This window comes from Coenobita brevimanus, chromosome 116, assembly GCF_032717465.1.
Source record: "Coenobita brevimanus isolate Jiangsu-jjx chromosome 116, ASM3271746v2, whole genome shotgun sequence".
NCBI classification, from domain to species: Eukaryota; Metazoa; Arthropoda; class Malacostraca; order Decapoda; family Coenobitidae; genus Coenobita; species Coenobita brevimanus.
In genome coordinates this window covers 5,106,111-5,178,199 of record NC_137069.1, presented here as the reverse complement: position 1 = coordinate 5,178,199, position 72,089 = coordinate 5,106,111, and positions in this window count along the sequence as shown.

Genomic DNA, 72,089 nt, shown 5'->3' with positions numbered 1-72,089 from the left:
TGAGTATAGGTAGAGATACATTGGCTGTATCGTCCCGACTTCGGTCGGGATGGGCCTGTCCTGCAGTGGATACTCAAACGGCTGCTGCTGCTGATGAGAGAGAGAGAGAGAGAGAGAGAGAGAGAGAGAGAGAGAGAGAGAGGAGGTTGTGGTAGAGTGAGACTAGGAAAGAGAAAATTTTTGAGAGAGAGAGAGAGAGAGAGAGAGAGAGAGAGAGAGAGAGGAGGTACTGGAAGAGGGAGACTAGGAAAGAGAAAAATGTTGAGAGAGAGAGAGAGAGAGAGAGAGAGAGAGAGAGAGAGAGAGAGAGAGAGGAGGTACTGGAAGAGGGAGACTAGGAAAGAGAAAAATGTTGAGAGAGAGAGAGAGAGAGAGAGAGAGGAGGTACTGGAAGAGGGAGACTAGGAAAGAGAAAAATGTTGAGAGAGAGAGAGAGAGAGAGAGAGAGAGAGAGAGAGAGAGAGAGAGAGAGAGAGAGGAGGTACTGGAAGAGGGAGACTAGGAAAGAGAAAAATGTTGAGAGAGAGAGAGAGAGAGAGAGAGAGAGAGAGAAAGAGAGAGTTCAGTATTTACGCATAAGCTGTGACCGATTCTTCAAACTTTTTTTCTTTCGAGTCGCCCATTTACAAGTTCCCATTTTCTATATCCCAGTTTGCAATGGGGGACGAAGCCACTTTGACCCAGCCTTATCAGTACATTCTCAGTTACAAATACCTTCTTACGAGTATTATACCTTATTTCCCTCAATATACTCACTGTTATAGCATATTTTCCTCAAAATACTCCTAATTTATAGCATATTTGCCTAATTATACTTCACGATCTTCACCTGTTAATCCACCTTTTCCCTTCCTCCAGGTAAGCAAGGGGGGACTTAAGAAGCTTGGAGTCAGCCACACCTGTCATCAATTCCAGGTAGAGTAGATCCCAGAAAAAAGAATAGGAGAGAGAGAGAGAGAGAGAGAGAGAGAGAGAGAGAGAGAGAGAGAGAGAGAGAGTACAACATAGAGACCTGTTGGTCCTAGACGAAGTTATCTGTTGGGAAAAAAAGAAAAAAACAGAAAAAAAAAAAGCTAATTCTACTGAGGTCAGACCAACGTGAGAGAGTCTGACTAAGGACGAGAGTGAGAGAAAACATATGTGTGAATAGTAAAAGTGGCTGAGTGAGTAAGAAAAATTAGGAAAAAGTGAGCAAGAAGTGAGAAAATTAGTGAAATGAAGATAAGAATGTGTGATTGTGAGTGACAAGGAAAGTGGATTTGAGAAAATAAAAGTTCAAAGAAAATGGGGTTAGGAATGAGAGTTTAAGGACAGCTTAGTAAAAAAAAATATTGAGAGAGAGAGAGAGAGAGAGAGAGAGAGAGAGAGAGACAGGGAAAATGGTGAGGGAGGGAGCAAGCAAAGACTTTAAATGTGTGTGTGTGTGTGTGTGTGTGTGTGTGCATCTATATAAGCATACGGTACACATTGTAGGTGGACCGAAGGGAAGAAAAAAAAAATCAGCCAAAGTCAGCTACCCTGGGAAATCGTCAAACTCCTCCCTCACCCCTCTCTCTTAAACTCCTCCCTCCCCCCTCCAACCCTCTATCTATCTCCTACCCCACTCCCCAGCTTCCCCCATCCTCTCCCCTCCCCTCCACCCAGAGATCCGCTGAGTCCACCCCTGTAAACACGAATACCGTCCCAGATAATGTAGTTACGCCGAGTTATGCTGGCAAGTAATTCCAGGTATAAAAGTTTTGGCGACTCAGTGCGTGTGTTTTCATGGCACTTGTAACTTACCCATTCTCTGCCTCTGTCTCTGTCTCCTCTCTGTCTCCTGTCATTCTCTTTCTGTTTTTCTCTGTGTCTCGCTGTGTGTGTCTGTTTCTGTGTTCCTGTCTCGGAGTGTTTCTGTCTTTCTGTGTTTTCGTGGTGGTTGTAACTTACCCTCTCTTTGCCTCTCTCTCTCTATCTTTTCTTTGTCTCCTGTTATGCTCTTTCTCTCGGTTTTTCTCTGTGTCTTTTTCTGTGCTTCTCTCTTTTTCTGTCATTCTGTCTTTCTTTCTTTTTCTGTCTGTGTTTTCATAGTGGCTGTAACTTAGCCCTTCTCTCTCTCTCTCTCTCTCTCTCTCTCTCTCTCTCTCTCTCTCTCTCTCTCTCAACTTTATTAAGATTTTGGTACATGGGTTGTAGACAACGGTGCTAACAACTTCAGTAATTATACTGAGAGTTATCTTTAGCTAATGATATTATGAAAGTATATATTTAATTTATAATTAGTGATTAGTTTAATATTACAGTATTTAGATAATTATGGATATTAATTGTATATTTGAGTTTACTATTATAAGTGCTGTATATATTAGGAATAGCTAAGGTATACTTAGATATTACTATCTATATATACACATATATTATATTTCTTGATTTTGGAGCCATTGGTTGATGTGAAGCTTGAACTGGTGCAGGGTAGTTGACTGGTGAATGTCTGTCAGGCGCACCATGCAGTTCCAGAGGCGACTGAAGTGGGGCAGGAATGACCTGAGGTATTGCTCCGTCCTGGCATAGGGGACAGTCACTTGGTGTTTCATGTTGTGGGATTCCCGTGTGTCGTATGCAGGCACACGGGCTTGATGGAGACGGAGTGGTGCCAAATGGGGAGACTGCTGCTTGTGTATTTTGTACATTACACAAAGGCCACCCACTTTTCGTCGAGTCTGTAGTGGCTGGAGAACCGTTCCTGGATGTTGTGACTTCAGTTGGATTAACCTTTCTGCTCGAGTCTGAACTTTGTCCAGCAGCCTGAGATAAGAGGGTGGACAGGATGACCAGGTCAGTGGGGCGTACTCCATAAGAATGCGAACTTGTGCTTATATAGTATTTCTATTCCCCAATCGTCGAGCAGATTGGCCATTCGCCGAATGCAGCCTAATTTCCAGGCAGCATTTTTTGCTGGGAGTCTGATATGGCTTGTGAATGTAAGGCTGGTGTTGAATTCCACCCCAAGGATAGAGATGGCATCCTGAAGTGGGAGCGTTCTGTTGTCAGTTTGGATGTTAGAAAGGGGAGCGTCAGCAGGATCTGGTCTCCGAGAAATTAACATGGCCTGGGTTTTCTCACGAGCAAAGGTAACTTGCCAACGTTTTCCCCAGGACACAATGCTCTGCAGGGACTGATTTATGTGTGTTATGGTGGCCTGGCGATCACGTCTGTCACAAGTGAATGTTAGAGTCCAGTCATCTGCGTATGCTTGTGCTTCAGGGATAAGCTGTAGTATGTAATTGAAGTAAAAATTCCACAGGACTGGACCAAGGACGCTGCCCTGCGGCTCACTGGCATCGACTGGAAGGTCGCTGGAAGTGTGACCAGTGACCGTCACACGTAGGATTCTGGCGTTAAGGTAGTCGTGTAGCAAGTGAAGGTAATGACCACTGATCCCCAGACTTTTCAGTCTGGTGATGAGGCCCTGGTGCCACACCCTGTCGAAGGCACCACCACTGTCCATGGCAATGACGATTGTGTCCATCCCGCTATCTAGTGACTGGTTCCATTTAGTAGATTGGAGTAGAAGATCAGCAGCAGATCTGCCTTCTCTGAAGCCAAACTGTTTGTTGCTGAGTAGGTGATGTTCTTCTAGGAATGTTGTTAGTTTATTTGCTATTAGGGCCTCAAGTATTTTTTCTGGGATTGAGAGGAGGGATATTGGCCTGTAGTTCTGAGCGTCTGTTATTTCCCCTTTTTGTGCACTGCTACAACTTGTGCCTCTCTCTCTCTCTCTCTCTCTCTCTCTCTCTCTCTCTCTCTCTCTCTCTCGTCATTCTTTTTCTCCCTGTCTGTCTATGTTCTGTCTGTCTTTCTATTCCTGTCTGTTTCTTTACCTGTCTCTCTCCGTGCTTTCATAATGGATGTAACTTAACCCTTCTTTGCCTCTCTGTCTCTTCTCTGTCTCCTGTCATGCTCTTTTTCTGTATTTCTCTGAGTCTTTCTCTGTGCTTCTCTCTCTTTTTCTGCCTTTCTCTGTCTTTCTCTCCTTTTCTGTCTCCGTGTTTTCATGGTTGTTGTAACTTACTCTCTCTCTCTCTCTCTCTCGCTCTCTCGCTCTTTCTCTCTCTCTCTCTCTCTCTCTCTCTCTCTCTCTCTCTCTCTCTCTCCCTTCTCTTCTCTTCTCTTCTCTTCTCTTCTCTCTCTCCTGTCATTCTATTTCTCGTTGTTTTTCTATTTTTCCTTTTTTATGTGAGGAAGATGGAACCAAAGGCAAGGAACCCGCAAAACAATTCCTCCCAAGAAAAAAACAAAACAAAACAAAAGAGAGCCAAATTCAAGATCCGTTCATTTCGAGATGCCTGGACACACTGTGTTTGAATGACTGGAGATGATAGGATGTAGGAAATACAGACAGAGGGAGACCGTTCCAGAGTTGACCTGTTGCATAATTGACGGACTGAGAGTGACTGTAAACTCATGCATTAGAGAGTTGGACGGAAAAGGGATGAGAGTTTGTTGCTAGACGGGTGCTACGCACCAGTCGTAGAGGTGGAGGGATGCAAGCAGACAGTTCAGAGGAGCAGTGACCATGAAAGTAGCGGTAGAACAGAGATAAAGATGCAACACTGCGGCGAGGAGACAGAGGTTGAAGGGAGCCAGTGAAAGTAGGAGAGTTAATGAGACGAAAAGCCTTTGACTCCACCCTATTGAGAAGAGCTGTATGTGAGGAGCCTCCCCACACATGAGAGTTGTACTCTGCACAGGGACGAATAAAACCCGTGTATAAAGTCAACAGCTGTGCAGGGGTCAAGAAGGTACGGAGTCAGCTTGGGACACCTAATCTCTTGGAAGCAGATTTTACAAGAGATGTAATATGTTCTTTCCAAGATAAATCCCGAGTGAATGAAACTTCAAGAATGTTCAAGGATGATGCAGGACTGAGCCGGATATTATTAAACATTAGTGGGTACGCCTGTGGAAGATATTGTCGGGTTGATAGGTGTAAAAACTGAATATCTGATACATTAAAAACAAGATTATTTTTACCCCAGTCAGAGATACGAGCCAAGTCATACATTATGAGTGCCTGTCTTTTTCTTTCCCTGTCTGTCTCTGTGTTTTCTTGATGTTTGTAACATCCCTTCTCTGCCTCACTCTGTCTCTCTTCTCTGTTCCTCTCATTATCTCTGTTTTTTTTTTTTTTTTTTTTTTTTTTTTTTTTTTGCGTGTGTGTGTGTGTGTTACTCTCCTTCTCTCTCATGTCAATCTTTTGTCTTTGTTTTTCTGTCTTTCTCTGTGTTTTCATGGCGGTTGTAACTTACTCCCTCTCAGCTTCTCTCTCACTCTCTCTTCTCTGTCTCCTGTCATTCTCATTCGCATTGTCTTTCTCTCCTTCTGTTTCTGTTGCTGTCTCTCTGTTTTAGTTAATCTGTGTGTGTGTGTGTGTGTGTGTGTGTGTGTGTGTGTGTGTGTTTACCATGTCATTCTCTTTGTTTCTCTCTCTCTCTCTCTCTCTCTCAGGCCCAACACACCACCTAATTATTACCATTACATATAAAGCACAGTCTCATTTAAAACCCAGAAATTAAGGCTACTGAATACTGTGCTTACCATTTAGTGCCGTTTAAACTTTACTGATTAAAAAAAAAAAAAATCGAGTAAAGTCACTATTCCACATTAATGTAGGGTAGTCCGGAAATAGCGCTTCACTAACAATAGCTGGTGGTATCTTGTGTTGCGTGGACTGCCCATCCTGCTGGTGTGGGCGCGGCGGTGAGAGTAGGGGAAATTTAATAATGATGCCGAAGAGAAGTTCATAACGCTGAAGCCGTCCCCACAACACACGAGAAATTGTGAAAGTAGTGCGTTATATATGGACCACCTTGTTTATCAGTTAAAATTTACTAGTCACGAAGAAGTGCCGTGGAAAGGATGTGTTGCAGTCTTCCTTGGCAGCGATACTATACTCCTTCCACTTCAACCTGGCCCAAAATTGACTTCACCTCATCTTGAATCCTGAGTTGGAGCAATAGATTAACACAAGAAAATGTTGCTAGTCACGAAGAAGTGCTGTGGGAAGGATATGTTGTGCTGTGTCTTCTGCCACTGAGTTACGCGAAGTATGTTGCAAAAGGACGAAAATCTGGGCCAATTTAAGGTGAAAGGAGTATAGTCTCTCTCTCTCTCTCTCTCTCTCTCTCTCTCTCTCGACGTGGGTGCTGCTTCAGTGGTGCCAGGTGTTATAGATCATACAGACTTCACGGTCCTCACTACAGGTCACTCACTTTAACTTGGCGTAAAGTTTTTCATCCTTTTGCAGACTATTTTCTATGTCTTTGTGGCGGACTAAGACAGTAGTAAGACCCTACATACTTTCCATATCACTTCTTTGTGACTAGCATCATGTTCTAGTGTTAAATTCGTGGTACAGCTCAGCATTCAAGATGGAAGTTTTTGTGAAATAACAGAGCCATTAATATGATAATTGGAGAGAGAGGGAGAGAGAAAGACAGACAGACAGACAGACAGACAGACTTTCAGAGCACCGTGATCCTTCCCAAGTAGCTCTCTCTCTCTCTCTCTGTCAGAAGTATATATCATAGTTATAGTCTCCTGTTAAACAACCCAAAGAACCATTATGTCTATTGCCATTTGCTGTCCTTTATGTTCCTTTGTGCTTTAATCCCTACTCAGTAACGACCCTTCTTCCAATTTTACATGTGTTAGGACGTCTGGTTCACAAAAGGAAGAACCGAAGGCTGATCCTGGTGCTGGTTAGACTCTTAATCATAGTTTGTTTCCCCTTTGCCCATGTTCACATTGTTATCCATTTTAAGGACTTGGATGTAACATTGACTGCTGCATTTGAGGGAAGATCAAGAATTAGTAAATAGTGGGTGTCACTCTTAATGACTCTCGTGTGGTTCATAGGCGTTAGTTTCAACCAGTTATTTTTCTCCTATAATACTCACACTTTTTTTCCATCATTAATGCTCTCATATTTTTTCTCGTCTCATATAACACACACACTTTTTCCCAGCCCCTATAATACTCACACTTTTCCCAGCCCCTATAATTCTCACCCTTTTCCCATCTCCCATAATACTCTCACACTTTTTCCCATCCCATATAGTACTCATACATTTTCTCATTCCCTATAGTACTCATACTTTTTCCCATTCCCTATAATACTCACACTTCTCCCCATACCCTAAAGTACTCTCACTATTTCCCTTCATACCCATAAATGCTGTATCAAATAATTAAAGAAAGAAAGAAAGAAATGTCATTTTTTAATCCACGTCACTTTATTATATCCATTGCCTGACGATTTTATTCAGCTCAGGATAGAATTTTGGAACGGGGGGGGGGGTTAAATGTGGCCTAAATAAACCCCTTCAGTACCAGAGGCCTTGACAAATTAGAGTAAAAAAGCGTCTGAAAAGAGCAAGAGTAAGTTTGAAAGGACTTCATGTGGTTACAGATGAAAATAAATAAAAAATAAATAGAAAAAAACAGGGAGGGTAAAACGGGAAGAGAGAATTCCGTAGACTATTTTACATACATTTCCGGACATAAATACTGCTCTACCTCTGAACGATAAATAATGAGGCTGTGAACAACGACTTTTGAAACCCAGTACAATGCTATACGGAACCCAACACATTTATCTGAATATTGTGGTTTAGTTTCCATCCATTTATGTGTCTGTCTGTCTGCCTATCCATCCATCAATCCATCTACCTACGTACTTACCTGTCAATCTACCTATCTATCTGTCTGTCAGTCTATCGCAACATTTAACTCTTGTCCACCACAATTTCCGATCCTTTCAGTGCTGCTTGAAAACTTAATGATCCTGCCTGCATGGGACTATCAATATATTCTTCGCAAATTTACCAGCAGAGAGGCCACTGAAATATTATACACCCACTCAGCAGTAACTTGGCATCCGGAGCTTCGAGCGTATGAAACGAAATCCCAGCCTAATTGTTTTTTATGTATTAGTATTAATAGTAGTAGTTGTTGTTGTTGTAGTAGTAGTAGTAGTTGTTGTTGTAGTAGTAGTAGTTGTAGTAGTAGTAATAATAATAGTAATAGTAGTAGTAGTAATAGTAATAGTAGTAGTTAGTTGTAGTAGTAGTAGTAGTAGTAGTAGTAGTATTTTAATGCTTAGTTATGAATTTTCTATATTTCTTTTACCTTAGCTTGGCCCAGATTCTTTTCGTCCCTTTGCAGCTTATTTCACATACCTAAATGGTATAATAAAAACATTGCTATGGCTCTATATCCTATTCATTGCACTTCTTCGTGACAGGCATCATGTTCTAGTGCTAATCGATTGTTACAACTCAGTCTCCAAGACAAAGGTGGCAGTTTTAGGCCAAGTTAGAGTAATAAGAGTATAGTAGGACTTTAGCAGATTCAGTGCTACAGTTCCGAGATGATATGTTGGATCTGTTGCCTTCGCTAGATTTCGCTACATTTTAGCACTGGAGTTGACGAGAAGCCTATACTTGGTGGCCCTGTGCACTCTGGGTGGAACAGCTGCGGCGTTCACCCAGAAGCCAAACCTTCTAACATTTCCCTGCACCCCGCCTTGGGAAGGGGCCTGGTCCGACCCTACTGAGGCACTGTCTACCTGAAGGGAGTGCCCCTTATACGGTGTACATACTGTACTGCACCGATAGGACAACAGCACAGAAGTAGCTGCTTACGTGTGGTCCACTGGTCTGCTTGGCCAGACAATCTGGCGTTGAGCAACGACAAAAAGAGTAACAAAACAACAACAGCAACATATTAACACTTGTTTTCAATTGGTGCAGGTGACCAGGAAGTACTGTGTAGGAGAGAGAAAGGACTGGGTCTGGACACGCTTTAGGGGCATTGCTTCGAGTTTGCGTAAATGGTATAAGGAATTTGTTTAGCTAAATAATCTCTAGGTTTCATCGCGATTTCGAGACTGTACTTCGAGATGGAATTAAGGTGTTTTGGCCTTGTTTAGTTATATCACTCTAATATTGTACCAGGTTTCGAGACGGTGCTTCGAGACGGTGCTTCGAGACAGCATCAAGAAATATTGGCTTCATTTACTCAGATCTCATTGGGTTTTGACGAGGTTTCGAGACAGTGCTTCGATTTAAGTTAAGGAAATATTGGTTTCGCTTAGTCAGATCTCATTGGGTTTTGATAAAGCTTCGAGACAGTGCAAGTAAACTGTTGGTCAGGTTTAGGTAGATCTTATACTGTTTTATCACTGTTTCGAATCATGTAATCAAACTATACCCAGTTTGTTTTCAGTTGTAGGAAATTGACTGCTTCCAAAATTTGACTGCTAAATTGTGATTATGTGAAAATTGATCTCTAGTAATGAGGTGAGAATTAGTGTCCTTGGTCACTAGTCAGAACCCTCCAGTCTGACTACACTTGGCCATCAACTGAGCTGAATGAGATGACGAATCTTTGTCAGTTTAAAGTGCTATAGTTGTTTCATTTAGTTCGGGTTTTTAGCTTCGAAAATACATGAAGAACTAATAGGCTAGATGTTGTTAGGTCTCAAGATTGCATAGCTGAACCTTCTGGCTTTTTCCTATTTTTTCCCGCTATTTTTCCCTAGCTTTGAGATGGCATAAAGAGAATATTTTTCTAGTTTACTCAGTTATGTTAGGTCTCGAAATTGTATAACCGAACATTTTGACTTTTTTTCTATATTTTTTCCTATATTTTTTCCTCGGTGTTTTTCCCGGTAGTATCCCTCTACCCCCTCTCTTCCCCTCAGACTACTTCCCTTCCCCCCTTCGCTCTCCTCAGCCTCCATCTCCTCTCCCTCGCTCCCCTCAGGCTCCATTCCTCCCCCTCGCTCCCCTCAGGCTCCTTCCATTCCTTCTTCAGTCCCCTCAGCCTCCATCCCCTCCCTCTCGCTCCCCTCAGGGTCCATCCTACCCCTTAGCTCCCATCAGGCTCCATCCCTTCTCTCAGGCTCCATCGCTCCCCCTTCCCTCGCTCCCTTCAGGCTCCATCGCTCCCCCTTCCCTCGCTCCCTTTAGGCTCCATCGCTCCCCCTTCCCTCGCTCCCTTCAGGCTCCATCGCTCCCCCTTCCCTCGCTCCCTTCAGGCTCCATCGCTCCCCCTTCCCTCGCTCCCTTCAGGCTCCACCCCTCCCCCCTCACTCCCCTCTGCCTCTATCCCATTCCTCTCGCTCTCCTCAAGCTCTATCCCCTCCCTTCTCGCTTTTCTCAGGCTCCATCCCCTCCTCGTTCCCCTCAAGCTCTATCCCCTCCCTCCTCGCTGCCCTCAACCTCCGTCCCTGCCCCCTCCCTCCCTCCCCTCATTCTCCATCCCTCCCCTCATTCTCCATCCCTCCCCACTCTCTCCCCTCAAGCTCCATTCCCTTACTTGATGGTTCCAAAAATTCCCTCGCTAGGATCGTCACATACAATAATATCCACACTATTTCCTAGATTAATGGCGGCGGTGGTGGAGTGATTTCCCGTTCGTTCTGGGGGTAATCTCGCCGTTCATCAACTACCGGAGGGGATGGTAGTTTGTCTGGCGTTCCGAACGTGTATGGGTTTGGTTACGTTCTGTTTATTGAAGGGGGATCGACGGCATCATCATCATCGTCGTCGTTGTCTTAATTGTCGTCATCGTCGTTGTTGTCGTTGTCAGTCATCAGTTATGAGTCATCCTTCATCATCATTAACCACTTATCAATCATCATCATCATCATCGTCACTATCATCATCATCGTCATCACCTAACAGTAATCAGTCATCACTTGTGAGTCATCAGTCGTCATTAGTCATCATCATCCTCATCATCATCAGTCAGTCAGTCACTATTAGTCAATCATCCTCAGTCGTTCAGTCATCATCAGTTAGTCAGCATCATCATCATTAGACAATCATCAATCGCTCTCTATTAGTCAGTCATCCTCAGTCGATCAGTCATCATCAACTAGTCATCATCATCACCAATCATCATCAATAGTCATCATGATCATCAATCATCAACTAGTCATCATCATCATCATCATCAATAGCCTGAGACAGTCCGCTGCAGGAGGAAAGCCCCTGTCACCTTTCTCCACTTTGATTTATTGGCTGTTAGCCTGTTATATTAAATTCTGGAAAAATCTTCGAATTATATATCTCCTTCTTGGGCCCGTATTTTCCTTAGGTTAAAAAAACTCCCTAACACATTTTCCTACGCGATTTATTATATTCACTGTACCTTACTGTCTTATTCTGTGTTATGTAAATCATTCAAACATCGCCATACTCTGCATATATAGCGTACAAAAGGATATTAACCAGCTATATCCAAAAATAAATCACTAATGAAGAGGAGTTAGGGAGCCTCCCTACCCGACGAGAACACGGGCCTTGTTCTTCGTTTACCCCTTCCTCTCACTTCATCTCTGAGTAGTCGATTAGGTACCCTGGTCGTCCATATGTTATCAGTTCTACGAAGGATGTTACCTGCCCACAGCCATTCATGCTTTTTGATTGTACTAATTATTTGCTCTACTTTTGTCCGTTCCCTTATACAAGCAACTCTCTTTTTCTCTCTCCATGTGACACCCAAATTAATGGTTTCAGTTCCTCTCTAAATACTGCCAAATTTACTTTCCAAAGATTTCATTAGAGTCCAAGTTTTCGATCCAGAGGTTAAAAAGGATATACGCGATATTTCCCCGTCTTTCTGACATAAAGGCAATTTCCTGTCCTTCATGATCGTACTTTTTTTGGGGGGGCAATAGTCCTTCATCCTCTTTTTTCATTCTCGTTCATCATTTATTCTCCTTTTCTTCATTTATTATTATTGCCGTTCATGTTTACGCTCTTTTGGGGGGATGGGGGGGTGGACGCACTTTCTATACACGTTGAAGGGGATAGGAGGTTAGGAAGGGGAGAGAGAGAGTGGGGGGGGACAAAATACAGCGTCAGCCCCCAGCCTAAATATATTAACGTGATTTATTATGTGTTTTGATAGGAGATTTGCTGTTTACTGAGTTTATTAGCATGGGGGTTATGTGTATAGATAGATAGATAGACAGACAGACAGGAAGGTAGGTAGATAGATAGGCTGACAGGTAGGTAGGTAGATAGATAGACAGACTAGAAGGTAGGTAGGTTTTCGTCTCATTAACTCTCCCCCTCTTACTGACTCCCTTCAACCTGCCTCTTCGCCGCACTGTTGCATCTTTATCTCTTTTCTATCGCTACTTCAATGGTCACTGTTCCTCTGAACTGTCTGCATGCACTCCTCCAGCTCTACGACGGGCGCGTAGTACCCGTCTAGCATCAAACTCTCACCCCTTTTCTGTCCAACTCTCTAATGCAAGAGTTAACCGTTACTCCCAGGCCTTCATTTATGCATCAGGTCAATTCTGGAACTGTCTCCCTCTGTCTGTATTTCCTGCTTCCTATGATCTCCAGTCTTTCAAACACAGTGTGTCCAGGCATCTCGAAATGAATGGATCTTGAATTTGGCTCACTATTGTATTTTGTTTTTCTCTTGGAAGGAACAGTTTTGCGGGCTTGTTGCCTTTGGTTCCTTTTTCCTCACATAAAAAAAAAAAAGATAGATAGGATGGTAGGCAGTTAGGTAGGTGGATAGATGGGTAGGTAGGTAGGTACAATAGGTACGTAGTTAGGTAGATAGATTGATAGATAGTAGATTAATTGACTGATTAATAGATATGCATTATTCATTTTTCAATTTATTTTATTGATTGAAATGAGGGGCTGGAGTTAGGGAAGAAGTCTCGTGTTATACACATTAGGGAATTCTGACGTGATTTTCCGTACGTTCTGAAGGCAGGTACTCCCAAGGTGGATGGAAAGCTGATGACAGGGAGAGCTGGAGCTCCCGTTTCATCAGCCCTCAGGACTAGGTCCCGACCATACCCCTTTGCTGAACTTTTTCAGTGTCTCAGTTACACAGAGAGTAGGCCAGCATGCTCTCCAATACAAGTTTCTTTAACTATCAACACCAAACTACATGCACAGTACACACTACACTTCCTTTTCCAAATTTAAAAAAAAGTCATGACAGCACTACACGAGGCCTCGGAGTCCCCAGGGGGGGGACCATAAATGCCCCCACCTTCCGCCTCTCTCCCGGTGACGACTCGAGCTGCCTGGAACCACTGTCTGACTCTCTTCTTCTTCATTTCTGCAACATTCGCGGCCTTTCCTCTAACTTTCGCTCTGTTGAGCACCGCCTTTCCTTCTCTAAACCTCACCTTCTTTTTCTAACTGAGACTCAGCTGTCTGAAGCAACTGACAGCAAACCCTCTTCTGTATCCTCCTACTTTCTCTATACTCATTTCAAAGCCAAAGGTGGATGTTGCGTATGTGTATGCAACGACCTATCTTGTTGTCACAGGGTTTTTAAATAAATGCAATATTATTTAAATGTGTTCAATAATATTCTATAATACTGAAGAGCAGGGACAATGATTGTCTTGCTAAATCAAGCAACGATTACTTTACGCTGGCTTGCTTCGCACGATTCTCTAAGAACGAGAATTTATAAACTTTCTCAACAGTACACAGCAGAGACTAATTACTCACAAATGCTGATTATTAGTACTGTTAGCCTCTGGAGAAAGTTACTTCACCCCTGACAATAAGTAACTAATACTATTAATAATATCAGGTTCTTGCTGATGCTTAACTCCTAGGAGGCACAATGGATTTTAAGCTTAATACAACAAGACTGGCCTAAGTACCAGTTATGAATGGCAAACGTTTATGCAAGCTCGGAGCTATATGGGAAATAAGCTTAATTATGGAGAAATGAAACAAGAGTTTACATTACATTAAGCTCAATAAAAAGAAGTTAAATTTATTGATTACAAAATAAATTTAACGTTACACTTCAAATCAAATTAATGAGATCGCACTCACTCACTCACTCACTCACGAGCTAAATTCTTACCCCTAGGAAAAACACCTTAACTAAACTCTTAAGACTAGGAAAACTAAAAGAAATACTGGTCAATGAATGCTGTTTATCACCCAAAGAAGGGTGGGAGTCTGGAGAACTGTAGTCTAGTGGAGTCTGGGTGCCAGCTGACCTCTCCTCTCACACTTCTGGAGCATAGTACCTCTCTCCGTCAAAGCAAACACTGGACTGACTAATGAAACGATGCGTGTGGTAGAACGCACAGACCACCAGAAGAAGGCGTGGCTAACGGTTGAGGCAAGCAGGGGCGAACAATAAAGAAACAATAGTATCGCTCAGTAGAGCACTTAGTGACGTGCATTAGATCGGTCACTTTTGAAACAGTGACGAATGTTTTGAAAAGTATACCACCGAAGTGGAGAGAGAAACGGTTAACTGAGCGATACACAGTGAGTTTTCCAGTAATAGCTCGTGTTTTTCACAAAAGGGAATTGTCGTGAATTTGATTCGTGACACTTGTTCTCGTGTTCCTGAACTCGATTCTTCTGAATTCTCTACACTCTGGCTTCGGCTTTCCTGTCATTTTCTGACTAAATATATCTGCGCTGTTTACTTATCTCCTAATTCTACTGACTATCAAAAATTCTTTGACTATCTTACTTCTACAATGGAACACATTCTATCCATTTCTCCTTTCTCTGAAATCTCCATTCTAGGAGATTTCAATATTCACCACCACCTTTGGCTCTCCTCTCCTTTCACTGATCCACTTGGTGAACTAGCCTACACCTTTTCTATCCTTAATGACCTAGAGCAGCTTGTACAGCACCCTACCCGTATCCCTGACCGCCTTGGAGAGAGCTCTAACATACTTGACATCTTCCTTACTACTAATCCTTCTGTTTACACTGTTAATCTTTTCTCTCCGTTGGGCTCCTCCGATCACAACCTTATCACCTTAACCTGTCCTATCGCTCCAGTACGGCCTGTGGACCCTCCAAAGAAATGACGTCTGTGCCACTTTGCAGCTGCAGATTGGGAGGCCCTCAGGCATTACTTCTTTGACTTTCCATGGAATGATTATTGCTTCCATGGTCGGGAGCCATCTGGGTGTGCCTTGCACATTGTAGAGGTTATTCTCTCGGGCATGGAAGCATACATTCCATTCTCATATCCTCTGACTAATGCAAGAAAGCCTTGGTTTAATCACGCTTGTTCTAATGCTGTCCGCAACAAGGAAAAGGCCTATAAAAGGTACCAGAGCGAACCCACCCCTGAATCACATCTTCTATATGTTTCTGCCCGGAATCGTGCTAAGTCTGTTCTTCGCTCTGCTAAAAATAATTTCATCCGTACTAAATGCTCTCAACTCTCCAACTCGAATTCTTCCCGCCTCTTCTGGCACCTTGCCAAAAACCTTTCTAACAACTTTACCTCATCATCCTTCCCTCCTCTTTTCTACTCTGATGGTTCTGTAGCTATTTCTTCTACTGATAAAGCAGATCTCTTCACTCAGACTTTCTCCTCCAATTCCACCTTAGACGATTCCGGTGCTGTTCCTCCATCACTTCCCCCCCTCTGACTTACTCATGGCTGACGTTAAAATTTCTTCAGCTGATGTATTTTCTGCCATCACTGGCCTCAATACTAACAAGGCATATGGGCCTGATGGAGTCCCTCCTGTTGTTCTCAAGAACTGTGCTTCTGTGCTTACACCCTGCCTAGGCAAACTCTTTCGCCTTTGTCTATCAACTTATACCTTTCCTTCTTGCTGGAAGTTTGCTTTCATTCAGCCAGTCCCAAAGAAGGGTGACCATTCCCAACCCTCTAACTATCGTCCAATTGCTTTAACATCCTGTATCTCAAAAGTTTTCGAGTCAGTTCTTAATAGAAACATTTTAAAGCATCTTTCCTATCACAACCTTCTTTCTGATCGTCAGTATGGGTTCCGTCAGGGACGCTCCACTGGCGATCTTCTCACCTACCTTTCAGACTCCTGGTCATCCTCCTTTCGGGACTTTGGCGAAAGCTTTGCCATTGCACTTGACATTTCTAAGGCTTTCGATCGAGTCTGGCATAAATCTTTAATTTCCAAACTGCCCATTTACGGTTTCTATCCTTCTATCTGTGCCTTCATCTCTAGCTTCCTTTCTGGTCGTTCTATAGCGGCTGTTGTAGACGGCCATCGTTCTTCTCCTACATCTATCAACAGTGGTGTTCCTCAGGGCTCTGTCCTATCACCAACTCTCTTTTATTCATCAATGACCTTCTAAACTGTACATCTAACCCTATCCACTCATATGCTGATGACTCCACCCTTCACCTATCCATTCGGTTCCCGCAACGTCCATCTCAGCAGTTACTTCAACAAACAAGGGACGAGGCTATGGCACACCTAATGTCTGACTTGGCTCGTATCTCTGACTGGGGTAAGGATAATCTGGTTGTTTTTAATGCATCAAAAACTCAGTTTTTACACCTATCAACCCGACAAAATATTCCGCAGGTATACCCACTAATGTTTAATAATATTCAGCTTAATCCTGCATCATCCTTGAACATGCTTGGGGTATCATTTACTCGGGACTTATCTTGGAAAGATCATATTACATCTCTTGTAAAATATGCTTCCAAGAGATTAGGTGTGCTAAGCCGACTCCGTTCCTTCTTTACCCCTGCACAATTGTTGACTCTATACAGGGGTTTTATCCGCCCCTGTGTGGAGTACAACTCTCATGTGTGGGGAGGCTCCCTACATACAGCTCTTCTCAGTAGGGTGGAGTCAAAGGCTTATTGTCTCATTAACTCTCCTCCTCTTACTGACTCCCTTCACTCTCTGTCTCTTCGTCACACTGTTGCCTCTTTATCTCTTTTCTATCGCTACTTCAATGGTCACTGCTCCTCTGAACTGTCTGCATGCATTCCTCCTCCTCTACGACGGGCGCGTAGCACCCGTCTAGCAACAAACTCTCATTTCTTTTCTGTCCAACTCTCTAATGCAAGAGTTAACCGTTACTCCCAGTCCTTCATTTATGCAACAGGTCAACTCTGGAACTGTCTCCCTCTGTCTGTATTTCCTACTTCCTATAATCTCCACTCTTTCAAACGCAGTGTGTCCAGGTATCTCGAAATGATCGGATCTTGAATTTGGCTGCTCTCTTGTATTTTGTTTTTCTCTTGGAAGGAACAGTAATTGCGGGCTCGCGGCCTTTGGTTCCTTCTTCCTCGCATAAAAAAAAAAAAAAAAAGGTTAGCCGTTCACTCAGCCGTTCATCAACAGGTAGACGTTCAGATCGCATGTGACTTAAGTGACAGCTGGTTACACAGAAAATGGGAAATATATATGTCAGTCCAATCAAAATAATTTCTTAGACTAAAGCACTGATGGTGATATGAAAGAATTAATTTTAAAAGAAGGGCCGGTATTCTCGTAGCTTCCCTAACTTTTTTTTTTTTTTTTTTTCCGGCCTATCAACCATTGGGGCCGAAGCCCCTGGTTATTAAGGCCATATATATATATATATATATATATATATATATATATATATATATATATATATATATATATACGTTTAAACATATATACATATATATATACAAACATATATATATACATACATACACACACAAACACACACTTCCATGCATACATACAGACACACTTTCATGCAAACGTACATATATATATAATAATTTAAACTTATTTTTTTTTTTTTGGTATTTTTATTTTTTTTATTTTTTCTTGGTTTTATATTTTTTATACCTGATATTATAAAGAAAACCTAATCTAAAGACCCGAAAACTAATCACCTAACAGGCAAATCGCTAACCTATACTAAATCCTACAGAGACAAATAGCTAGACCTACACTAATGGTAAAAATACCTCGACTAACAGAACACCATCAACTGCAAATATGTAATGCCTTTCTACATGACATACCTGCACTCATCACCTGGTGACTGTCAGTCGAGGCACAACCTAACATAGGGGACATCAATATATGAAAGGGAACCAGACGAGTCAGGAACATTTCCATATACGTCAGCTGTCGTCCCTAATTAGAATAACTTAAGCAAGATAATATAATGTATTTACATAATTTGTACAAAAAGTGAAGAACCTCGCCCAGCAGACCACCATCGACTGCAAGTGCCCAATACCTTCCTATATTGCACACTTGTACTCATCAGCTGGTGACTGTCAGGCGAGGAACTTGGCTTAATGTAGGGGACATCTATATTAGAAATAGATCGGTGGGAGGAGGAACTATTTAAAATATGTCAACTGTCAACCCTAATTAATATTACAATATATACATATTTATCGTTGATAAAAACCATAACCACACAGTAAAAAAGTCACATCACTCTGATCAGTCCGGTCTCTCTCAAGAAAGCCATCAATTTATCAGTCATAACAATGTCCCCATCACCCAGGATGGTGGAAAGGGTGAAGGGGACGTCTACTGCGCCGCAGTAATTTATAAGTGAAGCACGTTCACGAATAAATCGCCGACAGCGCAGGATGATATGACTGATAGATAACACCGCATTACAGATGTCACAGTGCGGTGGGAAGCGTCTTTCCATATATGGTGGCATTAAGCCGTAACCGTGCCGACACTTTTTCTTCTAGGCGACTGGGACGGTTGGCAGTGTCCCAGTCGCCCAGGTACGGCTTACAAGTTGGAATATTTAGTCTGGTCCACTGACCTTGCCACAGAAGATTTATTGATTTCTTTCCGAGAGATAGACTCGACCGTAGATCACGAGGAACGTCCCAAGTCTCCTCGAGCTCTACAGCCGACTTTGCAAGTAAGTCAGCCTGCTCATTGCCGTAGATACGACAATGACCAGGCACCCAGATCAGCGTGAATGACTTGTTGCATGAATGCAACTTATCACTTTTCCCGTACCTGTTTATTCCCCCTGCATGTGCCATTTTAATCATTGCTTTTAATTTTATGCAATCTATGTCTCTAACACCTTTCCCTTACCGGTTTTTTCTTCGATTTCAATTTTTTTTTTTTTCTGCATACAGTCTATGTCGATAATACAGAGAAAATGTAATGCAAGATATTGGTTAAGCGTAACATGCAAAATAAATCGCTAAGGAAGAAGTGTTAGTGGAACTGGTTCAGGCAGTTACATTTCCTCATCCCTTATAATACCCTTCCTATAGTGCGTTTACTCTGACCTGGCAAAGATCCCGAGCTCCTTTTACCTTGGTTAATGGCGAAGTGTAGTCGGATTGAAGGCTTGGTATGTCTAGTAACCAAGGAGACTCATCCCTACCTCATAACAAAGGCTTATGGAGAAATATGCAACCACAACTGACCTTGGGTTCCTTCTTCCTTCCATTAAAAAAAATCAGGTCGTAAGAGTGACCCAGTTCCCTCAGATGAAAAAAAGACTAGTATGGTGCACCTGGCTATAGTCCTTTCACCTTAATTTGGCCCAGAGTTTTCTTCCTTTTGCAGCTTATTTCACGTAGCTCAGTAGCAGAATAAGGCAATACAGTGGCTCTACATCCATCCTCAGCACTTCTTCATGACTAGCATCAATATTCTACCGATAATCTCCTGTTCCACCTTAGGATTCAAGGTGGAGGGATGACAGATCAGGCCAAGTGTAAAAGGAGTATAGTATAGTTCCACTGATCACTGAGATGCATCAATTTTCGTCACGTCACATCAGTTTCCTTTACTTTTCCATTATTACGTTCTTATGCTCGTTCCGCCGTTCATCAAGTTCTTTATTAACATGGACACGTTCAGTTTATGCTTTCAATTCGTTCCATACCCAGTGAAAAATATACACATACAGATTCTGCCTTTTATCTGTCAGGAAATCTATACTTCTTGCACTTAACTTGGCCCAGATTTTCGTCCTTTTGCGGCTAATCTGACCTAGGTAAGTGGTCCAAAAAGACATTGCTGCAGCACTAAATCCTTTACCATAACACTTCTTCGTGACTATCATCATATTCTAGTGTTAAATCAAGATGGAGGGACGGCAGTTTTAGGCCAAGTTAGAGTGAAAGAAGCATATATTATTTCTTCAGTATGGGGTCATTTTTTAATCTAATGAAGGGACGGCAATTTTAGGCCAGGTTAATGTGAAAGGAGTATAGGTTGTCATCAGTGAGACATTCAGATTAAGTATGGATTTGGGAAGGGAGAGATTTTGGGGGGAGGGGGAGGGTTTTTTTTTTTTTTTTTTTTTTTTTTTTTGCAGGGGTGGGGAAGGGGGGGAGACGGGAGAGGGGACGGAAGGGGAGGTGAGACGACAGAGATGGGGGGGGGAGAAAAGACAGGGGGAGGGAGAATGGGAAGGGGAAGGGAGGAAGGGAGAGGGGGCAGGGGATGGACCGGAGGGTAGTGAGAACAGAGAGAAGACAGATGAGGGAGGGAGAAAGGACAGCGGGAGGTCGAGGAGGGAGGGGGCGAAAGATGAGGGAATGAACGGGAGGGTACAGTATTTCCTCCCCCCACGCCCCCCCACACACCCCCCACTCCATCTCTCGACAGTGGGGGTCTGTGATCACCCCTCCCCCCTATCTCACGAAATTGCTTCATCAACGGGGAATTTTATCACTATCAGTTTTATGGGTCTGGGATGAAGTCGTCACTCTGTCTAGTTCTCGGTCTCCCTCTCCTTCACCTCCTGACCTTCTCCTCCCTCCTACTTAACCCCCATCCTCCCTCCTTCTTCCCTCCTCCTTCTTCCGCCTACTCTCTTCCTGCTCCTTGCCATCATCGTCTTAATCTGCCGTAACTCTTTCAACTCCCCCTCATCTTCCCTCTTCCCTCTCTCTCGCTCTCTCTCTCTTTCTCTCTTTCCTCTCCTTATGTGCAATCTGTCTATAATATATCTATTTCTCTCTCTCTCTCTCTCTCTCTCTCTCTCTCTCTCTCTCTCTCTCTCTCTCTCTCTCTCTCTCTCATGTACTGTCAGTCTCTTCACTCCGTTTATCTCTCTTGTGCAGTACTTTTGACTTCTGCTTGTGTGTGTGTGTGTGTGTGTGTGTGTGTGTGTGTGTGTGTGTGTGTGTGTGTGTGTGTGTGTGTAGATAGACAGAGAGACAGAGAGACAGATAGATGAAATATATACAGTGACTACCACCATCATCCTCAGCACCACATAATAACATCACACAGCTGTTTTACATACTAATATATACCATTGTTTGCCACGCGAGTACAACAGATATTTATTTTTACATACGGCGAGCACTGGCAGGCGTGTATAATTTATCTATTCCCAGGACGATGATATTCTACTGTTAACCTGTTTTAGTGTGATGGCAGTATTATATATTTTTTCCTACTTAACACAAAATCATTTTACTTACCCTCTCATTGTACTGTCACAAACTATACTCCTTTTACTCTAACCTGGCCCAAAATTGTCACCCCTCCACCTTGAATGCTGAGTTGTAACAGTAGATGGATTTATATTATGATGCTAGCCACGAAGAAGTGCTACGGAGAGGATGTAGAGCCTTAGCACTGTCTCCCGCCACTGAGTTACGTGAAATAAGCTGTGAAAGGACGATAACGTAGGCCAAGTTAAGGTGAATGGAGTATAGTGCTGTCATCTCTCCTGTTTTTTTGTCAACAGTCTTTGAAAATTTGTCTTGAATCCGAGGCAAATGACACAGGTGACACACATGACAATGTTCTGTGGACAGGTAAGGTGATCAGTGCCAGTTGCTGTAGTGTCTGGCTATCTATCTATCTATCTATAGCCTGACGCCTTAATCCCGTATGGGGTGGCCGTTTGTTTCTGAATTAGTTGTTTTATGGGGAGGTGCACTAACCCTCCGCCAACCCACTTGTTGACAGGTAGGGAACAAGTATGGGTTGGTTATATGGTTACCACCCAGCGTTGTAAATGGTTTCCTGGCTTACAGGAAACCATTAGGCTTGTCACTCAGTGTAAAGCCACCTGGAAAGGAAAGAAGATTAATAAAAAGTGACAGGAAAGATGGGAAAAACAGGAAGAGAGGAGGGCAGACACAGAAAAAGAATGACAAAGGTGAAAGAAGAAGTAGGCAGCACTACATCGTGAGTGGATAATAGTTAGAAATAGGAGGAGAGGAGAGAAGATAGAACAGAATGATGGAGGTGAAGGAAGAAGTAGGCAACACTACATCAAGTGACTGGATGATAGTTAGAAATTGAAAGAGAGGAGGGCAGACAGAAAAAGAATGATAAAGGTGAAGGAAGAAGTAAGCACCAAGTGAGTGGATGGTGGTCGCCACCACCTACCACGTGCTGTAGAATCATTAGACTATATTTTCAAAGCCCATAGGGAGAGAAGTAGGAGAAGTAGGAGTGGGGACAGGACTAGTGTGGCCGAGTGTACTGAACCCTTTCAGTCCGATGCCGTGTTCCACCCATTTTTTTTTTTCTTGCTACTTCTAGACAATTTGACTAAGCTTTCGGACTTTGTCACTCAGTGTAGAGTTGCCTGAAAGCAGCAGTACATCCTGTGAGTGGATGGTGAGCGCCTCAACATACCAAGAATATACTAAAAATTAACGACTACCTGATGGGAATAATAGACATTGTTTTTAACCCCTTATGTTCGAGAGGCTTTTTTAATAAATAAATAAATAAATAACTAGACTATAAGCAGAAAGAATAAGAAGATAGAGATGTACTATTACCGAAAGTATTATTATTACTATTATTATTATTATTATTATTATTATTACTATTATTATTATTAGTAGTAGTAGTAGTAGTAGCAGTAGTAGTAGTAGTAGTAGTAATAGTAGTAGTAGTAGTAGTAGTAGTAGTAGTAGTAGCAGTAGTAGTAGTAGTGTTGTTGTTGTTTTTAATGCTATTATTATGTAAACAGTGATACCCCCATTAATATAGATTTTAGTGATCAATTTGATATTAGATAGTGAAATAGACAGACATCTAGGAAGGTGGACGAATAGATAGAGGGATAGATTAATAGACAGTTGACTCTATAGACAGATAAAGAGTTGGATGGATGATTGGTTAGATGGAGATAGATAGGTAGACAGACAGACAGGTAGACAGATAGATATGTAAATAGATAGATAATTCTCCATGCCTTCCCTCGTGCTACACGGGCATCTGGTAGCGCTCATGACTGGAATGTCACACACCCATCCTGCAGAACTTCTGCCTATCAGAATTCTTTCATTCCCCGAACTGCATCTCTCTGGAACTCGCTTCCTCTGAGTTGTTTCCCCCGAAACTTCAACCTACAGCTGATTAAGTACAACTGTTACAGATATTTTATGAATAGAGGACACCAGTAATCTGGCGTATGTACAGATATTTTATGAATAGAGGACACCAGTAATCTGGCGTATGGATTATTACTCTTTATTTATTCTTTTGGTTTTCGTTCCTCTGGTCTGTTAATAAAAAAAAAAAGTTCGATAGCTAGATAGACAGATAGATATGGTAGATAAACAGATAGCTAGATAGTAGAAAGATTGATTAATTGATAGATAAACTGACAGACAGATAAATAGACAGAGAGCCATAAACTTCTGGTCCACATTTATTGTCTGTGAGAAACAAAAGCCAGCAAAACAAAACAGAAAATTTGAAAGTTTTTTTTTTTTTTTTTTTTTTTACGCGAAAAGAAATTTGCTCCAAGAAACCCTTAATCCTAATACGAGGTGTGGCAGTGTGTGGTGTGGCAGTGTGTGGTGTGACAGTGTGTGGGGTGACTGTGTGTGAGGTGGCAGTGTGTGGTGTTGCAGTGTGTTGTGTGGCAGCGTGTTGTGTGGCAGCGTGTTGTGTGACAGTGTATGATGTGACAGTGTGTGGTGTGGCAGTGTGTGGTGTGGCAGTGTGTGGTGTGGCAGTGTGTGGTGTGGCTGTGTGGTGTGACAATGTGAGGTGTGACAGTGTGTGGTGTGGCAGTGTGTGGTGTGGCAGCGTGTGGTGTGGCAGTGTGAGGTGTGGCAGTATATGATGTAGCAGTGTGTGTTGTGGCAGTGTGAGGTGTGGCAGTGTGTGGTGTGGCAGTGTGTGGTATGGCAGCGTGTGTCAGTGTGAGGTGTGGCAGTATATGGTGTGGCAGTGTGTGTTTTGGCAGTGTGAGGTGTGGCAGATTAAGGTATGGTAGTGTGAGATGTGATAGTGTGTACAAAGCTCTCTCCATTACAGTAGCCTATGCAGAATCTGATAACAAGGCTCGATTCACTATGAATTTCGCCTCGTCAGCATCAGAGCAAGATGGAGAAGACTGACAAGCGAGATGGATGTTGACGTGACTCTTGATGTTTCCTAATGACTTCTGAAGAATAAGAAGGAAAGAAGGCTTGGAGAGAGAGAGAGAGGGAGAGAGAGAGAGAGAGAGAGAGAGAGAGAGAGAGAGAGAGGAATCATCATAATCCTATTCCCACTATTATAAAATGGGTGGGTATAATCCAGACAGACACGACAATATCCCTCCGTATATCATGATACGTGAATTGGTGTGCGTGGCATTGTATGCATTTACGGTCATGATTTTACAACAACGAGGAGGAGGAGGAGGAGTGTAAGCCTAAGTATTACACTATGGGGACAGACGATAGGTGGTGGCTGCTATCATCCACTCATTTGCAGTGTTGCCTACTTCTTCATCTTTACATTATCGTTTTTTCTGTGTCTGTTCTCCTCTCTTCCTATTTCTTCCATCCTTCCTGTTACTTTTTATTGCTCTTCCATCCACTTCAGGTGGTTGCACGGTGAGTGACAAGCCAAATTGTTTTCTGTAACCCAGGAACTCCTTTACAAAGCTGGGTGGTAACCATACAGCTAAGTAACGAGGTGGAGCCATCTTTGGTGCTTCTGTTAACTGGGTGGGGACACGCAAATGCGGCTTCCATCCAGGAACCAAATCTCCACACTCTTCTCGCGCCTCGCTGTGGCGATGCACTGTCTGCAGCAAGGGAAGACCACTTCACAACACAGGACTGCCCTGAAGGGATGGTTGTTTGTCTGTGGTTGATGGGTCTGCTTGGTCAGACAGACCGGGGTTATACAGCAACAACAACAAATAGGTAAGAGCACACACACACACACACACACACACACACACACACACACACACATGAAAAGACAGGACAAATATGCCATTTCCAGTGGAGTTCGATTTGGTATGAATAGTTTGTTGTCATAGTCGATTAAGTCTCACCCAGCTGAGTCTAAATTAGTAGGAGTAGCTGGTCTTGTAATTGAATAGTTTGTTGTTGTTATGGTCGATTGAGTAGCATCCAGTTGAGTCCCAATTGATAGGTATAATTAGTTTTTGTTGTAGTTGGTCTTAATCTGCTACAGAGCCAGGGGGGATCCAGTGAGCACTCTCTGCCCGTCGATGGCCCTGGGATACTATTGTATCCGTAGCAGAATCAAATATTTCTCTTGTATCCCTACGTGTCAAGTGGGGTTGGTGGAGGATTAGCGCCCCTCCCTGTAAAACAATTAACTCTAAGCCCTTGGCCACCCCGTGTGGGATACATGGCGTCTGGCAATGAATGAATGGATGAAGACTATTTATTTTTCCTTTCAGGTGTTTGAAGGAGTTATAGTGACGGTGATACGTTTTCTTTAATGTCTTACGTAATTCTGTTTTGAAAAATCCTTGACTGAGGAATTATCTTGTGATCCTGTTGGATTCTTGCAGTAAAGTTTTCCAAATTTGTACTTGCCTTTGCGACCCGTAGCAATTGAGACGTATACACGGTACGCTGGAATTGTAGGTATGTTTCCCGACAAATTTGGGTATAATACAATTTCAAAAATATAATCATTTCATTTATCATAGAGTTTTGTTGATAAAACTTTGTTTTCTACTTTGATATTAATTTCCAAAAAGCTTGTTTGGCAGTGGTCGGTGTTTTCTTTATTTAATACTAATGCTTCCAGATATATTTCTTTTGTCCTCATTTCTCCATCATTGTTTAAGGATATTAGATCATCAGTGAATTATCTAGTTTTGTTAAATTTCTTCGCTACTGAATATTCAATTTTTGACATTCGTTCCATCCACTTGAATTCATAACTATATAAGCATAGATTTGCCATGAATGGGGCTGGGGCTGTTCCCATGGGTATTCCTATGCACTGTTTGAAAACCATATTTCCACAAGTTAAAAGGCAGTTTTCTACCAGGTAATTTGTCATATCTATTACCTGGTCCTCTGGGAACGTCAGGTTTTTGCCATCTCTTTTATTTACCCAGTATCCTTCGTGTTCACCTACAGCGAACAAATTCTTATTCATTGCTTTAAAAGCAATTTGCACTGTCCATTCCAGCACACACACACGGAGACCATTGATTACTTCCACCACCACAACACTGAATACGAGGTGTGTGTGTGGGGGGGGGGGGTGACGATCCAACTTTTTCCCTCACTCTCACCCTCACCCTTACTCACCCTCACCCTCACCTTCACCCTTACCCTCACCTTCACCCTTACCTTCACCCACACTCACCCTCACCTTAACCTACACTCACTCTCACCCACACCTTCACTTCCCCTTACCCATCCTCACCCTTACCCCTCACCCTCACACTAACCCTCACCCTCACTTTCATTCTCACTCACCCTCACCCTCACCTACCCTCACCCTCACCTTCACCCTCACTCACCTTCACCCTCACTCACCTTCACCCTCACCCTCACCTTCACTTACCCTCATCTTCACCCTCACCCTCACCCTCACTCATCTTCATCCTCACCCTCACTCACCCTCACCCTCCCTTTCCCCTCCTTTCCCTCGTCGCATCACTCCCCTCTCCCTCCCCCACCGTCACCGCCTAAATTTCCTTTCTCATCACTTCCTTTCTATCTCAGTCCCTCTCTTTCATTATCTCTCTTATCTCTCCTCACTGATATCTCCCCTCACTCCTAGTCTTTCCCTCACGTCCCTCATCAACCTCCATTATATCTTTCCTCCCCCTCACCCTTCTCTCTCCTCCTCTTCTCTCCTCTCCCTCCCTCATCAAATTCTTATCTCCTCCTCCATCTAATCTTTCCTCCCCCTCCTCCTCTCCTTTCCTCTGTCCTTTAGTCTCACAGGAACGATGGTGTTAGGAGAAGGGGAGGATAAAATGATAATTCTCCCCCTCCCCTCCCCTCCCCTCCCCTCCCCTCCCCACGCATTCTTTCCTCCACTCTGTCCCCATCTCTCCCTCCCACCTCTGCTATCCTGCGTCTTGTCATCCCCTCCTCCCGTCTTTCCTCCATCCTCTCCTTCTCTCCCTTTCTCTACCCTCTTTTTCTCCATCCTTTCCCCCCCCCCTCTCACCCCATCCACCTCCCTTTTCCCCTTCATTCCTCCATTCTCTCAGATCCCCCGACCCTCACCCCTTCTCCTTCCCTTCCCCTACTCCTCTACGTCTTCCCTCGATCCTACCCCCGCCACCTCCTTCCCATTTACCATCCCTGCCCTCCTTTCCTTCCTCCTTTCATCCCTCCCTTTCCATCTTCCCGTCTCAATCTCTATGACCCCAGGAGAAGTGATTAGGGGTGCTAGGGAGGGGACGTAAGAGGGGGAAGGGAGGGGTTATGAAGGGAGGAGAGGGAGGGAGTAAGGGGGGTAGGAAAAAGTATAATGGTGGGGTAAGGAGGAGATGTAAGGAGGGGGTATCAGGGAAGAACCGACTGTCTTTTACTCTCCATCCTCTTCACTGTCTCCCCCAGTCCCACTTCACATATTCCTCATCTACTTCACTTCTCCCTCCACTTCACTTCTTCCTCCTCCACTTCACATCTTCTCCCTCCACTTCACATCTTCCCCCTCCACTTCACATCTTCCTACTCCACATCACATCTTCCTACTCCACATCACATCTTCCTACTCCACTTCACTTCTTCCTCCTCCACTTCACATCTTCCCCCTCCACTTCACATCTTCCCCCTCCACTTCACATCTTCCCCCTCCACTTCACATCTTCCCCCTCCGCTGTACTTCTTTCCTCTCTCTTCACTCACGGATCATAAGAAAAGTAAGGCAGTTCGAGAGTGAGGAGGGGGTAGGATAAATCAAGACACAAACGGTGATACGGGATATGTAATGGCAGGCAGTATCATCAGAACACAACAGATGGACAACCAGGGTAACTGAGTGGCTGCCCAGAGATGGAGTGAGAGGAAGAGGCAGACAGAGAATAAGATGAAGAGATGACATTTAGAGGTCTGCTAGGACTGGATGCAACTTACTAACAGCCAATAGATCAGAGTGGAAAATGCTAAGAAAGGATTCTGTCCTGTAATGGACCCTCTTTGGCTGCTACAGATGATCATGATAATTCCTGAGAAGAGGCGCAGACAGTCAGACGGAAAATAGTGGTACCGTAGAACACAGTAGGGTTTTGACTTTTTATTATATTATACTTGACCACACTTGTTGTGAATTATGTTCTCTTGTCAATGTTATTATAATAACTCACCACACCAGTGGTGAGTTATATGGTTCTTGTCAGTATTATTATTATAACTCACCACGCCTGTGATAAGTTATATTGTTTTTGCCATTATTATTATTATTATTATTATTATTATTACTATTATTATTGTTATTATTATTGTTTTATTGTTATTATTATTATTATTATTATTATTATTATTATTTTATTATTATTATTATTATTATTATTATTAGTAGTAGTAGTAGTAGTAGTATTTTTATTATTATATCTAACGAAGAAAAACGTTGCTCGTATTCGCTCAGTTTCAAAACTACGGCCATTATACTAGGCCACCTGAGTACCCCAGCTGGCGCCTTCCTATGACCCAGTATTATCCAGCTCCCAGTACTGGTTTTCCAGTTACATCCAAAAACCTATAAAAATAGTCTATTCGCGGATTCTCAGAAACTGCTAAAGGTACAAACTTGAAATTCTTATCGGACATAGCCAAGGTCGGGGAGCGGGTCTGAAATGACTATGTGCACCTTTGGGCTAGTAGTTTCTGAGATCGCCCAAGAGTGAATGGAAAATAGTTTGGGATCCACTATTTTTGCTCTGCGAGGATTTTGTTGCTTTCACCTTCGCCCAACGTGTTTGACAGTGTTCTAGGGGGGCTTTGCTACACCAGCTCTTCACTTCAAAGTGCTCACTATGAAGAGTAAATCACTGGGTCCAGCGATAGCTTGTCATGTGGCGAGTTATTGAAATTGCTAATGGCAATTTCCATTTTTAGTTATTCTTATCATAAGTCACCACACCAGTGGTGAGTTATATTGTTCTTCTCAATATTATTATTATTCACTTCCCGTGCAGGTCGCCTTCGGCGGCCTCCGCTCTGTGTCAAGTCACTTCCTATCTTCAGTCAGAAATAAGTCATAACTCGGGAACTGGTGGCCTGATTGGACTGAAAATTGTTTTATTCTGCAAATGAGAGCATTTTAACGGTACCTTCTAACAAAAATTGCGCTACATGCGCCGGTTTTTGCTGTGTTATGGTAGCAAATAAAATTACAGAATTCTGATCATTATAATTCGCTAAAGGCCGCCTTTAGCAGCCTCTGCTCAATGTCAAGTCACTACCTATCTTCAGTCAGATATGAGTCAATACTCGGGTACCGGTGGCCCGATTGAACTGGAAATTGTTTTATTCTACAAATTATAACATTTTAGTGGGACCTTGCTCTCACAAAAATTCCGCTACGTGGGCCGGTCTCTGCTGTGTTACAGATACAAACATACCGAAATCAGATCATTATAATATAGATATAAAATATAATTATTATTATTTATTATTTTTATTATAATTATTATTATTATTATTATTATTATTATTATTATTATTATTATTATTACCATTATTCTTTCTAATAAAGAAGTAAATTGCTCATATTCGCTCAATTTCAAAGCTACGGCCATCATACTAGGCCATCTGAGTCTCTCCGCTGGCGGCTTCATGTGACCCAGTATCATCCAGGTCCCAGTACTGGTTTTGTGCATCCAAAAACCTATAAAAATAGTCTGTTCATGGATTCTCAGACTCCGCTAAAGGTACAGACTTGAAACTTTTGTGGGATATAGCCAGTGTCGGGGAGCAGGTCTGAAATGACTATGGGACCATTTGGGCCAATAGTTTCTGAGATCCCCCAGAGGTCAGTGAACAGTAGTTTCGGCTCTGCTATTTTTGCTCTGCGAGGATTTTGTTGCTTTCACAGTCTCCCAAAGTGTTTGACACTCTTCTTGGTGGGCCCTGCTACCCTTCACTTCGAAGTGCTAGCTATATGGAGAGAGTTCAGATCACCAGGTGCAGCGATTACTATAATTTGGGGACACAGCAAGTCGGCGCGTGCAGTCGAACTGAGGAGAAAATTGGGTGGCCTTGTCACATGGTGAGTTACTGAAATTGCTAATGGCCTTTTTTTATGCAAGGAAGAAGAAACCAAAGGCCAGGAGCCCGCAAACTGTTCCTTCCAAGAAAAAACATAAACAATACAACAGAGAGCCATATTCAAGATCCATTCATTTCGAGATGCCTGGACACACTGTGTTTGAAAGACTGGAGATCTTAGGAAGTAGGAAATACAGGCAGAGGGAGACAGTTTCACAGCTGACCTGTTGCATAAGGGAGTAATGTTGAACTCTTGCATTAGATAGCTGGACTGAAAAGAGATGAGAGTTTTTTTGCTAGACGGGTGCTACGCGCCCGTTGTAGTGGTTGAGAAGTGCAAGCAGATAGTTCAGAGGAGCAGTGACCATTGAAGTAGCGACAGAAGAGATAAAGATCCAACAGTGCGACGAAGAGACAGAGGTTGTAGGGAGCCATTAAGAAGAGGAGAGTTAATGGACGAGAAACCTTTGACTCCACCTTGTTGAGAAGAGCTGTATGTGGGGAGCCTCCCACACTTGAGAGCTGTACTCTACACAGTGGCGAATAAAACCCGCGTATAAAGTCAACAGCTGTGCAGGAGTAAAGAAGGCCACTGAGCACAGCTAATCTCTTGGATGCAGATTTTACAAGGGATGTATTATGATCTTTCCAAGATAAATCCCGAGAGAATGAAACCCCAGGTATGTTTAAGGATGATGCTGGATTGAGCTGGATATTCTTAAACATTAATAGGTTCTCCTATGGAAGATTTTGACAGGTAGATAGGTGTAGGAATTGAGTTTTTGATGCATGAAGAACAAGATTATTTTTACCTCAGTCAAAGATACGAGCCAAGTCAGATATTACATGTGCCATAGCCTCATCCCTTGTTTGTTGAACTAACTGCTGAGATGGATGCTGCAGGAAGCTAATGGAAAGGTGAAGGGTGGGATCATCAGTGTACGAGTGGATGGGGTTAGATGTACAGCTTTGAAGGTCACTGATGAATAAAGGAAGAGAGCTGGTGACAGGACAGTGCCTTGAGGAACACCACCATTGATAGATGTAGGAGAAGAACGGTGGCCATCTATAACAGTAGCTATACAACGACCAGAAAGGAAGCTATAGATGAAAGTACAGATAGAAGGATAGAAACTGTAAGAGGACAGTATGGAAATTAAAGATTTTTGCCAGACTTGATCGAAAACCTTTGAGATGTCACGTGCAATGGCAAAGCTTTTGCCAAAGTCCCGAAAGGAGGATGATCAGGAGTCTGAAAGGTAGGTGAGAAGATCGCCAGTGCAGCGTCCCTGATCAAACCCTTAGTGATGATTAGAAATAAAGCTGTGATAGGAAAGATGCTTGAAAATTTTTTTGTTAAGAATAGACTCGAAGACTTTTGAGGCACAGGATGTTAAAGCAATTGCACGATAATTAGAAGGATGGGAATGGTACCCTTCTTTGGGACAGGCTGAATAAGAGCAAACGTCCAGCAAGAAGGAAAGGTACAAGTTGACAGACAAAGGCGAAAGAGTTTATCTAGGCAGGGTGTAAGCACAGAAGCACAGTTCTTGAGGATACCAGAAAGGACCCCATCAGGCTCATGTGCCTTCTTAGTACTGAGGCCAGTAACGGCAGAAAATACATTAGTTGAAGAAAATTCAGTGTCAGTCATGAGGAAATCAGAGGGGGGAAGTGATGGGGGAACAGCAGCAGAAACGTCCAAGGTAGAATTGGAAAAGAAAGTCTGAGCGAAGAGTTCTGCTTTATCAGTAGAAGAAATAGCTACAGGGCCACCAGAGTGGAAAAGAGGAGGGAAGGATGGTGAAGTAAAGCTGATAGATAAGATTTTTGGCAAGGTGCCAGAAGGAGCAGGAAGAATTCGAGTTGGAAAGTTCAGAGCATTTAATATGGATGAAATTATTTAAGCAGAGGGAAGAACGAACTTACCACGATTCCGGGCAGAAACATAAAAAATATGAGATTTAGGGGTGGGTTGGCTCCGGTACATTTTGTAGGCCTACTCCTTGTTGTGGACAGCATTAGAACAAGAGTGATTAAACTAAGATTTTTTTGCATTAGTCATAGGATATGAGAATGGATTGTATGTTTCCATGTCTAAGAGAAAGATCTCCGTAATGTGCATGACTCACTCTGATGGCTGTCGGCCATGGAAGCAATAACCATTCCTGGGAAAACTAAGACTTACTTCCTCCCAGTCAGCAGCTGTAATGTGCCACAGTCAGAAGTTTCTTTGGAGGGTCCACAGACCGCAGTGGAGTGACAGGACAGGTTAAGGTGGTAAGGTTGTGGTGGGAGGAGCCCAACAGAGAGGAAAGAGTAACAGCGTAAGCAGAAGGATTGTTTGTAAGAAGGAGGCCAAGTACTTGGAACTTTCTCTAAGGCAGTTAGGGAAACGGGTAGGGTGTTGTATAAGCTGCACTAGGTCATTAAGTATAGATAAGATGTAGGCTTGTTCAACAGGTGGATCAGTGAAAGGAGAGGAGAGCCAAAGGTGGTGATGAACCTTGAAATCTCCTAGAAAGGAGATTTCAGAGAAAGGAGAAATGGATAGGATGTGTTCCATCGTATAAGTAAGATACTCGAAGAAAATTTCGTACTCGGTAGAAATAGGGGATAAGCAAACAGCACAGATATATTTTTTCAGAGAATGACAGGAAAGCCAAAGCCAGAGAGATGAGAATTCAGAAGACTCAAGTTCAGAAGCACAAGAGCAAGGTAATTCATTGCGTGTGGTACGTCTACACAACAGCCACCTTTGGCTCTGAAAAGAGAATAGAGAAAGTAGGAGGATATACAGAAGGATTTGCTATCAGTTGCCTCAAGCAACTGAGTCTCAGTTAGGAAGAGGTGAGGTTTAGAGGGGGAGAGGTGGTGCTTAACAGAGAGATAGTTTGAGGAAAGGCCACAAATGTTGCAGAAATGAAGAAGAAGTGAGTCAGACAGTGGTTTCCGGCATCTCGCTGGGTCATCGCTAGGAAAGGGGCAGATGGTGGGAGCATTTATGGTTCCCCGGGGACTCCGAGGTTTGATTATGAGACACCATTTTGGTTGAATTTTGAATAGGAAGTGTAGTGTGTAATGTGAATGTGCATGTAGTTTGGTGTTGATGGTTAGAGAAAGTTGTATTTAATGCTGGCCTTATCTTTGTGTTATTGAAACACTGAAAAAGTTCAATTTGTGGTAGATGGGGGCGCTCACCATCCACTCACTTGATGTAGTGCTGCTCTCGGGTGTCTGCCCTTTCCTCTCCTCCATCCTTCTTTCCATCCATCCTCTTCTGTCTTTCTTTCCTTCATTCTCTCCTCTTTCTTCTGCCTGCGGGTGACTTTACACTCCCTCGTCTTGTGTCTTTCTTTCCTTCATTCTTTCCTCTTCCTTCTGCTTGTGGGTGACTCTACACTGAGCGACAAGCCAAATGGTTTCTTGTACACCAGGAAACCATTTACTACGTTGAGTGGTAACCATATAACCAAATTTTGGCTCCTGGTGGTTTAGTTGGTAATAAAGGTGCTCCAATCGGATTGAGCCGGTGAAGGTTTATATCCAAGGGGTGGTTGGGGTTTATTGCTCACGTAATGCCACTCAGGGATGAGTGAGGCTGGTCACTCTCATCTTAAATGCCAGGACCAACTTTCCTAACCCCGGGCTCCTACGCTTCTCATGGGACAACGTAGGATTAGATGATGATGATGATGATGATGATGATGATGAAAAAGTTCAGTAAATGGGGATGGTCAGGAACTAGTCCCGAGAGCTGATGAAACGGGAGCTCCAACACTTCCTGTCATCAGCTGTCCATCCACCTTGGGAGTACCGCCCTGCTAGACTGGTCCTATTATTATTGCTGTTATTTTCGACGGACGTTTACCAAAAGATACAGGCACTAAGTCGCTGTTTACTTCATTATATTTTACTCATTTGCTTACTATATTTTCAATTCCTTCTTTTTTGTTAGGGTTGCTGGTAGGAAGAGAAGAGGTGTGTGTGTGTGTGTGTGTGTGTGTGTGTGTGTGTGTGTGTGTGTGTGTGTGTTTTGTGGAGAAACTCGAAACTAAACAAAAACTTTTCCCATTATGTAAGGTAAGACTAACGTGTTGTGGTGTTGATCTTAAGGCTTTTCTTTGTGTCTTCTTCCCCCTCCCCTTTCCCTCACCCTTCCCTCCCCTCTCATCCCTCCCTTCCCCCTCACGCATCATTCACCCATAATCTACATCACCCTCCACTCCTCCCCACCTTCTCCTTCTGTCTCTTCTCTCCCTTACTCTTCCCTCCATCTTCCTTTACTCCCCTTCCTGTTTCCCCTATATCTTTCTTACCTCCACGTTAATCTTTCCTCTCCCTTACTCTTTCCTTCATCCCCATTGTCTCCCCTTCCTTTCACGCATATATTATTCTTTCCTTTATTTCACCATTTCCTCCACCATACGCTGCTCATCTCTTCTCCCCTCCCCGTCTGTCCTTCTCCCCACCTTTCTTTCACCCCCACCCCCTCCTGTCCTTTTACCTTATCCCCACCCCACCTATCCCACACCAAATCCTTTGCCCCCACACCCCCACCCCTTCACCCTCATCCCCCAATCCCTCTACCCCCTCCCCCTACCCCACCCTCCAGTCTCACCCCTCTCGACCCCTTTGACCTTTGCCACTGAGGACCTTCTGCTTGATTCTTGTGCCGGTCAGACTCTAGGACAAAGTTTGTTTTCCCTCTTTCCTATTCGTCCAGCTGTACAATTAGGGACCTGGACATAACATCAACGGTTGCAGGTCGTATTTTAGTGGAAGATTTGAACTTAGAATGAACTTTTATTTTTTTTTTACTTACAGACTCACATGTATTCCAGGTATTAATTTAAGTTTATTTATCCATCTATCTATCTATCTACCTATTTCTATCTAGCTATCCATTTTGTCTGTCTGTCTGTCTGTCTGTCAGTCTGCCTAACTGCATATCAATCTAATCTGTCTATCTGTCCACCTGTTTATCTGTCTATCTACTGTAGCCCTATCTGCGTGTCTGTCTATCTATCTGTCTGTCTGTCTGTCCGTCTGTCTGTCTGTCTGTCTGTCTGTCTCTCTCTCTGCACCTCGTCCCCTCTCTCCTTATTCGATATCGTTGTCCAAGCTTTCTTCTTCATCTTTTTCCCCTCTTCCCCTTTCCTCTCCCCTCTTTCCTATATCTTTCCTTGTTTCCCCTCTCCTCCCATTTTCCTGCCCTCCTTCCCCCCTCTCTCTCTCTCTGTCTCTCTCTCTCTCTCTCTCTCTCTCTCTCTCTCTCTCTCTGTCTGTCTGTCTGTCTGTCTGTCTGTCTCTCTCTCTCTCTCTCTCTCTCTCTCTCTCTCTCTCTCTCTCTCTTTATTTCTTTCCCTCCCCAAGTTTCCTCCCTGTCCAGTCCACCTTCCCCATTCTCTCTCTTTTACCCCTCCTATTTCCCTTCCTTTTTCTCTCCAGTTTCGTCATCTTCCCTCCCATTTCCTCTTCTTTCCCATCTCCTCCTCTTCTCTCCTCTTTTCCATCCTTTTCCCCTCTTTACCTTTTCCACTTTTCCTCCCCTGCCTAATCCGTCCTCCTGTTTCCCCTCCTCCCTTCTCCCCTCCATCTTCCCCTCCTTCCTTCTCTCTTCTTCCTTCGCCTCCTCCCTTTTCTTCTTCTCCTTCTCCTCCTCCCTTCTCTTCTTCTCCTTCCCCTCTTCCCTTCTCCTTTCCTCCTTCCTCTCCTCCTTCCTCCCTCCACCTTTCCCTTCCTCTTTTCTCCCCTGCTTCCTTCTCCCCCCCTCATTCCTCTTCTCCCTCCTCCTCTCCTTCTTTCTCTCATCCCTTCTCTCCTCCTCCTTCCCGTCCCACCTTCCACTCTCCTCTCTTCCCTCCTCATTTCCTCTCTACACTCCTCATAACATCTTTTCCCTCCTCATTTCCTACTTTCCCTCCTCCTTCTCTTCCCTCCTCCTCCCCCACCACCCATCTTCCGTTCTCCTTCCCCTTTTCCCCTCCTCCCTCTTCCCCTCCTTTCCCTTCCCCTTTCTCCCCTCCTCCATCCCCAAAATCCCCTCTTCCCCTCTTCTTTTTCCTTCTTCCCTCTCTCTTTCCCTCCTCTGTTCTCCCCCTTCTCGCCTCTCCTCTCGTTCTTCCTCCCAGCTTTCCTGTTATCCAATCGGCGCTGTCAGGATCTCTCTCTCTCTCTCTCTCTCAATAAAGAACCAGGACTCGCAAACAGAAACTTCCCCTGTAAAAGTCAAGATAAAATAATTTCCTTTATATAAACGTCTTGTAAGTTCTGTGACCCCTTCTTAAGAAAGCTGGCCGCGTCTTAGATAAGGACCCCAGTAAATAAACACAGGCTCTCATTGCTAAAAGCTACGGCAAATTATTCATCAGCAGCATCAACATAAAAAGTCCACTGCAGGATATAATGGTGTCTCCGTCTTTCGGTACGGTCTGTTGGTTTAGCCTGTTCCATCCTATCCTAGCATTGTTGGCTGGAAGTGTATAGTTATCTTATGCAGAAGTAAATTGACCTCTCTTTCTCTCTCTCTCTCTCTCTCTCTCTCTCTCTCTCTCATTTCCTTTTTCTTTTCTTAGCCACCTTCGTCACACCTCCCCCCTCCTATCTTCCTCCCCTCCTCCTCCTCCTCCTCTTCCTCTCCATTTTCCTCCACCCCTCTCCACTCCATTTCCCTTACATTCCCCTCTTTTTCTTTTCACTTCCCCTTCCCCTCTCCTTTCATTCCGCCTAATTTAACTCCCTCCATCCATTTCCTCCCCTCTCCTTCTCACTCTCCTCTTCCCCTCTCTCCCTTCCTCCTCCCCCCTCCCCCTTTCCAATTCCCTCCCCTCTTATTGATATCTTTTTCCCCTCTCTCTCCTCCCTCTCCTTTCCCGTCATTTTACTTCTCTCTCCCCTTCCGTTTCTCTCTAATTTCTATCCCTCTTCTTCCCCTCCCCCTCCCTTCCTTCCCCCTCTCTCACCCTTCCCTCTTCCCCTTCAGTTCCACTGGTCAACAGCCAAAATGGTTCTTCTACGCGAGTAGGCTATGTGTCCCTGACTAATTTGATAGCACTGATTTTATATTTGATATTCATTTTACGCTATCGGACCATTCTTGAATATCAGACTGAAAACATATTCAATGTGGCATAACTCGTCACAACCTTGTAACATATATTGAGGCACACACAGATAATGTGATGATTTATGGTACAAAAATATGGAAATCCAATGCACATTTTATTAGCAAGCGATGAAGTTTTTAAAATACTTCAGCACTTTGCTTTTCTGCTTGTTCAGCTGACTCTCTTCACGTTGTTGTAGCATCCAGCAGTAGTCGCCCATCATGTTGGGACTGAATCGGCCTTGATACCTGCTCTCCATTATAGCAATGTCTTGGTGAAACCTTTCACCGTGCTCTTCACTGATGTCTCCGAGGTTATCAGGGAAGAAATCGAGGTGGGAGTGAAAGAAATGAATCTTCAAGGACATTAATGAGCCCAGAGCTCGGTAACTCCGTAACATGCCTGCCACAGTTTCTTCGTAGTTGTCTACACGATGGTTTCCAAGGTAGTTCTGTGAGACATTCACGAATGATTCCTATGCGTCCCTCTCCAGCGGGTTTAATGCCTTGATGAAGTCACCATCATTAACCAGGCCGGCAAGACTCTCTCTCTCTCTCTCTCTCTCTCTCTCTCTCTCTCTCTCTCTCTCTCTCTCTGGCTAAGAAAAGAAAAAGGAAATGAGAGAGAGAGAGAGAGAGAGAGAGAGAGAGAGAGAGAGTCTTGCCGGCCATTCTTTTCTTACACAGTGCTCGACATCAGTTCTACTGTTCCACAGGTAGAGAAAGCACATGTGCTTTGTGTAACCGCTCTGCAGGCCCAGAAGTAGACTGATCACTCTGAGGTCCACGCATATTTTCCACTGATGCTTCTCATACTTGATAGCGGAAAGCACAGTCTTCATAGTTTCATAGCTCTCGGTCATCTTCTTCGCATGTGCTATTGGCATGGATAGAAGTTAGTGTGAAGAAGGACGTAGGGGTAGGAGTGAGGACAGGTGATGTAATATGAAGTAGCGTGCTGCATTGTTAAATTAGTATGAAACAGTACAACATAGTATGAAGCAGTATGAACGTAATGTGAAGCACTGTAAAGAAGTATGAAAGGAAAGCTCAAGGTGGATTTTAGTAGCCTAGAGTGAAATTAGTATGAAGCAGTATGAACGTAATATGAAGCAGTATGAAGAAATATGGAGAAAAATGGAGAGGCGAGAGTGTGAGAGAATGGGAGTTTGGATGGGGTATATGCGTGGGAGTAGGTGAGAATGAGAGGGCAAAAGAAGGAGTGTGCATTGTTGTGAGTAACAGATGGAAGGAGAATATAAGAGAGTATGGATCAGTTGGCTCAAGCATTGTGTGGGTAAGATTGAAAGTTGGACAACATATGTGGGCGATTCTGTGCATGTATGCGCAAACACAAGATCTTGCAAGCAGAGTGAGAGAAGAGTTCTGAACAAATGTGGAAGCGTGCATGGAAAAGTTTGAAAGGAATGAGTGTTTTTGATTGGTGATGTGAATGGTAAAGTAGGGAATGTGAAGGTGGATGGAGTAGTTGGTGAGTGGGGTGTGCTGCTGAGATAGATGAGAATGGCAGTGCTTTAGTTTCCATTTTTGCTGGGAGGGGGTTGGTGATAGCCAGTACCCTCTTCAGACACGAAATGATCCACAGGTGTACATGGCGAATGATAAGAAGGATCGGTGGTGGACTGAATGAAAGGAAGGCAATGATTGATTGTGTGTGTGTGTATGAAAGGATGCGGAGGTGTGTAATGGATGCAAGAGTATATAGAGGATGGGGGAGTGGACTTTCTGACCACCACCAAGTGGTGGTCAGAATCAAGGTCCAAGTACAGATGGAGAAATAGAAGAAGGGAAGGACGGGAGGAAGGAGTAGATGCAAGGAGAGTGGAAAGGTTACAAGAGGATGAGAAAAAGGCAGAATATAAGAGAGAAGTGGAGGAGTGATTGTGTAAATATAGACTGGAGCAGATGGAGGATGTGGAAGGTATGTGCAAGATATTTACAGAAGAAATATGTGCAGCATGTGAGGTGATGTGTGGGGTGAAGAGAAGACGAAAGGGGGTGCAAGGAACAGCATGGTGGAATGAAGAGGTGAGACAGGCTGTGGCACAAAAGGAGAAGGTATATAGCGAGTGGATGAGAAATAGGGGTGTGGAAGAAGTTGAGAGACGGAAGAGAGAGTTATATGTAGAGAGGAAGAGAGAGGTGAAAAGATTAGCAAGAGAGCGTAAGAAGAGAGTGGATGAGGAATTTGGAAGGAATTTGAATATAAAGTGGAGGGAATGTAAGAAAATGTTCTGGAAAGAGGTAAAGAGAGACAGCGTGGCAATGAAGTTAGTCGGGGAGTGAAAGATAATAATGGTATATTACTAGTGGAGAAGGGAGAAGAAGTCAGCAGATGAAGAGAACACTTTAATGAATTGTTGAACATAGAGAATGAAAGTAATGCGAGTATAAGTGGTTGGGGAATGGCTGGGAGAGGGAGGGAAGAGAGAAGACAGGAAGAAATCAGTAGGATAGAAGTTGTGGAAGCAATGAAGAAAGTCAAAATGGGGAAAGCCCCAGGAATTGATGGAGTGTGTGGTGAAATGCTGAAGCATGGGGGAGAGATAGTAATAGAGTTGATTTGGATGATGTGCAGATTGGCCTGGGAGGAAGATAGAGTCCCGGAGGACTGAAAATCAGGTATAATTATTCCTTTGTACAAAGGAAAAGGGGAAAAAGAAGTGTATGGTAATCACAGGGGGATTTGTCTTCTTAGTGTAATAGGAAAAGTATATGGTAGGATAATTACTGACAGAGTTAGGGAAATGACAGAGGAATTAGTTGAAGACGAACAGGGAGGCTTTAGGAAGGTAAGAAGTTGTGTAGATCAGATATTCATTCTTAGATCCTTAGTGGAAAGTTTCTACAGAAGAGAAAGAAGTTACAGTATATGCGGCCTTCATCGAATTGGAGAAAGCATATGACAGGGTGGATACACATGGATTGTGGAAAGTTTTAAGAATATATGGAGTAAATGGAAAGTTGTTGAATGCTGTGAAGAGTATGTACGATGGTGCTAAGGCTGCAGTGCGTGTGGATGGTGAACTGAGTGAAGTTTTCTCTTTGAAGGTTGGGTTGAAACAGGGATGTGTCATGTCTCCATGGTTGTTCAATCTGTATATGGATGGGGTTATAAAAGAGATACAAGGTAGGGCAATGGATGTTGGAGTGGCCCTATTGAGAGAGGGCAGTGTTTGGAAACTCCTTGTACTGTTGTTTGCAGATGACACTGTGTTTTTAAATGAAGACGAAGTGGAGCTGCAAGGCTTGGTGGATGAGTTTGGGAGAGTGTGTAAGAAACGGAATCTGCAGTAAAGGTGAATGTAGGGAAGAGTAAAGTTATGGTCTTCGAGAGAAGTGGAGTCAGTGAATGTACAGTGAGGTTGCAGAGGAGGAAATGGAAAATGTGAGTACGTTTAAGTACTTGGGCTGTGTAATGAGTAAGGATGGAAGTTTGGAAGGTGAAGTGCTTGAAAGGGTACAACAACTACTTGACAGTATTGTGATACCAACTCTAACGTATGGAAGTGAAGCTTGGAGCTTCTTGGAAGGACACAAGTCAAGAGTGAGAGCAGTGGAAATGAGTTACTAGAGAGGAGCCTATGGAGTCACATGGAGAGACAGACTGACAAATGAGGATGTGAAGAAGCGTTGTGGTGTGCATGTGGATGTGATAGGCAATGTTAGGAGAAACACAATGAGGTGGTTTGGCCATGGGGAGAGGATGGAGAATGAGAGATTGAGGAGGAGAGTGTATGTGAGAGAGGTGAAGGGGGAGAGGGGGAGGGGGAGGCCAAGGATGAGATGGAGGGATGGAATGGAGAGGTATATGAGAGAGGGGAGCGTGAGCTGCTCGCAGGGCAGTGAACTGGCGGTGGACAGGGCGACTTGGAGGCGATTTGTTTGTGGCTACCCCGTATGGGATTAAGGCATCTGGCAATAGATAGATAGACAGATGGATAGATTCATTATCAACGACGTATTTTAAGTTATTTTTTGTTATAAGGGCTACATTAAGTGTTTAACGATGAGACTACCCCGAAATTATTATATATAGTTATTTGCAAAGATTAAGTTAAAACGGGGACTTACAGATTTATCAGTTGGCCTAGATACGTGTAAAATTTTCAACTCTCGGGACAAATCCAGTGAATTTATTTTATTAATTATTTAGAGTGATTGACTAATTGATTGATTGATTGATTGATAGACAAATAGACAGACACAGATTGACGTCCTGAGACTGAAATGGGTAAAGAATGGAATCCAAAGTCAAGGCCACAGCGAGCCATCGAACGCGGCGTAAATATTGATAAAGAAAAACAAAGGACAAGAAATGTGGCGTTATTTATTTATTTATTTATTTATCTATTTAATTGCGTGCAATACTGATTTAATATATATTTTTTTCACTTAGCCCTAAGACCCTGGATAATGTGTGTGTGTGTGTGTGTGTGTGTGTGTGTGTGTGTGTGTGCGTGCGTGCGTGTGCATGCGCGCGCGCGCGCGCGCCTCTACTCACAATGATGCTGTACCAGGTGCATGTTTTGGCAACTGTACACTTGATCAAAAAACTTATCTTTACCCTTTTTTTATTTTTTTATTAACAGAACGGAGGAAGGAAAAACAAATGAATAAAAAAATAATCCATACACCAGATTACTAATGTCCTCTGTTCATAAAATATCTGTAACAGATCTGAACAGCTGTAGGTTGAAATTTGGAGGGAAACAACTCTGGGGAAGCGAGTTCCAGTGAGATGCAGTTCGGGGAATGAAAGAATTCTGATAGGCAGAAGTTCTGCAATATGGTTGAGTGACATTCCAGTCATGAGCGCTACCAGATGCCCGTGTAGCACGAGGGAAGGCATGGAGAGGTGGCACAATGGATGCAACTTCGCCTGAACATTTGCTATAAAAATATATGTAAAATAATGCAAGGGAGGCAACATTCCTTCTTACTTGCAGGGGAGGTAGTTTATTTGTAATGGCAGGGTTGTTAATAATTCTAACAGCTTTGTTCTGAATTTTGTCTGATTGTTTTAATGCAACCTCTCCACATCCATTCCACAAGGGTGAGCAATATTCAAGATGAGAGCGCACATGACTTATAGCTAACTGCTCGTCAGTGAAGAAGTTACGGACTCAGTACAATAATCCAAGTTTCTTTGAGGTGGTTTTAGCAAGTGATCTGACAGAGGTCCAGCTGAGGGCATTGTTAAGTGAGACGCCGAGAATTTCAATACTTTTGGAGATGGGAATATTAGCACTGAAGGTAATCTACGAATCTGGCAATATCCGTCTATTAGTAAATTATATAAATTTAGTTTTACTAGCATTAAATAAGACAAGGTTGTTTTGTTCCCATTCACTGATCGTAGATAGGTCTTGATTTATGGAGATGGCTGTGCTGAGATGAGAGGTAGAGATAGACTTTGTAAATGGGTGTCTGAGTGTGAATGAACTGTGTAGTTTTGAGTCATCTGCGTATGAGTGGATGGATTGTGGGTGACAGATAAGAGGTCATTAATATGATAAATAGTTTCGTATTAAACATGGATACATTTTTTAAAGATTCGTTCACTGTTTCAAAATTTAAAGACAGTAGATTAAAGATAGTGTTTTGATTGAGTGTCCGAAAAAATTTACAACTGGTGAAATATTGTGAAAACCCCATATCTTACCAGTGCGTGTTTCAGGTTATTTCGATTATTCCGCTATGTATTCGTTCGAAATTGGGAAAATTCTCTCTCTCTCTCTCTCTCTCTCTCTCTCTCTCTCTCTCTCTCTCTCTCTCTCTCCTCCGAACTGATAGAGCTACATTGCAACCCTTCCATCCTCAAAGACTTTTACTTGAGCGAATTATTCTAATCTAACGATGATTCATTACCCTGTTTCATTGACCAAGTATAGTCAGACTGGAAGATTGATTTGGTTGAGGAAGCTCCCAAATACCTCTTCCTGAACTATTTATTTTGTTATACCTCTCTCTCCTCCACTGTTACATAAATCCTTCCAAGGTCGATTTGATTCATACCTAATCATGTGCTCTCGGAAGTAAGTTCCCTAACACCTTTTCCTAAGCGATTTATTTTGTTTTACCTTACTCTCCTCTGCTACATAAATCCTTCCAATATTGCCATACTCTGGATATGTAACATACAGAAGGATATTAACCAGCCATATCCAAAACTAAACGCAAAGGAAGAGGTGTTAGGGAGCTTCCTTAACAAGCACCCTTAGGCTTAAAGCTATAGTATTTGCCCAGTCCTGTCGTGTGAAAACAAACTACCTATTAAAGAGTGTTAAGAGTGAGGAGGTTGAGAGGAGAGGGAGAGGGAGACCGAGAACGGGATAGATGAGAGGCTGTGTGAGGGAGGAAGGTGGGGTATCGTGGGAACAGGAGTCGTTGATGAGTAGGGACAAATGCATGGGTTATTTTACAGTGTTTTGGGAGTTATGATTTAGTTTTGAGAGAGGGAGAGAGAGAGAGAGAGAGAGAGAGTTACATAGTTACATAGATACACAGACCACACAGACCTTACGGTCCCTACGAGGTGGTCCGGCCTTAATCCTAATATAGTGCATAGGAGCAGGAGAAAGGGATAGCACAGCAGAAGGCTCTCTCCCCCACCCTCCAGACCCTCCGGCATTACCCGTACAGGAAACAAGAGAGGAAGTAATACCTTGCAGGAATGAAAAACCTGAAGGAATTTTATAGGATCGGCAGAAAGTAGAATAATGTGGAAAAGGAAAATTTGGGCATACAGCCACATACAGTACTTACTCTATACATGCATTTTTTTTTTTTTTTAATCAGAAGATGAACAGAATGTTTATCTATTATATATATTCTAAAATATTGTCTGTGTCTAATAGACACATGAATGCAGACGCGAATAAGCAAATTGCTCCATCCTAACTAAACGATACCAATTGCGTCAAGATACATGTCCAGTCTTTTTTTAAACATATTTATGGTACCACTCTCAATCACATTCCCAGGGAGTTTATTCCATTCGCTTACAACAGAGTAAGTGAAGAAGTTTTTGGTTGTATCAAGATTAGCCCTTCTTGCTTGCAACTTCATACCATTTCCTCGAGTTACAGTCTCGGTAATTACTGTGAATAGCTTGCTTGAATCAGTATTACTAAAGCCTTTTAGAATCTTAAAGCATTCAATCAGTTGTCCCCTGAGTCTCCGTTTTCTAAGGGAGAATAGGTTTAATTCTCTGAGTCTCTCGAGGTATGGTTTGTTCCTCAGGGACGGGATTAACTTGGTAGCCCTACGCTGGACCGCTTCCAGTATTTCTATATCTTTAATTAGGTGAGGCGACCAAAATTGCACTGCAAACTCTAAGTGTGGCCTGACTATGCTTTTGTATAGGGGGATTACAATATATTTGCTTTTATACGTAAAATGTCTTTTGATGAAGCCTAGGGCCCTGTTGGCTTTATTGGCGGCAGAGATACATTGATTTGAACATTTCAGATCGCCTGAAATTAGTACGCCTAGATCTTTAACTAGTGAGGACTTGCTAATGATTTGGCCCTTCATTTCGTAATCATACCTTTTGTTTTTCTTCCCACATTGCAGTACCTGACATTTGCTTACATTGAAGGGCATTTGCCATTTTTCTGACCAGCTGATAATTTTATTAAGGTCATTTTGAAGGCTAATTCTGTCTTCTTCAGTTAATATAGTGTTGCCGATTTTTGTGTCGTCTGCAAATTTAGAAATGAAATTGTTTAGGCCAACATCGATATCGTTAATATACATAATAAATAGGACTGGTCCCAACACCGATCCCTGAGGAACACCACTGGTCACTGGAGCCCAGTCTGACTCCACTCCATTTATAACGACTCGTTGCTTTCTCTCACTTAACCAGCAACGTATCCACCTATGAATATTTCCGTCAATTCCAAGTGATCTTACTTTTGTCATTAGTTTATCATGCGGCACTTTGTCAAAGGCTTTCTGAAAGTCTAAGTAGATTATATCAAGTGACCTGGTACAATCATTCATTTTAAAAAGTGAATCGTAAAACTCAATTAAATTTGTCACGCATGATCTCCGCGTTCTAAAGCCATGCTGGCTGTTCCTAATTACGTTATTAGTTTCTAGGAACTCAACTATCCTATCTCTAATTAATGCTTCGAGGATCTTTCCCAAGACAGAGGTTAGGCTAATTGGTCTATAATTACCTGGTTGATCTCTACTGCCCTTTTTATATATAGGGGTCACGTTAGCCAGTCTCCAGTCTGCTGGAACCTTTCCTTGTTGTAGGGACTTGTTAAAGATAGTTGTTAGAGGACTGCATATTACATCCATCACATTTTTTAGTATTTTAGGGTAGAAATTGTCTGGGCCGGGAGTCTTATTACAGTTCATTTTGTTAAGTTTATCTCTCACTTCATTACTGCTAATATGCATATCACTTAGTGCATTTTGGATTGACATTTGATGCTCTTCGATGGTGTCATTGGCGTCTACTGTGAAAACTGAACTGAAAAACTTATTTAAAGTAGAGGCAATTTCCTGATCGTCCGTGATAAGAGCACCCTCGTCGCTGACAAGTGGACCAACGCCCGCCTTGAGTCTCTTATTGCCGTTAATGTATCCATAAAAAAGCTTAGGATCCGTAGAACTTGTTTTTGCTATATCAATTTCAAATTGTCGTTTAGTTGTTCTAATGAGTTTTTTAACTTTTCTTCTACTACTGATATATTGCCCTGTGAGTAATTCACTGGTGTGACTTTTAAGCAAGGTGTGGAGACGGTTTCTTTCTTTAACTGCTCTGGTAATATCGGCGTTAAACCACGCTGGTTTGTTTCTACCCTTGGTTTGTCTAGATTTCATTGGCACGTACTTGTATTGAGCGGTCATGAATACGTGCTTAAATTCTGCCCACATTTCGTTTACATCATTAATTCTTTCTACGTGTTCAGCTAGTGTACTCAGGGCGTCCTTTAGGCCGTTAAAATCTGCGTTTTTATAGTCCGGCAATTTAGTTTTACTTGTGCACTCATTATGTGAGAGATTCATGGAAAATCTTATGAGATTATGATCGCTAGATGCTAGATGTTCACCCACAGTGAGGCTTGAGACCATATCTTCATTTGTAGTGATGACAAGATCTAAGATATTGCCCTGTCTTGTCGGTTCCGTGACACATTGAAATAAAAAGTTGTTCTTAATGAAATCTGTCATTATTACTGCTACCGGTAACTGTATTCCAATTTACTGACGGCAGGTTGAAGTCGCCGGTAATCAACGTTTCGTCCCCATCGAGAACTTCCTGCAGGGTACTATATAGTTCTGTGTCTTCCTCTGGAGTATGAGTAGGGCGACGGTATACTGTAACAATATTTATATTCATATATTTTAAACGTAATTTGACACAGACCAGTTCGGTGTTCTGTCCACTTACGGTTACTTCTGTTGGGTTTAAGTGATTTTTTACATATATCCCAACACCACCTCCTAGGCGTCCATTTTCTCTGCATTTATAGTGAAATTTATACGAGTCTAACTGGTATTCAGCTAATAAATCTCTATTACCTATATCGAGATGCGTTTCTGTTACGGCAATTATATGAAAATCTTCGACACTTAAAAGGATTTTGAGTTCATTAAACTTGTTTCTAAGACTGCGAGCATTGAATGATAATACTTTAATTTGCTCTGCGGTTGGCTTTGACTGTAGGGCTAATCCGGATACACCATCTCCCCGGGAATTTTGGTTTAGTTTCCCTGGGTCAGTGGAGGGGTGGATAGGGAGGGAGAGGAGGGGGAGGGTGACTGCGCGACTGTGAGATTAGGGGGGGGTGAGGTGAGGGTGAGGGGCGGGGCTGGGGTGATGGGCGAGGTGGGTGAGGTGGGAGCGTCCGTGAGGTCCCCAGGGGACGCAGGTGTTTCCGCCACACCTGCATTCTCGTGGATTTTAAAAACGGCCATATTTATCAATTTGCCCATCTCTGCAATTCCTTTCGCATTTAAGTGTACACCATCTTGTCTAAAGAGGCTTGGCTTTTCAACAAATCTGTTCCAGACATCATTGAAATATATGTTTTCTCTGGTACACATTTCCTTAAGGGCTCCATTAATTTCTACTACTCTGTTCCTGCAGTAAGAATTGGAACGTAGCCTTGGCAATATACCATTCACCACGCACTTATTTGATTTATTTTTCATTACATTTAGAAGGGCTTCATATTTCTGCAAGATATTTTTGGTGGAAGCTTTACCTCCGTCGTGTGCATCATTTGTTCCTACATTTACTACAAGACATGCATCTCGACTGACTGGTGTACTTGCAATGTCTTTGGTGATCATGTCAATCTTGCTGCCAGGTACAACCTTCACTGATCTTTTCTTGCCTTTATTATTTGATGCAAAGGCAGCGCCCTGACCTCTTAATATGGAGTCACCAACCACCAGTGTGGTGCTCTCCCTAGTGCTGAATTTGGTGTCCAGGAAACGTCCACTTGCTTTGTTTATGTCCTGGCTTCTATGTTTAACATTCTTATGGACGACCTGTTTTACTCTATTTTCCCCTTCATCACAAAGAACGGAAAACCTGTTGGATGTAGGAATTCCGGGTGTTTTCGTAGGCGTTTGTTTACATTTTCGTTTATTACATACTACTTGAAATGCCTGGTCGGCTGGAGTCATATTCAGGGGGGTTTCCTTCACTTTTTTTAGCTCTGTCTTGAGGTTTGTATTTTGCTGTTTCAGATCCTCAAGCGCATTTTGATGACTTTTAATGGTGTTTTCTAGATACTGAGTCGTATTCAGGGGGCTTTCCTTCACTTTTTTAAGTTCTGCCTTGAGGTCTGTATTTTCCTGTTTCAGATCCTCAATTGCATACTGATGACTTTTGATAGAGCTTTCTAGATACTGAATATTTTCATTAGTCAAGCACATAAAACATTTTGCATCGGGCCTTCCAAATTTCGGAAACCAATCATTGAAGAATTTGTTTCCACATGAGGGACAAGGAACTCGTACTGGGGGCATGTTGATGTTATTTACTAAGTCAGGGGAGGGGACACTATTTAGCAAGTATATAATTAGAAGAATTGGGGTTAGAGTTAAGGGAGATATTTAAGAAAATATATTATGGACTTCCCTTTCAGTAGTGGATATCCGTTGAGTCGGGCCGCACAGGTGGGCAGATTAGACCTGGGGAAGGGAGGTGTTGTCGGGTCACAGGTCAAAGAGAGAGAGAGAGAGAGAGAGAGAGAGAATAACAGATAATATCACCAGTCAATAGTTCCTTTACACTGTCTTAGAACCCTGAAGACCTAATGGGATCATACCAAATTAAGAACAATATTAATCACTCAAATTTACGGTCCTTTCACCTTAACTTGGCCCAAGTTTTCGTCCTTTTGTAGCTCACTTCACGTAGCTCAGTGGCGGAACCAATACCACGGCTCAACATCCATTCCATAGCACTTCTTCGTGACTAACATTGCTTCTAGTGGTAAAGCTATTGTTACAGACTAGCTTTCAAGGTGGAGAGATGTCAGTTTTAGTCTACAGTAGTAAAATAAATCAGTCCTATACTCCTTTCACCCTAACTTGGCCTGATAGTACCATCTCTCCATCCTACAGCTCAGCATTCATGACGGAGAGGTGGCAGCGTTACTACGCCCAGTTAAAGTGAAAAGGGTATAGGCGAACTTTTTTGTCACCTCCTGTGTCCAGACTTCCTTCCGTATTCTCGTCAGGTATGCAGGCTCCCTAACACCCTTTCCTGAGCGATTTATTTTCCAAACTACTCATTAACATCCCCTGGTTTGCCTCTTATGTTTTCTCAGTCTCGACATAGATTGCATGAATAACACACAAGAATAGAGTAATGGAGCAGAATCAGAACTAAATCGGTTTGGCATGAAAAACACAGAAGAATATAGTAACGGAGCAGAATCAGAAATCAGTCGGTATGGCATAACACTTAAGATTATAGTAACGGAGCAGAATCAGAAATCAGTCAGTAAGGAAGTCTTGCTAGAATATCGTCCTTCGTGTCCCTCTCAAAGGCTGGCTTATCTAGATCGACTTCAAGGTGAGAGTTTTTTGGGGAAGACTAATTAGGGAGAGAGAGGGTGTGTCGCGTGTGTGTCTGTGGGAAGTGTGTGTGTGTGTGTGTGTGTGTGTGTGTGATATTATTAATTACCAAGCACCGAGAAGCTGTTAAGTAATTTGTCTGTCTACATATCACTGTCTAAACTGTCTGTGAGTCTCTACTCTCCATCCGTCCATCCATCCATCTGTCTGTCAGTCTGTCAGTCAGTCCATCCATCCATGCATCAATCCATCCATCCATCCATCCATCCATCCATCCACCAATCCATACCAAAAGAATCAGAACACTCCCCATGAACATTGAACACTGAGAAATATATTAATATAATATCTCTCCAAACGACTTTATTCAGCTTACAAAAGACTCTTGGAACTGGAGGGGTTAGAAACAGATTTAATATAACCTTTAAAGTATGATTGGAATTTCTGAAGCTCAAGAAAATCGTCTGGTAGAAAGAAGAATATGTTTGCCGTGTTATACTCTTTCCTGACAAATAAACCTGACAAATATACCTGGCTTATAATATACCTGACAAATATACCTGGCATATATACCTGACACATACACCGTGTTATACTCTTACCTGACAATTATCCCTAACCCCTTTCAGCTCAGGTGATGGCCAGGTGTAGTCAGAATGCAAGGCTAATTTATCTACACTCGTTTTGCTCTTACTTGGCCTAAAATTGCCATCCCTCCTTCTTGAATGCTGGATTGTAACGGGAGATTAACACTGGAATATGGTGCTAGTCACGAAGAAGTGCTACGTAAAGGACGAAAAGCCATTGAGCTATGTGAAAGTTGCTAAAAAAGGACAAAAATCTGGGCCAGGTTAGAGTAGAAATAGTATAGTAACCAAGGAGATTCATTCCTACCTCATAACAAAAACATAATATTTCATGGACCACGATTTTGTATGCAAACTGGAGGGTTGTTTTGACTAGTAACCAAGGAGACTCATTCCTACCTCATACTTAAGATTTATGTAATTTTATTTAACCACGATTTTGTATTCTGAGTGGAGGGAAGATTTGACTAGTAACCAAGGAGACTCATTCCTACATTAACTATAGCTCATCAAAATTCACACAACCATGATTTGTATGTAGGCTGGGGAAGTAATTTGACTAGTAACCAAGGAGACTCATTCGTACCTCATAACTAAAGCTCAGTGATCCAGTCCTGTCGGGTGAAAACAAGGCGACTTTAGAAAGGACGTCCTCTGAATTCTAGCGATTAATTCTGGGGGGGGGGTCTATTGGTTAGCTCATCGAACTCGCAACTGGAAGAACCCGAGGTCGATTTTTGGACCGGTCATACTGTAAGACAAAGTTCGTTTCCTTCTTCATCCTTTTTTCCCCAGCAGGACAATTAGGGACATGGCTGTTACATCGACTGCCCAGAGTCGTGTTGAAGAAGAAGGGGGTTTGTAAAGGTGACTGTTTTAATTACTCACGTGTAGTTAATAGGCGTTACTCTCAGTCTTTGTCTCAAACTAACACCCCCCTCATCTCTCTCTCTCTCTCTCTCTCTCTCTCTCTCTCCATCTCATCCTTGGTCTCCCCTTCCTCCTCTCCTCCTCACCCCCAGCTCTCTCATTTCTCTTCATCCCTTCATCTCATCTCCTTTCCCCCACCTCCTTCTTTCCCTCTCCGCCTCACTCACATACAGTCTTCTAGTCAGTCTCTAATTCTCCACCCTCTCCACATGCTCAAAACCCTCTTCTAGTCAGTCTCTTATTCACATCCACATCAACACCACGACGCTCCTTTACTTCTTCATTTGTCTGTCTGTCTCCCCATTGAACTGCACATCCTCCTCTGCATACTTTCTCTATATTCTGTTCTTAACGCATGCACCCAGGCGATTCATGCAGCATAGGGGAGACATTTCTAAAGGCAGTGGTTAGAAATAGCCATCAAACTTACTATGCTACTTGGTCAGCGATTCCTAAGCTTCATGTATTGGTCTAAAGGTAGATAGATAAATAGATAGATAGATAGATAGACAGATCGATAGATAGAAGACATCCTTGTACATTAATCTGAGAGATGAGGGATGGCTGGAGGTGTAAATTATCACTAATACTTGATAGATATAGATAGGTAGATAGACAGATAGACAGAGATAGATAAAAGACATCCTTGTGCAATAATCTGAGAGGAGAAGGATCGCTAGAGGTGTAAATTAATACTACTCCTCTTCACATCAAAGCTCTCTCCCTCTCTCTCTCGCCGTATTACATAGGAAATCATTATGAGACGAAGCATTTTGGGGTGCTGGTGTGTGTGTGTGTGTGTGTGTGTGTGTGTGTGTAATATTGACAGTGTCTGGAGGTGTCAACAACCCGCCAGGTAAGCCATAAAGATCAGGTACGCTCATCAACCTGGTTTTTAATTACGGTACCGCGTCACCTTCCCCTTCCCCTCCACTCTCAACCTCCCTCGCTCTCCTCCCCCTTTACTTCCTCCCTATCTTCTTCTTTCCTCCCCCTGCCCCCCTCCCCTCCTTCTAACTCAGCGTGTCTTAACCTTTTCCGACCTCAGCACCCCCTGTAATAAGGTGTCAGTGCAGCACCCCTTTACACCTGGTTACTGGCACTACAGGTGCTACACTACTGCTGGGTTAAAGTAAAGTGAGGTTCAGTACTGCCTAGCAGTTCATTTTATACATTCTCAAAAAATAATCAAGGATGCCAGTAACAAGGAAAACCAAAGAGAAAAAAAAAATAATGCAGCATTTTCCAGCACCTCCTAAAATTGATTTCAGCATTCCTGGGGGTGCCAGCACCCTAGGTTAAGAAACGCTGCTCTAACTCCTTCCCTTCTCCCACCTCCTCCTATTCTTTTCAACTTCTCTCCTCCCCCCCTTCTCTCTCTCTCTCTCTCTCTCTCTCTCTCTCTCTCTCTCTCTCTCTCCTCCTCATCCTTCCATCGAGAGAGACAGATAGACAGACAGGCAGGCAGACAGAGAAAGGGGGAATTGAAAAAAGAAAGAGAGGTAAACAGAAAAAATGAATGAAAAAAAGAAAGAAAACTAGAATATCAAAGAGAGAAGAGAGGGGAGGGTGTCAGTCGACCAGAAAGAGAAAATATCCTCTAAAATATCTTCTCTGGAAATAACGTGACACATTTTTGCCAGTCAGTTGTGTTAATGAAGCCCTGTGGATATGTATAGAGTAGTACCCCCTCCCACACACCCACCTCCTCGTATTCTATGACGACAATGGCTGGTTTGTGTGTATTTATTTACGTGCTGTGTATTTGGGTCTCTCTCTCTCTCTCTCTCTCTCTCTCTCTCTCTCTCTCTCTCTCTCTCTCTCTCTCTCTCTCTCTCTCGCTTAGTGAAATGAGCCACATCATCACCACCTCCACCACCACCACCACCACCACCACCACCATCATCATCATCATCATCATCATCATCATAGTCATCATCATCATCATCCTCATCCCAGTCTATATCCTCTCTCAGTATCTGCGGTGTCTCTCCTCGTCATTTTTCTTTAAAAAAAAAAAAAAAATCGCAAAGATCAGGTGTACCAAACCGACCCCATGTATTTAACTTTACATAGCCTATTTGCTAATTTTGTACAGGGTCATTATTTGATCAAACCAGCATTATCTTTATTGCACAGAATGGCAGAGAAGGAAAAGATTGTTGCAACTCTGTCTGTCTGTCTGTCTGTCTGTCTGTCTGTCTGTCTGTCTCTCTCTCTCTCTCTCTCTCTCTCTCTCTCTCTCTCTCTCTCTCTCTCTCTCTCTCTCCCTCCCTCCCTCTCTCTCTCTCTCTCTCTCTCTCTCTCTCTCTCTCTCTCTCTCTCTCTCTCTGCAATATCCACATGTTGCTCCATATTGCACGGTAAGCCTTCTCACGTTTTCCTGTCGGGTTCGGTTGTCAGATTCAGTTGAGAGGGGGGAATCCGTCGATTTTTCTTTCTCTCCTTGCTCTGACAGAATTGAGAGAGAGAGAGAGAGAGAGAGAGAGAGAGAGAGAGAGAGAGAGAGAGAAGGGAAGGGCAAGATGAGGATGAAATGATTAAATTGAATAATAACATGGCACAAGACAGACTAAGTATGATGTGCAGTGCTTTGGGGCCCCGTTGGGAAGCAGGATTGATGATGATGATGTTGATGATGATGATGTTGATGATGATGATGATGATGATGATGATAGTGGTGGTGGTGGTGGTGGAACTTGAGAGAGAAAAAGAGTCATTGCTTTTGGGTCAAGTTGGGAGGCAGGATTGATGATGGTGATGATGGAACTAGAGAGAGAGAGAGAGACAGAGACAGAGACAGAGAGAGAGAGAGATTGTGGGAGAGATAGTGAGAGAGAGGTAAAAAAAAGTCATTGCTCTGGGGCTAAGTTGGGAAGCATGATTGATGATGATGATGATGATGATGATGATGATGATGATGATGATGATGATGGTGATGAAGGGAACGCAAAAAAATCAGTAATTATAAGCCATTAAAAATTACAGGTGTTTATGCTACAAATCATAAGGCTTCAAACTAATGTATTTAATTCATCTTAATCTATCACTATCATCATTACCATATGTACGTTAATCATCATACTCATCATCATAGTGTGTGTATAGTGCTGTAGAGGGTCGCCTTCACGTGGTGGCACCGATGTAACCAGGCGGCTCCACTGCCAGGTTATACAAACGTCCCTCAACTCCTTCCCTACTCCACGAAAGGAGCTACTACTACTACTACTACTACTACTACTACTGCTACTGCTACTACTACTACTGTACTACTACTACTATACTACTACTACTACTACTACTACTTCTACTACTACTACAACTGCTGCTGCTGCTGCTGCTGCTACAGTATGCATAAAATTCTGTGAACCCGATTTATGGGGTAGGAACGAGTCTCCTTGGTTGCTACTCAAATCAATCCTCCAGTCTAACTACACCTGGCCATCAGCTGAGCTGATAGGGGTTAGGGACCTTTTTCCAGGTTAAAATGAACAGTCCATAGCGGAGTGACCCATCCCTACCAGCTGTGTACGCTTGAGTGTATGTGTGAGTGTATGAAGTGTTGTTGTTGTTGTTGTTGTTGTTGCTGTTGTTGTTGTTGTTGTAGCCCCAGGTTTATCCGAGATGTGAACTCCGTAGACTGCTGTCTTAGTTTCCCCTTCACTTGCAGCGCACCATCTTCCTTTCGGGGGATAGGGAAGGAGTAGAGGGACGTTTATATAACCAGGCAGTGAATCCGCCTTGTTATATCAGTGCCACCACGTTAAGGCGTCCCTCTCCAGTAGTAGGTTTGAGAGGAAGAAGTGGGTTTGGACATAATATTAGAGGGGTCCCATCATCATTATCATCATCATCATCATAAGAACATAAGAACATAAGAAGAGAGGATAACTGCAGTAGGCCGGTTGGCCCATGCTAGGCAGCTCCTAGAAGAGTAACTAAACTACTAGAATGAGATAAGGATAGCAAAGAAGAAGGCTCTCCCTCGCCCTCCAAACCCTCCAGCCGAAGCCGGCAGGAAAAAGTCAGAAAGAACACCACGCCGTATAGAAAAACTGGCGTGGACATTTTACAGGAAAGTGTGAAAGGAGAATAGAGACTATCATAGTGTAACCTGAAAAGAAAATTTTTTTGAATTAGTATTGGTTATAAGATTTTCTTTATTCTATATCCAATATCCTATATCCACCCCTTATTTGTCATATGCTTATCTAGCCTATGCTTGAAACTCTCAATGGAAGAGGCAGCAACTACTTTACTAGGTAGCTTATTCCATTCGTCTACTATTCTATTACCAAACCAATTTCTACCGATTTCCTTACTGAAACGGAATTTTTCTAGTTTGAAACCATTATTTCTAGTTCTATCCTGTATGCTCACTTTAAGTACCTTGCTAATATCTCCCTTATTTATACCATTCATCCACTTAAACACCTCAATTAAGTCTCCCCTTACTCTACGCCTCTCTAGCGAATGCAGACTTAGTGTTTTCAGTCTGTCTTCATATGACAGGTTCCGGACGTCATGTATCATTTTAGTCATTCTTCTCTGTACATTTTCTAACGAATTAATATCCATTCTATAGTAAGGACACCAGAATTGTACTGCGTAGTCTAAATGTGGCCTTACTAATGCTAGATAAAGTTTTAGTATTACTTTAGATGATCTATTGCTCACGCTTCTCGAAATAAATCCTAGGACCCTATTTGCTTTATTCCTCGCATTAATGCACTGTTGCCTTGGTTTAAGGTCGTTACTAATCATAACTCCTAGATCTCTCTCGCATTCCGATTTGCTAATTTCTTTGTTATCTAAGCTGTATTTAGTATCTCCAATGGTCTTGCCTACGTTAAGTACTTTACATTTTTCAACGTTAAATTCCATTTGCCAAGTTTTAGACCATTTGGACAATGTATCGAGGTCTTTTTGTAAGTTATGGCAATCGTCAGTAGAGTTAATGATACGCCCTATTTTTGTATCGTCGGCAAATTTGCTGATGCTGCTATTGACTCCTAAGTCTAGATCATTTATATATATGATAAATAATAAGGGACCGAGTACTGAACCCTGTGGTACACCGCTAGTTACTAATCCCCAGTCCGACTTAGTTCCATTTATTAATACTCTCTGCTTTCGTCCTTTCAGCCAGGATTCTATCCATTTTAAGATATCGCCGTCTATACCGTGTGCTCGAACCTTTCTAACTAACCTTTCGTGTGGGACCCTATCAAAAGCTTTACTAAAGTCCAGATAAATAACATCGTAAGCTTTATCGCTATCTACTGCCTCATAGACCTCCGAGTAGAATGACAACAAATTTGTGAGGCAGGATCGTCCTTGCCTGAATCCGTGCTGACTTTCGTTTATAAGATTAAATTTTTCTAAGTGTTCTCTAATCTTATTTGCCAAAATTGACTCTAACATTTTTCCTACTATTGACGTTAGACTTATCGGACGATAATTCGACGCAGCTGATTTATCACCCTTTTTAAAGATGGGCACTACGTTTGCGGTTTTCCACGCCTCTGGAACTTCTCCTGAACTTAAAGAGTCATTAAATAACGTTAAAAGTGACTGACATAATTCTTCTTTGGTTTCCTTTATAATTTTTGCATATATATCGTCCGGACCTGGCGATTTTTGAGGTTTTAACTTATTAATTTCTTTCAGTACGTCCTCCTTACTAATGGTTATTTTACTAAGAATATTTTCCGTATTCTCATTGTAAATATTTGCTGCTTGAGGGACCAGGCTAAGATTTTCCTTGGTGAATACTGATATGAAATAATTATTTAGGATGGAGTACATTTCTTTATCTTCACTGGTAATGTCACCTGATTCTGTTCTGAGTGGTCCTATCCTATCTTTATTTTTCGTTCGGTACATTTGATAAAAACCCTTGGGGTTTTCTTTTGATTCACTGGCAACCTTAATTTCATAACTTCTCTTTGCTTTTCTTATCTCCCCCTTTACTTCTCTATTTAAAATTGTGTACCGGTTACTTAAGTGTTCCTCTCCACGTTTTATTTTTCTATATATTCCTTTCCTTTGGCCTATGAGAGATTTTAATCTGTTGTTTAACCATCTAGGTTCTGAATTATTAGTTCTAAACGGTTTTTTTGAAGGAATATATCTATCTTGGCCTCCGTGTATTATATTTATTAACTCGTTATACTTCTCACTGGTCGAACGTCTGCTTGGTACTGGAGCTGAGTTAATTTCCGCCACGTGGACTACATTCCTATCTACCACCTCCCGCCTCACAGACACCTGACGGACATCCCCAGGTGTTTCCTGCGCCTGATCTATGACCTGGGGTTCCCCTCTGACCTGACATTCCCTCAAATAGCTAATCTCCCTGTGGAATACCGTTCGAAAATAAGCTCTTAAGCCATCGAAATCTCCTAGACGAAAATTAGGAACGGTGGAGGTATTTTCAGTGGAACAGACATCCCAAATAAATTTGAACTTAATTTCTTCATGATCGCTATTACCAAGTCGTCCACCAACCTCTATATCGCTAATGATATTTTCTTTATTAGCTAAAACCAAATCTAGTATATTATTACCTCTGGTGGGCTCCCTGATATACTGATAAAGGAAATTATCCTGTACTACCTCTAGAAATTCCTCTGACTCTGCATCTCCTGTCTGATTTCTCCAATCTATCCTTGGCAGATTAAGGTCCCCTACAATTATTACTAAGCTGGACTGTGATGCTTTCCTAATTTCCTCCCAAAGGTATTTACTATCAGCTCTACTTAATTTAGGAGATCTGTAAATTGCTCCTAAGACTAATTTCTCCCTATTGTTACTAATTTCAACCCAGACACTTTCTGTGTCCCTATTTACTTTAATGTCTGCTTTATTGTAACAGTTTAATGAATCCTTTACATAAATAGCTACCCCGCCCCCCCTTTCTTCCCTGACGGTTTGACACAAAAATATTATAGCCTTTTATCTGATATTCTGCTAAAAATTCTCGAGTGTCTGTATTCATCCAAGTTTCACTAATAACGGCAATGTCTATTTTCTCTGTACAAATTAAAGCCCTCAGTTCATCCATTTTATTACGTAAACTCCGGCTGTTTGTGTAGTACACTTTCAGATTATTACTAGTAGTTATGCCTCTACCTTGGCATTTACTGTTATTTATTTTATTACTAACTGGGAAACTCTTTACTTTACTAATATAACAATTTTTTGTACTATCGCTTATCGCCCTTCTATCATCGCTTGTTCTATCATCTATCATCGCCTGCTCAATTTGAGGTGCCTGAGTGGATGTATCTACACTATTGGTTGAACTTTTGTTCTTAATTTTGCAAGTATTGCTGCATCTATCCAAACATGGTAATAATGATTTCTGAGTGTAGTTGCTGCATCTTCCTGTACACCTACTTCTCAATCTCGAAAAAATCCCTCCAACTCCCTATCTATCATTCCAGCTAAAACAGTAACTCCCTGCCTGTTAAGATGAGTCCCATCCCAACTACACAAGGCACTCCGTCCATAAAACCGGTCCCAGCTGTCTATGAAAGGTATTGCATTATCTTTGCAATACCTTTCAAGGCGGCAATTAAACCCTATTGCCCTGCTCAACCATTCCCTTCCAACCCGCCACCTTGGTAAAACACCAAGCACTACAGGGGTTCCTCCCCTCTCCCTAACCTTTTCTAACATCAACTTCTACCTTTGCCACAGTACCTCACTCTTACGGCTAGTAATATCATTGCCTCCTACACTGAGGCACACAGTGGGTTTGTCACCACTTTCCTTTACGATATTTGAAATTTTTTCTACCACATTAGCCAGCCTGGCCCCTGGAAGACACACATGTTTAGCGAGTGGAGTATACATGGCCCTGTTCAGATATCTCACCTGGGAGTCTCCAACAACAACAACATTTTTCTTACCTTTCTTGTTCTGATTCATCATCATCACCTATTAATCAGTCAGTCAGTCAGTCAGTCACTGATCATCATCATCATTATCATCATCATCATCATCATCATCACAACCATCCCTACATCACCACCACCACCACCACCATCATCATCATCCACATTCCAACCACCCCTACATCATCACCATCATCATCATCATCTTCATCATTTTACCCCAGGTGTCCACATCATGCAAAATATGAAGAGAAACCCAAGCGAAAAAAAAAAAAAAAAAAAAAAAAACGAAAAATTAATTTATTTTTACCACTAGAAAAATAACAGCGTCTTCCTTCAAAAGTGCCCGGCTCAAAAAAAAAAAAAAAAAAAAACAAAGAAAGAAAGAAAGAAAAAGAAAAAGCTGACTGAACGAGAGAAGAAATGGTTAAGGAGAGGGGGAGTCTTTTGGATACATCATCATCATCATCATCATCATCATCATAAGAACATAAGAACATAAGAAGAGAGGATAACTGCAGTAGGCCGGTTGGCCCATGCTAGGCAGCTCCTAGAAGAGTAACTAAACTACTAGAATGAGATAAGGATAGCAAAGAAGAAGGCTCTCCCTCGCCCTCCAAACCCTCCAGCGGAAGCCGGCAGGAAAAAGTCAGAAAGAACACCACGCCGTATAGAAAAACTGGCGTGGACATTTTACAGGAAAGTGTGAAAGGAGAATAGAGACTATCATAGTGTAACCTGAAAAGAAAATTTTTTTGAATTAGTATTGGTTATAAGATTTTCTTTATTCTATATCCAATATCCTATATCCACCCCTTATTTGTCATATGCTTATCTAGCCTATGCTTGAAACTCTCAATGGAAGAGGCAGCAACTACTTTACTAGGTAGCTTATTCCATTCGTCTACTACTCTATTACCAAACCAATTTCTACCGATTTCCTTACTGAAACGGAATTTTTCTAGTTTGAAACCATTATTTCTAGTTCTATCCTGTATGCTCACTTTAAGTACCTTGCTAATATCTCCCTTATTTATACCATTCATCCACTTAAACACCTCAATTAAGTCTCCCCTTACTCTACGCCTCTCTAGCGAATGCAGACTTAGTGTTTTCAGTCTGTCTTCATATGACAGGTTCCGGACGTCATGTATCATTTTAGTCATTCTTCTCTGTACATTTTCTAACGAATTAATATCCATTCTATAGTAAGGACACCAGAATTGTACTGCGTAGTCTAAATGTGGCCTTACTAATGCTAGATAAAGTTTTAGTATTACTTTAGATGATCTATTGCTCACGCTTCTCGAAATAAATCCTAGGACCCTATTTGCTTTATTCCTCGCATTAATGCACTGTTGCCTTGGTTTAAGGTCGTTACTAATCATAACTCCTAGATCTCTCTCGCATTCCGATTTGCTAATTTCTTTGTTATCTAAGCTGTATTTAGTATCTCCAATGGTCTTGCCTACGTTAAGTACTTTACATTTTTCAACGTTAAATTCCATTTGCCAAGTTTTAGACCATTTGGACAATGTATCGAGGTCTTTTTGTAAGTTATGGCAATCGTCAGTAGAGTTAATGATACGCCCTATTTTTGTATCGTCGGCAAATTTGCTGATGCTGCTATTGACTCCTAAGTCTAGATCATTTATATATATGATAAATAATAAGGGACCGAGTACTGAACCCTGTGGTACACCGCTAGTTACTAATCCCCAGTCCGACTTAGTTCCATTTATTAATACTCTCTGCTTTCGTCCTTTCAGCCAGGATTCTATCCATTTTAAGATATCGCCGTCTATACCGTGTGCTCGAACCTTTCTAACTAACCTTTCGTGTGGGACCCTATCAAAAGCTTTACTAAAGTCCAGATAAATAACATCGTAAGCTTTATCGCTATCTACTGCCTCATAGACCTCCGAGTAGAATGACAACAAATTTGTGAGGCAGGATCGTCCTTGCCTGAATCCGTGCTGACTTTCGTTTATAAGATTAAATTTTTCTAAGTGTTCTCTAATCTTATTTGCCAAAATTGACTCTAACATTTTTCCTACTATTGACGTTAGACTTATCGGACGATAATTCGACGCAGCTGATTTATCACCCTTTTTAAAGATGGGCACTACGTTTGCGGTTTTCCACGCCTCTGGAACTTCTCCTGAACTTAAAGAGTCATTAAATAACGTTAAAAGTGACTGACATAATTCTTCTTTGGTTTCCTTTATAATTTTTGCATATATATCGTCCGGACCTGGCGATTTTTGAGGTTTTAACTTATTAATTTCTTTCAGTACGTCCTCCTTACTAATGGTTATTTTACTAAGAATATTTTCCGTATTCTCATTGTAAATATTTGCTGCTTGAGGGACCAGGCTAAGATTTTCCTTGGTGAATACTGATATGAAATAATTATTTAGGATGGAGTACATTTCTTTATCTTCACTGGTAATGTCACCTGATTCTGTTCTGAGTGGTCCTATCCTATCTTTATTTTTCGTTCGGTACATTTGATAAAAACCCTTGGGGTTTTCTTTTGATTCACTGGCAACCTTAATTTCATAACTTCTCTTTGCTTTTCTTATCTCCCCCTTTACTTCTCTATTTAAAATTGTGTACCGGTTACTTAAGTGTTCCTCTCCACGTTTTATTTTTCTATATATTCCTTTCCTTTGGCCTATGAGAGATTTTAATCTGTTGTTTAACCATCTAGGTTCTGAATTATTAGTTCTAAACGGTTTTTTTGAAGGAATATATCTATCTTGGCCTCCGTGTATTATATTTATTAACTCGTTATACTTCTCACTGGTCGAACGTCTGCTTGGTACTGGAGCTGAGTTAATTTCCGCCACGTGGACTACATTCCTATCTACCACCTCCCGCCTCACAGACACCTGACGGACATCCCCAGGTGTTTCCTGCGCCTGATCTATGACCTGGGGTTCCCCTCTGACCTGACATTCCCTCAAATAGCTAATCTCCCTGTGGAATACCGTTCGAAAATAAGCTCTTAAGCCATCGAAATCTCCTAGACGAAAATTAGGAACGGTGGAGGTATTTTCAGTGGAACAGACATCCCAAATAAATTTGAACTTAATTTCTTCATGATCGCTATTACCAAGTCGTCCACCAACCTCTATATCGCTAATGATATTTTCTTTATTAGCTAAAACCAAATCTAGTATATTATTACCTCTGGTGGGCTCCCTGATATACTGATAAAGGAAATTATCCTGTACTACCTCTAGAAATTCCTCTGACTCTGCATCTCCTGTCTGATTTCTCCAATCTATCCTTGGCAGATTAAGGTCCCCTACAATTATTACTAAGCTGGACTGTGATGCTTTCCTAATTTCCTCCCAAAGGTATTTACTATCAGCTCTACTTAATTTAGGAGATCTGTAAATTGCTCCTAAGACTAATTTCTCCCTATTGTTACTAATTTCAACCCAGACACTTTCTGTGTCCCTATTTACTTTAATGTCTGCTTTATTGTAACAGTTTAATGAATCCTTTACATAAATAGCTACCCCTCCCCCCTTTCTTCCCTGACGGTTTGACACAAAAATATTATAGCCTTTTATCTGATATTCTGCTAAAAATTCTCGAGTGTCTGTATTCATCCAAGTTTCACTAATAACGGCAATGTCTATTTTCTCTGTACAAATTAAAGCCCTCAGTTCATCCATTTTATTACGTAAACTCCGGCTGTTTGTGTAGTACACTTTCAGATTATTACTAGTAGTTATGCCTCTACCTTGGCATTTACTGTTATTTATTTTATTACTAACTGGGAAACTCTTTACTTTACTAATATAACAATTTTTTGTACTATCGCTTATCGCCCTTCTATCATCGCTTGTTCTATCATCTATCATCGCCTGCTCAATTTGAGGTGCCTGAGTGGATGTATCTACACTATTGGTTGAACTTTTGTTCTTAATTTTGCAAGTATTGATGCATCTATCCAAACATGGTAATAATGATTTCTGAGTGTAGTTGCTGCATCTTCCTGTACACCTACTTCTCAATCTCGAAAAAGTCCCTCCAACTCCCTATCTATCATTCCAGCTAAAACAGTAACTCCCTGCCTGTTAAGATGAGTCCCATCCCAACTACACAAGGCACTCCGTCCATAAAACCGGTCCCAGCTGTCTATGAAAGGTATTGCATTATCTTTGCAATACCTTTCAAGGCGGCAATTAAACCCTATTGCCCTGCTCAACCATTCCCTTCCAACCCGCCACCTTGGTAAAACACCAAGCACTACAGGGGTTCCTCCCCTCTCCCTAACCTTTTCTAACATCAACTTCTACCTTTGCCACAGTACCTCACTCTTACGGCTAGTAATATCATTGCCTCCTACACTGAGGCACACAGTGGGTTTGTCACCACTTTCCTTTACGATATTTGAAATTTTTTCTACCACATTAGCCACCCTGGCCCCTGGAAGACACACATGTTTAGCGAGTGGAGTATACATGGCCCTGTTCAGATATCTCACCTGGGAGTCTCCAACAACAACAACATTTTTCTTACCTTTCTTGTTCTGATTCATCATCATCACCTATTAATCAGTCAGTCAGTCAGTCAGTCACTGATCATCATCATCATTATCATCATCATCATCATCATCATCACAACCATCCCTACATCACCACCACCACCACCACCATCATCATCATCCACATTCCAACCACCCCTACATCATCACCATCATCATCATCATCTTCATCATTTTACCCCAGGTGTCCACATCATGCAAAATATGAAGAGAAACCCAAGCGAAAAAAAAAAAACAAAACAAAAAAAACGAAAAATTACTTTCTTTTTACCACTAGAAAAATAACAGCGTCTTCCTTCAAAAGTGCCCGTCTCAAAAAAAAAAAAAAAAAAAAGAAGAAAGAAAGAAAGAAAGAAAAAGAAAAAGCTGACTGAACGAGAGAAGAAATGGTTAAGGAGAGGGGGAGTCTTTTGGATACATCATCATCATCATCATCATCATCATCATAAGAACATAAGAACATAAGAAGAGAGGATAACTGCAGTAGGCCGGTTGGCCCATGCTAGGCAGCTCCTAGAAGAGTAACTAAACTACTAGAATGAGATAAGGATAGCAAAGAAGAAGGCTCTCCCTCGCCCTCCAAACCCTCCAGCCGAAGCCGGCAGGAAAAAGTCAGAAAGAACACCACGCCGTATAGAAAAACTGGCGTGGACATTTTACAGGAAAGTGTGAAAGGAGAATAGAGACTATCATAGTGTAACCTGAAAAGAAAATTTTTTTGAATTAGTATTGGTTATAAGATTTTCTTTATTCTATATCCAATATCCTATATCCACCCCTTATTTGTCATATGCTTATCTAGCCTATGCTTGAAACTCTCAATGGAAGAGGCAGCAACTACTTTACTAGGTAGCTTATTCCATTCGTCTACTACTCTATTACCAAACCAATTTCTACCGATTTCCTTACTGAAACGGAATTTTTCTAGTTTGAAACCATTATTTCTAGTTCTATCCTGTATGCTCACTTTAAGTACCTTGCTAATATCTCCCTTATTTATACCATTCATCCACTTAAACACCTCAATTAAGTCTCCCCTTACTCTACGCCTCTCTAGCGAATGCAGACTTAGTGTTTTCAGTCTGTCTTCATATGACAGGTTCCGGACGTCATGTATCATTTTAGTCATTCTTCTCTGTACATTTTCTAACGAATTAATATCCATTCTATAGTAAGGACACCAGAATTGTACTGCGTAGTCTAAATGTGGCCTTACTAATGCTAGATAAAGTTTTAGTATTACTTTAGATGATCTATTGCTCACGCTTCTCGAAATAAATCCTAGGACCCTATTTGCTTTATTCCTCGCATTAATGCACTGTTGCCTTGGTTTAAGGTCGTTACTAATCATAACTCCTAGATCTCTCTCGCATTCCGATTTGCTAATTTCTTTGTTATCTAAGCTGTATTTAGTATCTCCAATGGTCTTGCCTACGTTAAGTACTTTACATTTTTCAACGTTAAATTCCATTTGCCAAGTTTTAGACCATTTGGACAATGTATCGAGGTCTTTTTGTAAGTTATGGCAATCGTCAGTAGAGTTAATGATACGCCCTATTTTTGTATCGTCGGCAAATTTGCTGATGCTGCTATTGACTCCTAAGTCTAGATCATTTATATATATGATAAATAATAAGGGACCGAGTACTGAACCTTGTGGTACACCGCTAGTTACTAATCCCCAGTCCGACTTAGTTCCATTTATTAATACTCTCTGCTTTCGTCCTTTCAGCCAGGATTCTATCCATTTTAAGATATCGCCGTCTATACCGTGTGCTCGAACCTTTCTAACTAACCTTTCGTGTGGGACCCTATCAAAAGCTTTACTAAAGTCCAGATAAATAACATCGTAAGCTTTATCGCTATCTACTGCCTCATAGACCTCCGAGTAGAATGACAACAAATTTGTGAGGCAGGATCGTCCTTGCCTGAATCCGTGCTGACTTTCGTTTATAAGATTAAATTTTTCTAAGTGTTCTCTAATCTTATTTGCCAAAATTGACTCTAACATTTTTCCTACTATTGACGTTAGACTTATCGGACGATAATTCGACGCAGCTGATTTATCACCCTTTTTAAAGATGGGCACTACGTTTGCGGTTTTCCACGCCTCTGGAACTTCTCCTGAACTTAAAGAGTCATTAAATAACGTTAAAAGTGACTGACATAATTCTTCTTTGGTTTCCTTTATAATTTTTGCATATATATCGTCCGGACCTGGCGATTTTTGAGGTTTTAACTTATTAAATTCTTTCAGTACGTCCTCCTTACTAATGGTTATTTTACTAAGAATATTTTCCGTATTCTCATTGTAAATATTTGCTGCTTGAGGGACCAGGCTAAGATTTTCCTTGGTGAATACTGATATGAAATAATTATTTAGGATGGAGTACATTTCTTTATCTTCACTGGTAATGTCACCTGATTCTGTTCTGAGTGGTCCTATCCTATCTTTATTTTTCGTTCGGTACATTTGATAAAAACCCTTGGGGTTTTCTTTTGATTCACTGGCAACCTTAATTTCATAACTTCTCTTTGCTTTTCTTATCTCCCCCTTTACTTCTCTATTTAAAATTGTGTACCGGTTACTTAAGTGTTCCTCTCCACGTTTTATTTTTCTATATATTCCTTTCCTTTGGCCTATGAGAGATTTTAATCTGTTGTTTAACCATCTAGGTTCTGAATTATTAGTTCTAAACGGTTTTTTTGAAGGAATATATCTATCTTGGCCTCCGTGTATTATATTTATTAACTCGTTATACTTCTCACTGGTCGAACGTCTGCTTGGTACTGGAGCTGAGTTAATTTCCGCCACGTGGACTACATTCCTATCTACCACCTCCCGCCTCACAGACACCTGACGGACATCCCCAGGTGTTTCCTGCGCCTGATCTATGACCTGGGGTTCCCCTCTGACCTGACATTCCCTCAAATAGCTAATCTCCCTGTGGAATACCGTTCGAAAATAAGCTCTTAAGCCATCGAAATCTCCTAGACGAAAATTAGGAACGGTGGAGGTATTTTCAGTGGAACAGACATCCCAAATAAATTTGAACTTAATTTCTTCATGATCGCTATTACCAAGTCGTCCACCAACCTCTATATCGCTAATGATATTTTCTTTATTAGCTAAAACCAAATCTAGTATATTATTACCTCTGGTGGGCTCCCTGATATACTGATAAAGGAAATTATCCTGTACTACCTCTAGAAATTCCTCTGACTCTGCATCTCCTGTCTGATTTCTCCAATCTATCCTTGGCAGATTAAGGTCCCCTACAATTATTACTAAGCTGGACTGTGATGCTTTCCTAATTTCCTCCCAAAGGTATTTACTATCAGCTCTACTTAATTTAGGAGATCTGTAAATTGCTCCTAAGACTAATTTCTCCCTATTGTTACTAATTTCAACCCAGACACTTTCTGTGTCCCTATTTACTTTAATGTCTGCTTTATTGTAACAGTTTAATGAATCCTTTACATAAATAGCTACCCCTCCCCCTTTCTTCCCTGACGGTTTGACACAAAAATATTATAGCCTTTTATCTGATATTCTGCTAAAAATTCTCGAGTGTCTGTATTCATCCAAGTTTCACTAATAACGGCAATGTCTATTTTCTCTGTACAAATTAAAGCCCTCAGTTCATCCATTTTATTACGTAAACTCCGGCTGTTTGTGTAGTACACTTTCAGATTATTACTAGTAGTTATGCCTCTACCTTGGCATTTACTGTTATTTATTTTATTACTAACTGGGAAACTCTTTACTTTACTAATATAACAATTTTTTGTACTATCGCTTATCGCCCTTCTATCATCGCTTGTTCTATCATCTATCATCGCCTGCTCAATTTGAGGTGCCTGAGTGGATGTATCTACACTATTGGTTGAACTTTTGTTCTTAATTTTGCAAGTATTGATGCATCTATCCAAACATGGTAATAATGATTTCTGAGTGTAGTTGCTGCATCTTCCTGTACACCTACTTCTCAATCTCGAAAAAATCCCTCCAACTCCCTATCTATCATTCCAGCTAAAACAGTAACTCCCTGCCTGTTAAGATGAGTCCCATCCCAACTACACAAGGCACTCCGTCCATAAAACCGGTCCCAGCTGTCTATGAAAGGTATTGCATTATCTTTGCAATACCTTTCAAGGCGGCAATTAAACCCTATTGCCCTGCTCAACCATTCCCTTCCAACCCGCCACCTTGGTAAAACACCAAGCACTACAGGGGTTCCTCCCCTCTCCCTAACCTTTTCTAACATCAACTTCTACCTTTGCCACAGTACCTCACTCTTACGGCTAGTAATATCATTGCCTCCTACACTGAGGCACACAGTGGGTTTGTCACCACTTTCCTTTACGATATTTGAAATTTTTTCTACCACATTAGCCACCCTGGCCCCTGGAAGACACACATGTTTAGCGAGTGGAGTATACATGGCCCTGTTCAGATATCTCACCTGGGAGTCTCCAACAACAACAACATTTTTCTTACCTTTCTTGTTCTGATTCATCATCATCACCTATTAATCAGTCAGTCAGTCAGTCAGTCACTGATCATCATCATCATTATCATCATCATCATCATCATCATCATCACAACCATCCCTACATCACCACCACCACCACCACCATCATCATCATCCACATTCCAACCACCCCTACATCATCACCATCATCATCATCATCTTCATCATTTTACCCCAGGTGTCCACATCATGCAAAATATGAAGAGAAACCCAAGCGAAAAAAAAAAAAAAAAAAACGAAAAATTACTTTCTTTTTACCACTAGAAAAATAACAGCGTCTTCCTTCAAAAGTGCCCGTCTCAAAAAAAAAAAAAAAAAAAAAAAGAAGAAAGAAAGAAAGAAAGAAAAAGAAAAAGCTGACTGAACGAGAGAAGAAATGGTTAAGGAGAGGGGGAGTCTTTTGGATACATCATCATCATCATCATCATCATCATCATAAGAACATAAGAACATAAGAAGAGAGGATAACTGCAGTAGGCCGGTTGGCCCATGCTAGGCAGCTCCTAGAAGAGTAACTAAACTACTAGAATGAGATAAGGATAGCAAAGAAGAAGGCTCTCCCTCGCCCTCCAAACCCTCCAGCCGAAGCCGGCAGGAAAAAGTCAGAAAGAACACCACGCCGTATAGAAAAACTGGCGTGGACATTTTACAGGAAAGTGTGAAAGGAGAATAGAGACTATCATAGTGTAACCTGAAAAGAAATTTTTTTTGAATTAGTATTGGTTATAAGATTTTCTTTATTCTATATCCAATATCCTATATCCACCCCTTATTTGTCATATGCTTATCTAGCCTATGCTTGAAACTCTCAATGGAAGAGGCAGCAACTACTTTACTAGGTAGCTTATTCCATTCATCTACTACTCTATTACCAAACCAATTTCTACCGATTTCCTTACTGAAACGGAATTTTTCTAGTTTGAAACCATTATTTCTAGTTCTATCCTGTATGCTCACTTTAAGTACCTTGCTAATATCTCCCTTATTTATACCATTCATCCACTTAAACACCTCAATTAAGTCTCCCCTTACTCTACGCCTCTCTAGCGAATGCAGACTTAGTGTTTTCAGTCTGTCTTCATATGACAGGTTCCGGACGTCATGTATCATTTTAGTCATTCTTCTCTGTACATTTTCTAACGAATTAATATCCATTCTATAGTAAGGACACCAGAATTGTACTGCGTAGTCTAAATGTGGCCTTACTAATGCTAGATAAAGTTTTAGTATTACTTTAGATGATCTATTGCTCACGCTTCTCGAAATAAATCCTAGGACCCTATTTGCTTTATTCCTCGCATTAATGCACTGTTGCCTTGGTTTAAGGTCGTTACTAATCATAACTCCTAGATCTCTCTCGCATTCCGATTTGCTAATTTCTTTGTTATCTAAGCTGTATTTAGTATCTCCAATGGTCTTGCCTACGTTAAGTACTTTACATTTTTCAACGTTAAATTCCATTTGCCAAGTTTTAGACCATTTGGACAATGTATCGAGGTCTTTTTGTAAGTTATGGCAATCGTCAGTAGAGTTAATGATACGCCCTATTTTTGTATCGTCGGCAAATTTGCTGATGCTGCTATTGACTCCTAAGTCTAGATCATTTATATATATGATAAATAATAAGGGACCGAGTACTGAACCCTGTGGTACACCGCTAGTTACTAATCCCCAGTCCGACTTAGTTCCATTTATTAATACTCTCTGCTTTCGTCCTTTCAGCCAGGATTCTATCCATTTTAAGATATCGCCGTCTATACCGTGTGCTCGAACCTTTCTAACTAACCTTTCGTGTGGGACCCTATCAAAAGCTTTACTAAAGTCCAGATAAATAACATCGTAAGCTTTATCGCTATCTACTGCCTCATAGACCTCCGAGTAGAATGACAACAAATTTGTGAGGCAGGATCGTCCTTGCCTGAATCCGTGCTGACTTTCGTTTATAAGATTAAATTTTTCTAAGTGTTCTCTAATCTTATTTGCCAAAATTGACTCTAACATTTTTCCTACTATTGACGTTAGACTTATCGGACGATAATTCGACGCAGCTGATTTATCACCCTTTTTAAAGATGGGCACTACGTTTGCGGTTTTCCACGCCTCTGGAACTTCTCCTGAACTTAAAGAGTCATTAAATAACGGTAAAAGTGACTGACATAATTCTTCTTTGGTTTCCTTTATAATTTTTGCATATATATCGTCCGGACCTGGCGATTTTTGAGGTTTTAACTTATTAATTTCTTTCAGTACGTCCTCCTTACTAATGGTTATTTTACTAAGAATATTTTCCGTATTCTCATTGTAAATATTTGCTGCTTGAGGGACCAGGCTAAGATTTTCCTTGGTGAATACTGATATGAAATAATTATTTAGGATGGAGTACATTTCTTTATCTTCACTGGTAATGTCACCTGATTCTGTTCTGAGTGGTCCTATCCTATCTTTATTTTTCGTTCGGTACATTTGATAAAAACCCTTGGGGTTTTCTTTTGATTCACTGGCAACCTTAATTTCATAACTTCTCTTTGCTTTTCTTATCTCCCCCTTTACTTCTCTATTTAAAATTGTGTACCGGTTACTTAAGTGTTCCTCTCCACGTTTTATTTTTCTATATATTCCTTTCCTTTGGCCTATGAGAGATTTTAATCTGTTGTTTAACCATCTAGGTTCTGAATTATTAGTTCTAAACGGTTTTTTTGAAGGAATATATCTATCTTGGCCTCCGTGTATTATATTTATTAACTCGTTATACTTCTCACTGGTCGAACGTCTGCTTGGTACTGGAGCTGAGTTAATTTCCGCCACGTGGACTACATTCCTATCTACCACCTCCCGCCTCACAGACACCTGACGGACATCCCCAGGTGTTTCCTGCGCCTGATCTATGACCTGGGGTTCCCCTCTGACCTGACATTCCCTCAAATAGCTAATCTCCCTGTGGAATACCGTTCGAAAATAAGCTCTTAAGCCATCGAAATCTCCTAGACGAAAATTAGGAACGGTGGAGGTATTTTCAGTGGAACAGACATCCCAAATAAATTTGAACTTAATTTCTTCATGATCGCTATTACCAAGTCGTCCACCAACCTCTATATCGCTAATGATATTTTCTTTATTAGCTAAAACCAAATCTAGTATATTATTACCTCTGGTGGGCTCCCTGATATACTGATAAAGGAAATTATCCTGTACTACCTCTAGAAATTCCTCTGACTCTGCATCTCCTGTCTGATTTCTCCAATCTATCCTTGGCAGATTAAGGTCCCCTACAATTATTACTAAGCTGGACTGTGATGCTTTCCTAATTTCCTCCCAAAGGTATTTACTATCAGCTCTACTTAATTTAGGAGATCTGTAAATTGCTCCTAAGACTAATTTCTCCCTATTGTTACTAATTTCAACCCAGACACTTTCTGTGTCCCTATTTACTTTAATGTCTGCTTTATTGTAACAGTTTAATGAATCCTTTACATAAATAGCTACCCCTCCCCCTTTCTTCCCTGACGGTTTGACACAAAAATATTATAGCCTTTTATCTGATATTCTGCTAAAAATTCTCGAGTGTCTGTATTCATCCAAGTTTCACTAATAACGGCAATGTCTATTTTCTCTGTACAAATTAAAGCCCTCAGTTCATCCATTTTATTACGTAAACTCCGGCTGTTTGTGTAGTACACTTTCAGATTATTACTAGTAGTTATGCCTCTACCTTGGCATTTACTGTTATTTATTTTATTACTAACTGGGAAACTCTTTACTTTACTAATATAACAATTTTTTGTACTATCGCTTATCGCCCTTCTATCATCGCTTGTTCTATCATCTATCATCGCCTGCTCAATTTGAGGTGCCTGAGTGGATGTATCTACACTATTGGTTGAACTTTTGTTCTTAATTTTGCAAGTATTGATGCATCTATCCAAACATGGTAATAATGATTTCTGAGTGTAGTTGCTGCATCTTCCTGTACACCTACTTCTCAATCTCGAAAAAATCCCTCCAACTCCCTATCTATCATTCCAGCTAAAACAGTAACTCCCTGCCTGTTAAGATGAGTCCCATCCCAACTACACAAGGCACTCCGTCCATAAAACCGGTCCCAGCTGTCTATGAAAGGTATTGCATTATCTTTGCAATACCTTTCAAGGCGGCAAT